At 32.7% G+C, this 60,948-nt stretch overlaps 7 protein-coding genes, 2 long non-coding RNA genes and 2 pseudogenes across 9 annotated transcripts; 5 read left to right on the top strand and 6 right to left on the bottom strand.

Annotated features, from left to right (window-relative positions):
* Positions 1-6,190: 6,190 nt before the first annotated feature.
* On the top strand, positions 6,191-6,601 carry LOC115229408 (histone H3.2-like). The gene has a single exon (XM_029799768.1). The coding sequence runs from the start codon at positions 6,191-6,193 to the stop codon at positions 6,599-6,601; it is 411 nt and encodes a 136-aa protein (XP_029655628.1).
* Positions 6,602-12,667: 6,066 nt separating this feature from the next.
* On the bottom strand, positions 12,668-13,258 carry LOC115229391. The gene is made up of 3 exons (XR_003883323.2): positions 12,968-13,258; positions 12,848-12,911; positions 12,668-12,780 (listed from the first exon to the last, which is right to left on the bottom strand). It is a non-coding gene; the product is annotated as an uncharacterized LOC115229391 (long non-coding RNA).
* Positions 13,259-17,311: 4,053 nt separating this feature from the next.
* LOC115229400 (cysteine and histidine-rich domain-containing protein 1-like) lies at positions 17,312-18,524 on the top strand. Its single transcript, XM_029799759.1, has 6 exons — positions 17,312-17,375; positions 17,407-17,492; positions 17,535-17,803; positions 17,847-17,985; positions 18,018-18,205; positions 18,458-18,524. The coding sequence occupies exons 1-6, from the start codon at positions 17,312-17,314 to the stop codon at positions 18,522-18,524; spliced, it is 813 nt and encodes a 270-aa protein (XP_029655619.1).
* Positions 18,525-18,589: 65 nt separating this feature from the next.
* Positions 18,590-20,028, bottom strand: LOC115229399 (lanosterol 14-alpha demethylase-like). Its single transcript, XM_029799758.1, has 5 exons — positions 19,870-20,028; positions 19,491-19,627; positions 19,187-19,316; positions 18,989-19,152; positions 18,590-18,830 (listed from the first exon to the last, which is right to left on the bottom strand). The coding sequence occupies exons 1-5, from the start codon at positions 20,008-20,010 to the stop codon at positions 18,590-18,592; spliced, it is 813 nt and encodes a 270-aa protein (XP_029655618.1). The 5' UTR covers positions 20,011-20,028.
* Positions 20,029-22,519: 2,491 nt separating this feature from the next.
* On the top strand, positions 22,520-22,895 carry LOC115229398 (DNA replication factor Cdt1-like). The gene is made up of 2 exons (XM_029799757.1): positions 22,520-22,608; positions 22,642-22,895. The coding sequence occupies exons 1-2, from the start codon at positions 22,536-22,538 to the stop codon at positions 22,893-22,895; spliced, it is 327 nt and encodes a 108-aa protein (XP_029655617.1). The 5' UTR covers positions 22,520-22,535.
* Positions 22,896-24,787: 1,892 nt separating this feature from the next.
* LOC115229397 (glutathione synthetase, chloroplastic-like) lies at positions 24,788-25,728 on the bottom strand. Its single transcript, XM_029799755.1, has 4 exons — positions 25,528-25,728; positions 25,416-25,494; positions 25,186-25,316; positions 24,788-25,084 (listed from the first exon to the last, which is right to left on the bottom strand). The coding sequence occupies exons 1-4, from the start codon at positions 25,726-25,728 to the stop codon at positions 24,788-24,790; spliced, it is 708 nt and encodes a 235-aa protein (XP_029655615.1).
* A 2,637-nt stretch (positions 25,729-28,365) lies between these two features.
* On the bottom strand, positions 28,366-29,965 carry LOC118761351 (adenylate cyclase, germination specific-like). The gene is made up of 6 exons (XM_036499190.1): positions 29,944-29,965; positions 29,557-29,618; positions 29,006-29,125; positions 28,942-28,971; positions 28,801-28,908; positions 28,366-28,766 (listed from the first exon to the last, which is right to left on the bottom strand). The coding sequence occupies exons 1-6, from the start codon at positions 29,963-29,965 to the stop codon at positions 28,440-28,442; spliced, it is 669 nt and encodes a 222-aa protein (XP_036355083.1). The 3' UTR covers positions 28,366-28,439.
* Positions 29,966-32,557: 2,592 nt separating this feature from the next.
* On the bottom strand, positions 32,558-35,196 carry LOC115229396 (annotated as a pseudogene).
* A 763-nt stretch (positions 35,197-35,959) lies between these two features.
* On the bottom strand, positions 35,960-36,408 carry LOC115229410. Its single transcript, XR_003883325.1, has 3 exons — positions 36,294-36,408; positions 36,165-36,260; positions 35,960-36,131 (listed from the first exon to the last, which is right to left on the bottom strand). It is a non-coding gene; the product is annotated as an uncharacterized LOC115229410 (long non-coding RNA).
* Positions 36,409-41,323: 4,915 nt separating this feature from the next.
* Positions 41,324-41,830, top strand: LOC115229395 (tigger transposable element-derived protein 6-like). Its single transcript, XM_029799754.1, has one exon. It carries the CDS (start codon positions 41,324-41,326, stop codon positions 41,828-41,830), a length of 507 nt encoding a protein of 168 aa, XP_029655614.1.
* A 6,072-nt stretch (positions 41,831-47,902) lies between these two features.
* LOC115229393 lies at positions 47,903-50,496 on the top strand (annotated as a pseudogene).
* The last annotated feature ends 10,452 nt before the right edge of the window (positions 50,497-60,948 follow it).

Genomic DNA, 60,948 nt, shown 5'->3' with positions numbered 1-60,948 from the left:
CAAAGTATTAAACGTTGGATATCTTCAACCTCGGCCTCAAATGGCGACTTTGGGAGATATGTTAATATAATTAAAAAAATTGTATTTCAATACAATATCACTGTACATCAAAGTACGAAACAAATCCCATTTTATATTTTTATGGGTGCACACTATCCGCAAAATCCTGAAATTAATGATTGTAATGAAGAAAATCTTACTAAAGCTCGGGAAGGAGCTTATAAGAATCTCTAGATTTGTGGAGACTATATGTCAAAACGAAGACGGTGGAAATTTGATGAAGACGAAATCAAAATTGGCAATTGTGTTTTGCTCCGTCATGACCAAGATGCAAACGAGCAAAATAAAAGATGCCCTCTATATGACCAATTAAATGTAACTAAGTACTTCGTTATTTATGGACTGGGTGAGAATTTTACAACACATAGAGAAGATGGAAATATTATATAAATATTTTTTGTAATATTGAAAATAAGTGAATAAATTGAGTAACTTCGGACTTGGAAAAAAAATATGTTGTTTTTTTAGCGAAAAATTGTAAAATGAGAAATGCGGTCCGGCAAATGGACGCTGACATAAAGCAATTCAGATGGCTGTTGCCTCGCAATAAAAAATATTTGGGGCTGTTTTCTTATAAATTGAATTTTTACTTTTAAGGAATGAACTACCACAATAAAAAGTACACAATAAAATACTAAAAAAATCAAAATAAACAATAAAATACTAAAAAAATCAAAATAAACAATAAAATACTAAAAAATCAAAATAACAATAAATGTGACAGTCCGAATAAAATACACGCCGAATAATCTACACTTGTCACAAATGGCTGAAAAAAGAAATCTAAAAATTAGTATGAAAAAATCAATAATTGATTATTTATTTTTAGTAGAATCACATTATTATTTTTTATTTAAAAAAGCGTGAAACATGCGTGTAGTGAGATTATTTAAGGAAACACTGGACAAAATCAAGAAATGAAAGACTCCAACTTTGATACATCGTCAATCGAGCGGCATGAGCGATACAGGCTCACAAAATTGGGAAAGAATTTCCATTTTGAAAATGGAAAAACATATTTCGAAAAATGGGCTTAAATTGCGTTTTTTCTGTGAAGATGAAATCGAATTAAAGCTTAAGTTGCGTTGAGGTCCAACTTAATAAATAAAATTTGGCGGAACATAACTATAACCACTTTGGGAGAGACCGGCTTTTTTCGAAATTAAGAAATCTCTATTATGGATTGAATAGAGAAGAAATCTCTAAGGTGATTTCGAATTGTGCTTTCTGTCAGGTAATAACTCCTTTTAGTAAATATTCTTAGTCGAAAAAATTATTGTCTACGAAGCCTCCGATTACGCCAATCATTGCAAGGAGATGTAGGGACAGATACATTGCGGATTTAATTGACCTCAGAAGATATTCGGCGTTGAATGATGGCTTTAGCTGGGTATGAATTTTGTTAATAAATAGATTTTGGTAATTGTGGATTCTTTTCCAATATGTAATGCTTGAACTGTCGGTGACCAAATCTTCTGAAGAAATCGCAGATTTATTCCAAAGAATTTTTTATTATGTCGGGCCTCCGCTTATTCTACACACTGATAATGGAAGGGAATTTTGCAATTCGCAATGGATGCTCTATGTACGAAATATGGTATAAAACATGTACGTGGGAGGCCTCGTGCTCCTTGGGTACAAGGCAAGTCGAAAGGTTAATGATTTAAAATCGATTTGTAGATTTAATCAAAGCATAAAACGCTGGCTATCGTCGGCAAGTTCTTCTCAAAATTGTTTTGGACGATATCGCGAATGCATAAAGGACATCGTGTATGATTACAATAACAGCATTCATTCTTCGACAAAAAATCCTTTTTATAATATTCATGGGTGTTGAAAATCCTGGAAGGATTGATGAAGGGGGAATGGAGCAACTTTTAGCCTATGATTCAACTGGATTATCAGAGCACGAGAAAGTGCATTAGAAACTTAATTATTGCTGGCGAAAAAATGATTGAAAAAAGAAAATGGAGATACGACGAAGAAATATCAATGTCGGACGACTGTGGTTTTAAGGTCTCAAGCGTCAAATTAATTTTTAGACAGGACAACGATGCCAATGTTCGGCAGTATCCGCTGTACGATGGACTTGATGTTAATAAGTATATGTTGTCGAGCGAAGAAATGATCTCTATGTTATCGAAAAGGAGGACGGTGAGCGGTTACACGGAATTCATATTTCTCGATTAGCTAAAATTGATTAATTTTCATAAATCCATAATAAAATAATTTTTTATTTAAATTAACGATAATTTTATATGAAAATTTTATTAGGATAACCTAAAATGGAATAACATATTCAAACGTATAAGTTAACTGCGTAAATTGAGTGTGGTTGGTTTTGTTTATATAAATTAGTAAAAAAGGTTAATGATTTTACATTAAAATCATATTTTTAATAATAATAAACATTTTGTTGTGTAAATTTTTAATTTCAGTAAAATTAAAGAATGTAATTATTCGGCGTGTATTTTATTCGGACTGTGACATAAAATACTAAAAAAATCAAAATAAACAATAAAATACTAGATAAAAATGAATTTAATTCAAGAAATCCTTATGAATGAAGATTAATTAATTGATAAAATGAATACAAATTTACTTGCAAAATAAACTCTATAGAAAATATTTTACCAGTAGTCAATTTAAATAATCTTCAAACAAATAAAAAAACAAAAATATTATAAAAATAAAGTATTAATTGCAAGAAAAAATAAAACCAGAATTAACAACCACAAGCAGAACAAAAAAATAACATAACAGCAAGCTGTACATAACACGTGATATGTAATTTATCCTAATTAAGTCAATAAATTTAAAATATTTAAAAAAAAATAAATAAAATTTAATTTCTGTTTAAATTCAGCTAAGTTACTTTTTAATACTTTTTAAATAGGAATAGAATGGAATGTTTATTGATCAGAAACCGAAAGAAAACAAGGAAAGATCGAAGAGATTAATCGAGGCACCGAAGTGTCTCTTTCAATGCGTATCCCCATTTATCGATGTTTACAATTTTTCTCAAGACTAGAGGTGCACCGATTAATCGCCGATAATCGGTAATCGGCATATCGGCCACTTTGCCGATTATCGGTAATCGGCAAAATCTGCCGATTAATCGGTAATGTATTATTTTCCGAATACAATTGTATACAACAAAACGTTAAAAAAAACAAAATTTTTTTTAGAAGAATCAATAATTAAAGTCTAATGTTCTTAATTATATTTTAGGTACATCATCATTTCTCCATTCTCTGGCAAAAGTCTATTTCTTTTCGGTTGATATATATTTCCTCCAGTGCTGAAAACTCTTTCGCTTTCTACAGACAAAGCAGGAGCTGTTAAATATTTCAACGCCATTTTACTTAAGCGGGAAATATTATCAATTGCACATGTTACGAGAGCTTTTCGTTGTTCGATCACTCTCGATGACATGTAATAAGTAGAATTCCATCTGATATTAATATCTTGTTTCAATTTATGGACAGGCAGATTTAATTGAGTTTTGCAAGTTAGTTAATTTGCTAATTGCAAGTGCAGAATGATTAAAATGGCTTACAATATCCCGACTAGTACTAATAATATTTTTGACATCTTCTTGAGAAAAAATTGATTCATTTATTGATAATTGAAGTGAATGCGAAAAATATTTTCTGGAGGGAATACAATAATTTGGAATAATATGATTTAGTAATCGAATGAAACCAATATCACCAACAAATGAATAGGGTAATAAATTAACTGCAATCATTTCTCCCATTAATTTATGAATTATTTTTGATTTATGATCGTCAATATTCCACATATTTTTCTTTTCTATAACTTGAGTAAGTGTTAACTGCTTCAATTGAGGCAAAGGTCGTTTTTTTTCTGTAACACAATTGTTCTTCAGCTAATTGTTCACTATGATAAACCCTAAGATGATTTATCATATTAGATGTTGTAAATGTCTTTCGCGTTCGTCCTCCTCTTGATATTAAAATATCGCATAATTTACATACGCAAAAAACGAATTATCGTCTGAGACATCAAAAATTTCCATACAACGCTCGACATGTTAAACAAAATATTTAATTACATTTTTAATAAAATAAATTACATATAAATATATTTTTATGTATAATATAATGGCCGATTAATCGGTATCGGTGAAATTGGCCGATAATCGGTAATCGGCAAAATCCAAAAATGGTTATCGGTGCATCACTACTCAAGACTATCCGGATCGTGGGCACAGCAGATTCTTGCGAGCTTTCTAGCCCTCCGTCAAGTTGTACTTTATAAGCCAGTTTCAATGCGAAACGTCTTGTTTTTTCCAACTGTTTGACAAAGTAGTCACTCTCCTCCGACAGTACCAGCCCTCATAGCCATATGTGAGGACATTAACTAATTTATAACTTTTTCGTTTTACTTTATTGTTCTATTTTATTAAGAAATATTTTAATTTTCTACCATTACAAATTATTAGTTTCAAAAACGATTTCAAAAGATATTAATTGACAATATACAAGGAATTATTAAGCCAGCAATAAGAAGACTATGTCGAAGAGGAGGTGTTCGAAGAATTTCTGGAAAAATTTACGACGCGACACGTTCTGTCCTTAAAATTTTTATTGAGCAAACTGTTCGTGATTGTATTTCTTACACTGAACATGCCAAAAGAAAAACTGTTATTGCAATGGACGTTGTTAATGCCTTGAAACGTCAAGGTAGGACAATTTACGGATTTGGTGGATAAATTATAAATAATTTTTTTAATAAAATACATTGATATTCCTTACAAATTAACCAGATAAAAATTAGCAATTTCATAACAAGCTAACAAACGACGGTGAAATACTACGATTGCTTTTTTTAATCGGTAAGAAATGTTCTAGAAAAAACAAAAAGTATATTTATAGAGTAAATTAGAGTTATATCATTCGAAAATTTTATTTTTTTCTAATAGTTTACTTTTTCGAATCGTTTTATAATTATGTTTAGTCAGAGAATCAGTAAAAATCTCGCGTTTTATGGAGAAAATGTACATCTATTTTTAAATTTAAATATGATGCGAATATTTTAAAAATTTTATAATTTTTGTCGCTTCTGAGGTTAATTTGAGTTAACTAAAATTCCCCCTTTTAATTTTTGTTCTATTTAGCTTTTCTATTTGCTGTGCATCTCCTCATGACATTAACTAATTTATAACTTTTTCGTTTTATTTTATTGTTCTATTTTATTAGAAATATTTTAAATTTCTACCATTACAAATTATTAGTTTCAAAAATTTCGGAATGATACTTTTTTGCAAAAGGACAAAAAAGAGCTCCCATTAAAACCAAAAATGTTTCTGTTGCTACAAAGAAAACAAAGAAAAACTTTTTCAATATATCTTATGAAAATTTTAAAGACAGTACATAATCAACTTGGGATGTCAAAGAAGGCTATGATGGCTATGGACAGTTTTACATTCGATGTTTAGACAAAATAAAAACCGAGGCTTCAAATCTAGTCTATTAGAATTCGAAGGCTACCATTACCTCACGTGAAATACAGACTGCAGTTCGTCTGATTCTTCCGGATGAATTGGCAAAACATGCTATTACAGAAGGTGCAAAGGCAGTTACTAAGTACACGAATACAAAATAACATTTTAAAAATAATTTTTTATTCATTTGTTCTTTAAATAACTATTGCAACAATCGAATTTTAACTAGTAATTGTTCCTTTGCCATTCGAGATCTCCGCTGCCTTCTCAAACATCCAAGTTCTTAAAAGACGTCGGCCTCCTTATCGCTCGGAAAAACATTTATGCACGCAAATCTTCTTGGCTAAAACGGAGGATCGCGGTTACAATCATGCGCGACAACTTGCAAGCTGATCGTTCTCTGCTTTTTGTTTACTTGATTAACTAGTAATTTAGTCTGTAATCTTGCAAAATTCATCAATTTAAGCAATAGTTACAATTATTTGATGGTGCTGATAAAATATTATTTAAAAAATATTTAATTTTTTGATTTTAATAATGACGAGTAATTTAACCAAAAAATTTTCGGAATAATACTTGTTTGCATTACTCGAAAAAATTTCGGAATGATGTCTTTTTTTACTATACTGGCATTGTCATTGTTGTCTGAAATAAAAAAATATGGCTAGAACAAAACAAACAGCTCGAAAATCTACTGGTGCAAAAGTACCAAGGAAACAGTTGTCTGCAAAATCTGCTCGCAAGTCTGTTTCACAATTTGGAGGGGTAAAGAAACCTCATCGATTTCGACCTGGAGTTGTTGCAATGCGAGAAATTAGACGATATCAAAAGAGCACTGATTTGTTACTACGAAAACTTCCATTCCAGAGACTCGTGAGAGAAACCGCTCAGTTTATCAAAACTGATTTACGTTTTCAATCGTCAGCAATTGTCGCTCTCCAAGAAGCGGCAGAGAGTTACCTTGTTGGAATTTTCGAAGACAGTAATTTGTGCGCAATTCACGGAAAAAGAGTAACTATAATGCCAAACGATATGCATTTATCGAGAAGAATTCGAGGTGAAAAAACATAACTTGTTTTTTTAAATAAAAAAATGATTTATTGTAGACAATTTTTGAATTTTTTGTTGAAGTTTGTAGAAAATGCATTTCGTTTAGATAAATAGAGGATACTAGTTGTGTATCGTAGAAAAAATATAATTCAAATTGTTTAATACGGATTTGTTTGAAAATTAATATAAATGAGGAAAACAAACAAAAACCTATAACCATGAACAAGCTACAGTGAACAAAAATAAAAACTGGACATACTTTTTCTTATAAATTTACAATGGGACAATATTGCAAATATGTCTCAAATTTGTTCTTAACATAGATTAAAGTATTTTACATTTTTTAGTTTTTTAATAAATATATCGAAAATTCAGCCACAGCACAAGAGAAAAATAGTTGCAGCGGGGACACTTCGTTTGGATTAGTTAGTTTCTAATAACATGTTCTCTCTCTAAATATAAGAATCTTTTCATCTGCAATTGCAAAACAATTGGAATCTTATTCTGATATTCAAATATCAAAATCTACAATAAAAAAGACACTACATGAATGCAATTTATATGGCCGAGTACCTCGAAGGAAACCATTATTGTCAAAAAGGCACAAAAGAAACCGTTTACAATTTGCAAAAAATATGTAAACAAAAATATGAATTTTTGGAATAGAATTCTGTGATCAGATGAGACCAAAATCAATTTCTTCGGATCAGATGGAATTCAGCATGTGTGGCGCAAAAATGGCGATGCAATAAATCCAAAATGCATAGTGGCTACAATAACAATGGCGGCGGAAATATAAAGATATGGGGATCTATGAGCTCGCAAGGACCTGGTGAACTTTATATCATAAATGGGATCATGAATGCAGACATGTACATTAATATACTTGAGGAAAAAATGGTTCCCTTTATCAACAAACATTCAGGAAATCCGATTTTCCAACAAGATAACGATTCGAAGCATACTGCAAAGAAGACTAAAAGTTTTTTGACTGACAAAAAATCTTGCAAATGAACTGGCCGAGCATGTCGCCAAATTTAAATCCAATTGAACACCTGTGGTGCTATTTAAAAAGAAAAATTTTAACATTTGACGTCACAAATAAAAAAAATCTAGAAAATTTAATTATTGAAGAATGGAAAAAAATTCCAAAGGAAATATGTATCAAATTGGTGGAATCAATAACCTCGAGACTAAAAGTAGTCATCAAAAATAAAGGAGGGCACACCAAATACTGACTTTTTAAATGGTGTACTATTTATGAGGCGGCAATTTTTCATGTTTTTGCTCACAGATATAAAATAAATTGATTTTTGGTTTTAAAAAAATAAAAATTATTAAATCAACTTTAATAAGAACTAAATTGCATAAAAATAGTTTAAGTAATTAATTATTAGTATCGGAAATTGATTTTATTTGTCAAAAAGTCAAGGGGTGTAATATTTGTGAACCATATTGTATATAACGATAGTGCATATTTGTTTATGGCATGAAAAAAGTTTGCAGAGTTTAGTTTTGTTTTGTAGAGATTGATTATTCTTTCCTTAACTTTCTGTAGGATTGACCCCATAACTTTTTCTTTAAGGACAACACTCCCTTTGTCTTCTAACACCCCCAAATAACGATATCCTTCCATTCCTTCATAGGTTTACAGAACGAAAGATTGTCCAGATTGGACACAGATTTTTGAGGATTCATCTCCAACCAGGCAGTTTCAAAAAACTTCCGGACTGTTTTCATCATTTCTACAATCTTATTCTCTTTATATGCAAGTAGTTTAAGATCGTCCACAAAGAAGAAATGATTCGTCGAGTAAGTCTCCATGTTAAGGTCACTTTGGTTAATCGTTGGTCAATTTGGAGGTTTACATTCCATCTTTTAACAATACTCTTCACAAAGGCCGTTATCCACGAAGGGATCCCTGAACACTCTAACACATTGAATAAAAAGGCGTGATCGACAGAATCGAATGCCTTCTTGACATCAATCCATACCGAGTAGAAATTGTTCTGATATTCCTTATTGATACATTGATTAATCAGGGCCTGTTCTTTAGCACCCTGGCATCGCCTTCTCGTCCCAAGTTGGTTGTCGGAAATTAGACCAAATGAATCCACAAAGTCCGATAGTTTCGAGTTGACGCATTAAGTTACTATCTTTTATAGGTTAGGCATGCACGTGATGGGCCGAAGATCGTTTGGGGTTTTACAGATGTCTTTTTTTGGGATCAAATATGTTGTTCCAGTATAAAACCATTTCCCGGGGATATAATCTCCTCGGACTATTCTGAAAATCTTCTTGCATAGGGGGCCATTCAGGGAGTTCATTTTTTAATAAAGAAGTTGTAGACACCATCGCAGCCACTTGCCTTCCAGTCAGAGGCCCATTACTTAGAAATCATAGAAACAAGTATAAAGCGCCGATACAGTCCTTTTCTGGTATTTAGCCCGCAGGCACACAGGATTGCACCCTTTTGGAGATCTACAGAGCCAAGCGGAAATTGTATATAAATGGTTCAAAAATACTTACGAAAGTGTGACATGTAGGGCGGGCTGTGATTTTAAACTGCTTTTTTGTGGAGTCACGCCTGGAAAAAAGTTTTTTGACAAAGGTGACACTCACATAAACATTTGAGAAAATTTTTATGGATAGCAACCTAGAAATATATTAAGTTAAGGGAATTTTTAGGGAACCATTTCCCAAGCTTTGGTGGAGCAACGTCAAGTAACCGCCTCAAGTTCGCCTTGTTTCGTGGCATCAAAAATCACATTTCCGTAGCTGTCCTCGATCTTTAGTCTGTTCTCATGCTTACTCCTAGTGAGCAACCTCATTGTAAAGAACATCGGAGTACAATTCTTAAATCCTCAACTTCTTTTAGCCTAACATCCAAAACTTCTATGGAATCTTGATAGATATTCTAAGTTGTATATGAAGAGTACAATCTCTCAACCAGGTATCTTCGCAGTTTGATCTGAGAAAGCATCGCTCCTGAAGTGCGTAAAAAACAACTTCTAGTGTCAAACAGAGCAACGACGACCCTGTGGTCACTTTTCACGATGGTCTCTCTGTATGACTTCGAGTCCCGTAATAGTGTTCTATCTTTCTGTTTGCAAAGAATGTAGTCAATTTGGTTATAAATCGTCATGTAGACTTCAGACTCGTTTCTTCGGCGGCCTGTCCAGGTGGTCTTATGTCGTGCAGCATACGCAAACGCAATGTTAGATAGAAATAGACCAAACGCCGGCAAAAATTTATCAGCATAGCCTTCGGATGATTTCTAATCGCTCTTCTTTGTCTCCAGATAGTAGACTTGTTTTCTCGACCTACTTTAGCGTTCCAGTCTCCTGCAATGGAGACTAGAAAGAATAATTCCAGTTCGGCAAATATACCGAGAGCTAAAAAGTCACTGTGTTTAAACTTCACAGGGCTAAGTTTTATTAAAAAACAATTTATTATTATAGACACTCTCGCGATGCCATGGATCATGACAAAGCTTGTGCAGCACAGGAAACAATACGAGTAATTAGTTTATTCCATTTCCCGCGATCTTGGGCGACGTCCCGTAGTGCATCGAGATCGTCCTCGTCCTTTAATTCTTTACCAGCCCTCTTTAGGTCTCTATCTAGCGTACCCGGGAGAGTATTTCTTGGTCGCCCACGGAAACGATGGCCCCCAGCTTCGAAATAGTCCTCCATAGCGGCGTTTGCCGGTGCATCCAAATCCATCCTTAGAATATGTCCAAACAGCCTCCATCTGCATTTGGTAATTTCGAGCGAAATTGGTTTGCATGATGTTCTGGCATAAACTGTTCTGCTACACTTTGGTTGAACTTGTGACGTGGTTCTTTAAAGATGGAGTCTAAAAAGCGCAGGAAACTAACACCTTTTTCGCTACTCTCGTTTAATGTCAGAGGAATCGCTAAATCTTGGAAAAGAACAGCATTGTGCGAAGATCTGAAAAGATACAAAGTCTCTGTTGGATGTTTACAGGAGACAAAACTCCATGGGGGATTAAAAGAGGAACTGTCGGGCTATCACTTCATCTTATTCCGAAGTGAATGCAGACACTTTGGCCAAGGATTTGTAATAAAGAAGGAACTGAAACCAACGGTACATCGCTGTTGAAGCATATATGATCGGATTTGTGTACTTCAGATCAGCATGAATAAGCTTTGCTCATCTAAAAGCTTACTATCCATTATAAACGTATACGCACCCCACAGTGGAAGGATTGAAAAAGACCCCACTGAGATAGACTTGTTCTACTCTTGCCTGTCTGAAGCTTATTCTGAACTTGAAAAAACAATTTTTCATATGTAAACTATGAAAACCGCGTAAAGAAGCAAAATTTGAATAAACATTGAATACTATTCAAAACACAGTGATTCCAATTTTTATTAAAGTTATCTCACTTGCACATTTTGTCAAAAACAGAAACGTCTATCTTATTATTTGCAACTTAAATATTATTCAAATGTACGTATTGACTCGGGTCCCCACATTTTGAAGGTATAGTTTATAATTCAACTGAATATATGAATTAGAAATATGAACCAAATCTGCTTATAAAAACAATCATTTATAAAAAAAGGTTAATAAATAACTCCTTCACATGATTTAAATTTAGTCACTCCTTCAATATAAGCACCAACTTTGTCTTTATTAAGACATTTAAGTGCTCTCCAATCCAAATTTGCCAATTGCTTATAGCCATTCAACCTCCCATCTAATTCAATGTATAACAGCCATGCTTCTATACATTACTAACTCAACCCTAACTCGGTTCATCATGGCCTGTTTTAGTAACAGCGTCCTCCAAAACCCGAGAAACCATCTCCCACGTGATGGAACCTCCACAAGCCTATCATGATAAAAATATCCACTTAACCTCATATTCTAGAATAATATCAATGACTGTCTGGAAGAATGAGTATCTATATGGTCTGAATGAAGATAGTCTAAAAGTATATTGCAACTTTGATCACACCGTTTATAATCACCATTAAGAAGACACTCTATAGAAGTAACAGACGATGCCTTTAGACGGATAAAGCATTCTTGGAGTGGCAAACATCTCCGATTATGAGAATATGACTCTAGTAATTCCAGAGCTTCATTTCGCTGTCCACTCAGGTTCATATGAGACAAAAGCAAGCCCCAAAGCATCATGACTTGATCGTCAGGCATGGATGACTCCATTACCAATTTTATCGAACTTATAGCATGAGAATACATCCCCAATATAATATCCAACTTGATTCTTCTTTGCCACAATGGAAAGGCAAGAAACTCAGAACTATTTTCTTCCAAGTAACGGCATCCAAGTAATGTGAGCTGTTTAGCTTTATCCAATAATTGAATATTCGCACAAAAGTCAATCTATGATCACAATCCATCAATCAAACCAATAAAATTAATAATTTCTGCGGAATAGAAATGACCGAATTTGTCGACAATAACCAGTCAATGCATTTTGAAATTCGTTCGTGTATCTGAGAGAAATATTTGCAATCATTTCCATATTTTCTTGCCAGATAAACACAAAAATCCAAATATTCGACTCTTAACAAATCTAGAATAGGAGAATAGAAACAACCACAATCAGGACTCTGACTAATAGCAGAATCAAAATCTTTTATGGCAGCAAGATTATTCTCTTCTTCGGAAGAATCTTGGTTTAAAAATGAGCTCCTAAATCGAATTAATTGTCCTTTCACACGACCATCGTGTTCAAACTCGCGAACACTAATAAATTAATATAACAAATTGACCAATTGATTATGTGGTTGAGCAATTCCAAAAAATCAGAATCCGTAAAATTTACCTTCACAACCTCTCTAGCAAAGGAAAGCCAATATAGTGGCTCATCTAAAATTCAAAACGTCCAAATTACCTGGAAAGGTGGAAACAACATTCTTGAAAACAATCTGAGCTGTTTTTATATGGTTTTGATTGTCCTTCAGTGTGGACTCGTACTTGGGAATAATACAAGTTTCATCAAGAAGAGAACGTCTATTTCTTGCTTCCATTGCATGAGAAATCTCGAGCCAAAAGCACTACATTTATTATTTAAAAATCTTCACTTCAAGCCAAAGCGATTTTGATTTTTTGTGAAATTTAAGTGCCCTATGTAGTATGGTACGGGCTGTCCCAAAGTCTAATCTGGAACTTAATTCCAACGAGCCGCCATTAGCCACAATTCTAAAATTAATTAATTATTTTTTCATAATAAAGAATTTCGATATTATTCAATAAATTCTAAAAATACTTTCATTTGTGTTGTGATGTTTAAGTGCCCCAAAGTATGCTTGAGATGCTCTTGAATCCCACTCCTAAATATAATAAACATAAATATGTGAGAGAAAATAATATTTTAAGTATTTAATACAAGATTTTGACAAAATCCAATATAAGACCACCAAAGTTTGATATCATTGGGAAATCTTTGCAAAACACGATTAAAAAGGCGATTAATTCTCATAGAAATAGAGGCCATATGCTGACGGCTCAATGTATGTACAGACTTGCCATGTTTCTAAAGTAATATAACAAAATTACTTTTAAACGAGAGTTGAAAAGAGCAATTAAATTAAGCTCGTATTGAATGTATTGAAGGAAATCAGCTTTCTCTTTTTGTCGACGTATCAAACGATATTCATGCTGTGTTCTTTTTCGTAGAATCTCACTTTGATTTTTATTTATGTTTATTTACTCTGTTTCGTGTGTTGTGAAAATTGAAGATTGTGACATAAAACGTAGTTCTGGAAGCATTTCTTCTAATGATTCTTGTACAAATTCCGCCATGTTGTTCTAATATATTACATTCAAAATAATGCATACAAGAACACACAAGATTAATCACGTTATTTTATTTATATTAAATAAATTATGATTATTTTACATTTCGAGTTAATATTTTATAATTGTATAGAAAAGGATTCATAATGATTTAATTTAGATAATATTAAAATACGAGTTAATTCTATCTGAGAAATGATTTTGACTATTATACAGTACCGCTCAAATGTTTCGGACCACCCTATTTTTCTCAATTTCCAAGTCAATCCTAAATTATTTTTATACGGTTCTTTAGAGAAACTTATTAGATAAGCTTAACACATTTATTCTATTTTAAAAACTTGGACAGATATTCATGTTTGGCGCAATTTTAAAATTATCGATTTTATACTCGATCATATTTTCGGACCTTTTAAAAAAACCGAAATTTATTAAACTTATAAAAAGTTAATAATTAATATTTCCTCCGTTGTTCGTTATAACAGCATTTATCGCTCTGGAAGTGAATTGTATATTTTCAATGTACGAATTTCAATCTCGTACCAAATTTTTTTTGGTCAAATTCCAGAGCTCTGGAAGATCTTTTGGTTCCAGATCATAAAGTTTTTGTTAGTACCGACCACATATTTTCAATAATATTCAGTTCGGGTGACTGGCTCGGCCCAGTTTCTAAGATTTTTATTGTTTCCTTTGAAAAAAATTCATTGTCGACATGGACCGATGGGAAGGAGCGCCGTCTTGCTGGAGATACATGGTCTCATCATAAAAATTTTCGAGTCCAACATTTATAATTCTCTGATACTCTGCGGAATCAACTTTTTAATGCATAAGACAATGTTTCTCCATCCTTTGCAGCAATAGCTCCCCAGACCATAATGCTAGGAGAAAATTTTCGTGTTTTTAAACAATATTTTGAGTCAAATCTAGAGTTTGGTGGCCTTCTAACATAATTTTTGTGTTTGAATGCAAATTTATTTTGGCATTCATCACTAAAAATAATTTTACCCCAATCATTTTGGCTCCAAGTTAATTCTCAATGCACCAATTTTTCTAGCCTTTTTATGGCATATGGAAAGACTTGGTTTTAGGGCATTGCTTTCGCCCATTCAAATTATTTCTTTGTAGGCACTTTTAATTGTTTTGTGCTTACAATAGAATTTAATTTCATATCAAATTAATTTGATTTGCCGTTTTTGTGGGGTCTGCTTCGAATTCTCACTAATTTGCGTTCAATCTTGGGGATAACAATCTCGGTCGACCAGATTTGGGTCTGTCGGAATATAGTCCAACGGATGAATATCTGGAAATTGTTCTTTTGAACAGCAGTTTTGGATATTTTTTAATTTTTCGCAATTTCTCTTTGTGAAGCTCCATCTTTAAAAAAAGTGATGATAGCGACCCGATCAACCAGTGAAACACGCGGCATTTGTTATTTATAGTCTTTTGTTTTTAATTGAATCCAAAATTATTAAATTTAAGAGATTTAACTGGTTCGAAACATATGATTGCAACTGGTCCGGAACATATGATCGAGTCAAATCAATTATATTCAATTGGCGCCAACAAAATATTTAAAGAAAATTTTGAATAGAATAATGTATTTAAGCTTATCTAATAAGTTTCTCTAAGAACCGTAATAAAATAATTCAGGATTGACTTGGAAATTGAGAAATAGGGTGGTCCGAAACATTTGAGCGGTACTGTACATTAGTTTACGAAAAATTAAGGACAGTCAAGAGTGGTGTTTGATGATACGATTAAAAAGTCGATCACTTTTTATTAAAATACATATTTATAAATTGTGATATTTTTTTAATTGAGTATATGCACCGATGTTTTAGTCAAAGTTTCATCTTATTGATTTTTTGAAATTATTTTCTTCTTTTAAATAAGACAAGAGAGTTTTCTTCCTATGAACACATGAAAATTTTTTTATTCAAAAAATCATTAGTTTTTAACATATAGGAAAACAACTCCAATTTTAGAATTTGCAGGCTGAATTGTATTATTAGAAAATTCAATTTTACAATCCGCAAGTTCAATTTTATAGTTGGCAACTTTAATTTTATAATTTGCAATTTAACTAATCGACAACGTATAAAATTAGAGAAAAAAGGAAAATGAGCGTTATTTTAAAAATTCAACGTTCTGCATTTGAATTGCACTCGGAAGCTCAAGCTGAATGTTCGCTATAAATGCAACACATTTTTGAACAATAATCCTTTCAAGACACCGTATATTTACTTTCTTTTTAATCCTATAATATAATTTGTACTCGGCATATTTCATAATTAAGGTTGTCATCAACAAAAGCAGAAAATTCAATGTTGACGTTAAAATTAAGTTCAATTTTGACTTTGAAATAATAAATTATGCCAATTATAAAATTGAACTTGTCGATTATAAAAATGAAGTGATCGCGAGAGATATCCGCTCAAAAAACCATATCGATTCGCAGGCGTCCCCTGTGAGTGTCGACATGCGAGACCCGATCTCCTGAACAATGCTGATTTCCTTGCCGCCCAGATAGCCAGATGTCTCAACTGCGAATGGAAGGAATTAGTACTTCTCCACAAGTGAAAAGCCTGATGGCTCGTCTTCTGACTTTCTTGAGCGCGTCAGCGTACTTCTCTCTGTCTGTGCGAAGAGGATCTCTTGGATGTTTCCACGGAGGTTGACAATCGAAATTTTCCGCCAGAGCAATGATGATTATCGACTCTCACTTCTACGGAAAGCGATTCTTCTCCCGATATCGTGGGTGAAAGTCGTCGTGAGGATTTCGGCAACGCTTAACGTTTTGAATGCGACGAGGGCAAACTCCGCATTTTTCAAAGACACAACTGGAAACGGATCGACTCGAAATTTGGAACACCCAGTTGGGTTCGTTTGGAGATATAGGCACTCATCTCAAATAGAAACGTACCGATGATTCCAATAGTTGTTAAGGGAAAAACTTTAATCCGATAATATCTTAAAATGTATATGCAAATTATATTTAACAGTAGTTTCACCATAAGACTGAAAATAAAAATAAAATTTTTTAATATATTATACGGTCACTATGTCAACTCGGGCATCTGAGAGTAGAGCTTTCTGAGAAAATAGTCAATTAAAAAAAATTTGATTATATATTTTGATTACATTTCCTTCTGAGTCCCAACGTTTTCGCGTCCAGGTTTTGATAGCCGTGTTGCAAATAAATAATTTTTATTGATGTTAAAGCTGACTATGGTTACTCCAGATATGTTACTTCGACCATGGGTACCCATTGAGTTCAGTTCTCGGGCTCCCTTTCCAACCATTGCATTCCAATCTCCACGTATATAAAGTAGATAGCTCCTGGATGATTCCACGAGGGCTGTAAATAGTGAACGGTAAAAGTTATCCAGTTCCGTTGGGTTTTAGATGGTTGTGGAGAAGTAGGTGCATATACATTTAAAAATTGTAATTCTAGAGTTAAATGCAATCTTTCATTGAATTACGCAAATTCTGTCATTCAATTTCTATATTCTGTTGAAATACTCCATTAGTCTGATATCCATCGCAAAGCCCATCCCGTAATGATGGCAGCCCTAAAGAAGATAAGGTTGTGGGTCAGCATTCTGTTAGTTAAGTCCTTTTTTGACTTTGGTCGCTTGTAGGCAGCAGATAGTAATGCTGTATCGTTTCAGATCCTGGCAGAGCGACCTCCTCTTCACTGACAAATTTAATTCTCGAACGTCGAAGAAGGCCAGTGTAAACAGAAAGTTTAAAAAACCTGAAAAAGACATTGTGTAAATTTGAGAGGCGTGACCAACATCAAATTGAAAGTCCATAGTTAAACAAAAAAGAATGTAGGTTAATAAATTATTTAAAAAAACATAATGATATTTAAATATATAAATTTATAGAAAATATTTTTTAATTTAAAATAAATTGCTACATAGTCTACCGCATGTCTTTGAGGTGTAACAATCCTGGCTGTTTTAAAACCTATGAAAATGAGACCAACACTGAAAGTAGAGTCTTATTATATTTATTGCCTCTAAGATTCCTGCCAATATCACAGTGGAGAGCCATTAATAAGAGATTCCTTAAAACAGTGGTCATGTTGTGGTAAAAAGTCTTTAGATTTTACTGAATTTATTAATTTTCCTGTAAAGTATGTTTATTAACAGTTAAAGGGCTGCGTCTATGGGCAGCACTCTTCTGTTAAACCCAATATAACTCCCAAAACTGACTCTTCCTTTATTCCTGAGGAGTCTGTTAAAACAGCTCCTAAGGAGGTCAGGAAAGAACAAATTTCTCGTCCCTCGAAGAATCAGAAAATGGTCCCTTTGGAAATTAAAGTAGAGGATTCATTAAGAGATGCTCTTAAAGATTATGAGAATGTAACACAAAATGTTACTGAGCTAAAATGTCTCAACTACGGCTGTTCTGCTGTAATGTTATTATTTAAGGCCACGGTAGACTCAATCAAATGATCTGAGTGAATGCCGATATCATTCGATGCCGCCGTCATTTCACGATAGGACTCAATTATGGCCTTGCTGTAATAAACAATCCGCAGAGATTGAATATTTTTTAAAAATTGGAGGCTGTGTTATTGGAGATCATCGTTGGCCAAAAGTGAGATTTTTTAAATTTTGTAAAAAATTAAGAATCCTGGTCAGACTAGCTGTAAAGTAGATTTTATGGATTCTGCTGATACTGTTACGGTTGTTGTGTATGCTCGAGCTACTGATCCTCAAAAATGTCAAATCTCATCAAATGGATGTAGATTGGTAGTAGAAGCTACTTTTTCTGGGAATAAGTATTTCGAGACAGATATTGAATTGTTTGGGGTTTGGTGTGTATGTATAATTTCGAGATTGTAAATCCTTCCATGTCTTCTGTGACACTGTCTAGGCTCAAGATTACAATTAATTTGACAAAAATTGACAACATTCCCTGGACTTCTCTACAATTGTGAATAATGTTGTTCTCTTATTGACTTCTTAATTTTTTCCGGGTTTTAAAATAATTTAATTGAAACCTAACAGTTGCTTAGCAGAATCTATAAGAATTATATTAAAAAATAGATTTTAATTTTTTCAATTAGTAAGGTCGACTATGGACTTGAATTAATTTTTCTTATATCAACTAGATATGACACTGTATATATCTAAAACAAAAATTTTGTATTGTTTCGAAATTTATTGAATACAGGATATTATTACTGTTAAAAGTAGTGTTAAGGTGCATTCCGAGATTTTAGATATATCATAGAATTAAGAGGACTTCGAACAACGGTTGAAATATCTATTCCAGGTATGACATTTTTTTCTAAAAATATTTCATAATTTTGAATTAAGTAGGCTAGAGTTATTTTTATCTGTATATTCGCAAATTTTTCTCCACTGCATCTTCTTTGGCCATATCCAAATGGTATATATGAGCATACGCCCATTTTTTTGATATCATAGTTAATAAAACTATAAAAGTCGAGATATTAATTTTTACCGATCAGGATCAAACTCTGTGGGATTTTCCCAAACACTACTTAGATGGTGATTTGCAGAAGGAGATATACAGACATACGTCCCTTTGAGTATATCATACCCAAGCATTTTCTGACTTATTAATGATTTACCAGAAAACCATATCATTTTTACAACGGCGCGCAATAAGGGCAGCTGGCGGTCTTAAACGTAATGTTTCTTTAAAACATCTATCGAGAAGGTCCATTTCTTTTAAATCGTCATTGGTAAGGTTTTTAAAATCTTTTCCACAGACACTGATTTGTTCTTCATATAGCTTGTCCTAGTAATTATCTTCTATTTCATTAAACCTGAATTTTTTTATTATGTGCAATAAACAGTGTTAGCCAAGCAGCAGTAGAAGAAGGGGTTTGTATTCCTGAAATGAACTGGCCCATTATCAGAGCTCTAATAGCTTTTTCATCGACCTTACGTCCGTCACTAAAATAAATTTTATCATATAGTACTGATATTTAAAATCCAACAAAAATTGAAGCATATCATTTCCTGATATATTAAAAATGTGTCTATTCTGAATTTCTTTGATCAGCATATCGTTTAATTTTAACTGTGAATTGTATGCATCACTTTTTAATAAAGAGGACTCGAAATTACTTTTTTACTTTTAGAGGAAACCAAGCAGGAAAAATATAAACAAGGATTGAAAATACGTTGTTTATATCTGATATCCATTTCATTCTGTTTTCAAAAACAATATTCCTTACATTGTTTCCTTTTATATTAATAAAATTCTTAAACCACATAAACACTCGCATAACATCAGAGTAAAAAGTTCAGAATATTCATGATGAATATCTTGAAGTTGACTATATGATTAAACCTGTAAAATTTGAAAGGTTGTCAAACTTTGACATAAAATTAATAACTTCGACAGCAATTTTTGGAATGAATATATCTAAAAATTCTTCTTTAAATAAAAATAAAAAAAGTTGTTTATGTTGTTGGAAAATCTAAATAAATCTTTTTGTTATACTTTTAAAATATCAGTTTTTCCAAAAATAGGATTTGTAAACTTATTGTAAATTTCCTCTTCATTTAAATCGTCATTTCCTTTCGAATAAAATAATTCAGTGGCTTGACTCCCGAGAAAGACTGTAATAGTTTTTCCCATCATGTTGAAGCTCACAACTTGACCGTACTAAATGTTCAAAAATAGATGAGAACTACTTTTTCATACGCTTTAACTAAAAAAATCGTTATGTCGTTTTTGAAGTCCCATATATGACCAAAAAATGGAATTTTAGAAGGTATAAAAGGAGGTAAAGAAAGCTTCTTTTATTTAATATTAAAATACATTTTTCGATTTTTTGTTGTAAAAATAGCAGAATAAAACAAACAAAATCAGTAAAATGGGTAAAAGAGTTTGAATCATAGCGTATCTCTTCATTTAAACTAGACTGTGTGCAATATATATTAAAATTGCGTAGCGTACAAAAAATTCGATATTCGTAGAAATTTAAAGTGTAAACTATTTGATTGATCTACAAATTTAATTATTGGTTAGTTTGCAGTTATCGTCCAGGAAGAAATATGTTGTTGTTTCATAGAAATTATTAATTCAGAAAATTATGTTTTTATTAAAAATTAATGATTAAATTAGTTAAATTCAAAGCAACATTTGAGGAGGTACACTATCAGCAAATGGCGGCTCTGCAAATTTTTTTTTCTTCTTTTTATACTCTTGTCTTATTAAATATGCTCGTTCGGTCTATTTTAACAAAACCAATCATCCTACTTGTTTTCTTCTATTCACGCACTCATTCATATCTTCTATATAAGAAGCACAAGCTGTTTTTATTTGATTTTTCCCCACCTGGGCTGCACATTTAAAAAAATCTCTATGAAATTTATCGCAGGTTTTTCCAGCACGTGATTGTAGGAGAAATGAATATTTTGTATATGAATTATGAATTAACGGAAAGGCCCCCAAAGGTCCTCCTAAAAAGTAATAATTAATTTATTTGAATTGCTTATGTAGTTAATAAAAAACCTTTTTCATCAAAATAGCAATAAGGATCGAGCAGCTTCATTACACTAAAAATATATTTAATTTTTAAAAAATTATTCAACAAAAAAAATTTTTGTTGTAAATTTTATAAAACAACAAACAAATATCATTCAAAAGCCTTGGAGTCCCATCCGAACTGGTCAAAGGGCAGAAGCACGGGAGTATTCTGATGTCGGGAATGGGAAGGCGTTTGTACCCGTGGCAGCCGAGACCTGCCTCGACACATCGGGTCACTTATATAAAAGGTTACCTGCGAACCATCCGAGGACCGGTATCTGGCCGAGCAAGTCTCCATGGCTATATTCAGAGACAATACCGCCAATAATCAAACAAATAAAACAACTAACGGATCACTCCAAATAGTATGAGTCATACTATTAAATAGTATGGCCAAAATACCTTGAAAATACTATTTTAATTGTCATTTAGTTGTATTTTTTTTAAAGATCCATTTTATTTGGATAGCCATACTATTAAAAAGTATAAACGAAAATTTCTTAAAAATGGTCATACTATCTGAATAGTCACACTATTTGGAGCGGTCATACTATTTGGAGTTATTCGTTACTTCATGTTGGATTACGTTCCTTTCAATGAAACACTCAATTTGATATTGATTTGCATTTACTCTTAAATGAAACAAGTTAAATGTTGATAATTTCAGTGTTCATTTAAAGGAACAAATTATCGACTTTTAATCCAGAATTAGGAGGAAAAATATTAATTCAGATAAGGTTAAACTTTATATCACATTGTTATTTTAGATAAATTTATTTAAAAAACAGCACTATCTTGTTTCTGGCTACAGCTTTCTGGCTACAGTTATCGAATTTGTGTGGGCAACTACATAAATTCCGCAAGTTAAATATTTTGGATAATTTTGACTAGTTAAATTGGCTTGGATTTATCATGATTTCATTTTTCTGCAAAAATAAATAAATAAGAATATCTGTTCATTAATTCTTAAAATTAACTCTAATCTTTCTCAAAGTGCTTTATTCCTATTCAATTTTGGTTTACTGGGTTAATTTATTTTCATTTATTTTATTTAACTTGATTTTTGTTCCTTAGGAAAGTTTAAATCTTTTGTTGCTCGACCAATTTCTGTCATATTATGTTATTTGTGGAATGGAGTAATACTTTATTGAACTGAAATAAACTCCCAAGACCAGTAAAAATTGTAAACCGCAGACAAAAATGTAGATAAATTAATCAGAAGATTATCATTTGATAATATCATGTTATTTCCACACAATTAATTTTTTCAATTTCAAAATAAAATCTAAATAGAAAGAAGAATACGAAATTCTCTTTATATATTAAAAAAAAACTACCGGTAAGAGATTGGCACATAAATGCCTAAGCTTTTTCTTGTACTAGCCACACAATTTTTAAGATCAAGAGAGAACAAATCAGAAATAAAAAATAAATATTTATTAGTAAAAAATCTTATTCCTTTTCAAAATATAATATCTCAGAAAACAAACTCAAATAAATATATGGTTATGATTAAGAAAATATACTCTTATACATTTGATATTTAAGTTATAAATAAATTTAATCAATCCAACTTTTGTATAATATAAAATATCAATTTTAATTAACGTACCGGAGTTAGTGGCCATTATTTTATGTCACGAATAACTAACTATTTTGAACCTAAAAAGGCTACAATAAAAAGAGGCATCAAAGACGAAAAAGAGGGTATTCCTAATTTATAAAATTAAATTTCTTTAGATATAATTTGTAGTGCCTCTAAGAGACAAAAATTTGAACAGTCAACTCCTACCAGCCCTCAGCCACCAACTTTGTCAGAGAAATATCGTCATTTGTTAATTCCAAACCCAACTTTATCTCTACCATCAAAATACAATCTTCTCAAAAGTCTGTTCGATGCGACAGAAATGATTGTCTCAATACTCCACAATCGCAAAGAAGACTGCTATTTTGACAAATTAGTTCCATCTGTCGAAAGACTCACCAGAAAGTGAAAAATTGATTTTCAATCATAGGAAATTTGACGAGAAGAGAATGGGGCAAATTAAGGCCGTTTATCCATCGGCCTATATCTTTTCTCGTATTCCCGATAGTAGAATACTTGTTCGTGCTAATTTGGGTTGTATTTCGATTTTGCCTTTAAGTGCTACTTACACAATATGCTATATTTTGCAACAAAATATTAATTTATCAATTTTAATGTTGTAGTGGGATTTGAAAAAATCGAACAATTTCTTTACTTTAGTCCAAAACTAGCAAGTCAGAGGAAGTCTATATTTAAGAATTCGCTCATGAAACTGACTCATTCTTACCATCAAGTAAATTTGAATATTTCTACTCGAATAGGAATTTATCTCTACATTTGAAAATCCAGTTCAAATTGAACTAAAAAAGCTAAAGAGATGGCACCCACGTTTTAAATTGGAGACAGTAAAAGACATTGAGCCTGTCGAACTGCTGGAGGAAGATCAAAAACGCAAAAAAGTCACTACAGCACGAGAGTTGGTCGATATAAAAGCTCCGATACAAGTATAATTACGTGGTTTTATCATTCTGAAGATTAAAGACGCCATTGCTTCTGTCGTGGCAGAGAATTCAGTTTCTTGTGATGAAAAAACAAAACAAAAAGAAACGCCTCTAGCAAGAGCACTTCGAGGACTTCCGGCCCATCTGATTGCTAAAGTATTGTTTCTTCCAACTCTAATTTCATTAAAGATTTAATTTTATTAATTAAAATTATTTTATTAGGTTAAGGAAAATCAGTCAATGAAACTTAAAAGAAAACTGACTAATAGTGAAGAGATTGATAAAAATATTTCTCGTCGTCTACCATCTCTCATAAGAATCATAAAATCGTTTTTTAAATTCGAGATTGTAGAATTTTCATAACGGAGAGAAAGCCTTCAATGACCGAGGAGATTTTGTTAGAACGAATTATGGAGAGTTACGAAGGACTTTTGTCAGCTGGTATAATATATTGTTGATTTTATATAGACGACATAAATGCTCACTTGGATTTGATTAAACAACGTTATGCGTCCTGGTTTCAAACTTTTTCAACTAGTTGTGGGAATTACGTCAGTCTGGATAAATCTATTGATATTAATTTGTTAATGTGTGACCACTAATATTTTATTCATAACTATTTTTTGTTTAATAATACTTAAAAAGAAACCTTGACTTATTAGTAATTGAGAATCTATCAATTTGTTAGTGTGTTATTAAATCATAAAACGAAATCTCAATTGATTTTAAATTTATGAAAGAACTTAATTTTAATGTGCTCATACTTAAATATTCATTTTAAAAAATTCAAACTGTTTTTTTTATTTTGACCTATTTTCAAAAACAAAGATTACGCGGATGACTTTTAGACAACAACACTGGAAAATAGTAATGTCATCTTTCATATCTGATTGATAAAGTTCAAAAAGATAGATAATAATTTTTCCAATAGCTGCTAAAGTTTATTTTAGATTGTTGAAATAAAACTATATTGAAGTTTATAATCAGTATTATCAAAAAAAAGTTAATCTGTATCAGTCAAATATAGTGAAGAAAAAAAAGACATTCTTATGACAATCCCTCCCTCATTACAATCAGCATATTTCATACGAACAAATGAGCCACAGACATCATTAAAAACTATTTCGTCTTCATCGCTAAATTTATATCGACTATTAACCTGATACCTGATAACAAATCCATAAAAACTAATCTCAGATACAACATCAACCACAGTTGGGTTGTTTCGATCTGTTAATATTATATTTTTTGTGGGTTTTGGAATTATTTTTTCCATTAAAGTATACCGCGATCTTTCCGAAGAATTTTGTATCTGTTTTAAATGCGAGACAAGAGAATCTCCAAATAAATTATTCCCTGTTTAATTTAAACATGATTTAAAACCTCCACCCTCTCTTTGTGGCTTCATTACAAATTTATCGGGATTTTCTATGGCAAATTGAGTCATTTTGTCTCCTAATGAATCGCAGTCCAGTGAATATTGTCCCACCATTGAACTAAATAAAAGTTCCAGGTCTGATTTAGACTCGACAAATCTACGCAGTGCTGTTTTGGAGGCCAGCACTTGTTGTACTTTCTTGCAACCAGTTAAATGATAATTAATTGAGGGACATTTAATACAACGTGATAATTCGACTAAACGTCTTCCTTTCCAATGCTGAAAATCTCACAAAATATTTTAAACAGATTTTGTTGAAATTAATTCAGGAGAATATGCTGTACGGTAATAGACAATAACCACTTCAAACTTCTGCTCACTATTTCATCAAAATAACTATAATACAGTAAAAGTTCCCCCTCCGCTCCCAGTTCTGCATGTTGGCCAATGTAGTCTAAAGTTAGTCTTCTTACAAGACATTCTTTTCCGAGTTTTGATATGATTTCAATCTCTACAAAAGTTTGATCAATAATATTGCTCTCGAAATCATTAACAACAATCACTATCATTGGAATAAAAATAATTTGACTAAAATTCTCAACTTATTTACTATACTTTTGCTGAGAGTAAAGTCTAAATGCATATAAAAAGGCATCTGCAAGTTTTGAAGATATTGACTCTTTGGGAATCTAGAAAAGTAGTTTTTTAGATATTTTTCTAACAGCATTTGAATTGAGGCCAAGTTGTTCAATTACAAATTTGTGTAAGTCGGCAGCCGATTGACTCAATGAAGTCATACCGACTGCAATCGTGTTCAATTCAACTTGTTTTAACTCGTTTTTTTCTTGTGTGTTTGAAATCATAAAATCGTTGCGGTTTATTGATAATTTGATATTCTTTTTTATCGTTAAATTTTTTATCATACTTGTTTGTGGCCATAAAGCCGCACCTCCTCGTAAATTTCCCAAAGTTTTTTAATGAAAAGGTCGTGGTCTAATACACTAACAGAATGGAATCATTTTATACTTTTTTAAAGTATTTTTAAGAAATTCATAATCTTCTGAAACCTTGTTGTACAAAATATTGTATAATTGTGTTATATTTTTTCCATTATTGTATAAATTCAAAGATATTGGATATGGCAACAAAACAGTGGAAATTGGTTCAAGCATATTTTCATTATTGAGTGACATAAATAAAATTCCTTATTTTATTTAGTAAATGTGTACCTTTACTCAGTGCATAACGATATGCTAGCTTAACCAGATTATGAATATTGTTATCAAGTGTTGCTGGTTTTTCAAGAAAACCTAATATATTTTCAAATAATGTTGAAATCAATTTGGAATCATTCATTCAAAGAGTAAATTACAGGTCTACAAAAAATGAAATTAATTTTAACATAATTCTTGTATTTTTGAATACAAAATTAAAACTAAATAAAATTAAATATTAAAAAGAGAAACAAGATAAATTTATTATTTGTTTTAGATCATTAGGTTCCTGGCGGGAGTACCCATTTCTTAACAGTTTAGAATTTGTTCCACTTGAGTTTGAGACAAGTGGTGTCATCTGGATGAAGAATGCACTTTTTAAGAAAATCAGAAGCATGATTTCAAAACTTACAGTAGGGAGAAAAGTGACGCTATGGTGTTTCAGAGGATCTCGATCATGATCCTGAAAGGAAACTGTTTAGTTATTCGCGGTACAGCAGATTCCCCATTCCTGGAATGAATTTAACAAATTTACATCAGCCATAACTATTTGTTTTGACTAAAAAATCCATTTTTAGTTAGTTTTGATTTACTTCTTACAATGCTTCTAATGTCAGAAAGTCTGAGGAATTGATAATAATTGTCGAAAGGTAGAAAGGTGTCTTTTTAGTAATGTGCTCATTTTAAATCGTCTAAAAATTGTTTATGTTTTGCTTTTTAAATACAAATATGAACACCCCTGATGCAGTTGTAAAAAATTGTCAGAAAATATTTTGAATATGTACTACCAAGATTAATTTTTTAAGTTCTTGATAGTTTATTAAGTTAGTTTTAATCTAAAACTACTTATTATCGAGAAAACTTTGCCCCTAAGAATCGCAATGGAAATTCTTTGGAACTGCCATTGCTTGTTTCGAGGCTCTCTTCGTTTTCTGAAGATCAGTTGCCACATTTTTCCAACGAGTTCAAGAGATTTGTTGTGGATGTTTCTACGGAGATTGGGGAAAAGATCATGTTGTTCGACAGGTTAGAATATTTCAAGATTTTGTATTCTTTAGCCTTTTAGCGGCTAAACCTGGACTGATTGCCGAGTCGATTATATTCGTCTTTGAAAAAGTGTTTGGGAACATAGAGTCCTACGCGAGGCATTTCCCATTACTCCAAGCAAAAGCTGACTCCATCTGGGCGTTTTCCGTCTCCACGGTAAACCCCACAAGATTTATCATTTTTTATAAATCTGTTTCCTCCAATTATTTGAATATAAAATACGGAAAATATGTATTGATTTTAGTAAATATTAAAGTCACTAGATTCTTCTATATCGAAATATTTTTTAAGCCATTGAATAGTCTCATCAAACGACGAATTTTTTGTGAATGGCAATAAAGTACATCTCTTGATTGGATAATATATACTCGGGAAATGAAATACTTTACTTAATTTTAATTTTTCAGAATGATAATGACTATTTGATAATCTACCTATCTGTTTTTCGCAGCTTTTTCCATATTGCGTTAAGGCAGTTTCATTGACTACTTTTTCGCAATATTTTTTTAATGATGATTTTTTTGATAACATTATTGTTTCCTTGATTTCATTTTTCACTTTGGTAGCATCTTTTTTGACATTCTTAAGAATAAAGTAATTCACAGCGTCGATTGCAGTCGCTTCGTCTATATTTTATTTATCAACACAAACGATTATCTCTTTTTCCCAAAATGTTCTATTAATAATTATAAAACTAGGTGAATACAATTTTTAACAAGTTGTCGAAAGGTAGACTTATCAACTCAGTGTATTGACTGATTTTTATTTATCTAAAATACCGATTAATAAATTGTTCTATTTTCTCTTTATAATTGATTTGCGTTTCTTTAATAGACTGCTTAAGATAATTTTGCAGAATAAAATCAATGTCATTTAATCCGAGTTTATTCAATAAATTCATTATATTTGACCTGAAATATAATCTACAGGATATTAACATTGTTACGTCGTCACTTCTTATATATAATGAAATGATTTCTGATATTATTTCAAAATCTTTATAACGAATGCTTGAAATTATTTTGAGTATTTTTTTAATTAATGTATTTTTATTTTCTAAATCATAAAACCTCATAATCGAAATTATTAATAGATGGATCACTTTTATTTCTAATGATTTATACTTATTAAAGAAATACCTAAAAACTGAATATTTTTAATAACTATATCCAAAAAATCAGAAACATCAAGTGGATTGTTGTATAGCATATCGTTATGAATATTCTTTATAAATACTAGCATTTCATTATTGAATTTCTATTAATAAATTGATTGTATCTAACCTTCATGGTCTGCTGATAAAAATTTTTGAACCAATTTTCGCGCTTAAAATTTGAAAAAATAGATAACTCACTAAAAATAATTGATATTTTTTACATTCCATTTTCATTTGTTTCGGTTATAAATACTGGAGCATAGTCATCTACAAAATGTTTTTCTAGGTTCTCCAAATTTAGAATTTCGGAGTCTTTAGTTTCGAATTTAGTTTCTTTTATTCTATCAACAGTTGGAAGGTCGGGCTTAAGAATAATTGGGTCGTGGCTATTCATTTCATCTTTAGATTCACTTTGAGAATATGTGGGAAAGGTTTTTATATTTTCAAATTTCTCATTCTTCTTCAAAACTTCAAAAATATTATTATTCTGTTCGACTTCTGGAATTTTTTCTGTAACTATGGCATTGAGTGTGTTGCCATCATTCTGTCATTGTATTTAAATTGAACAGGTAATTCACCTCGAGATTTGTGTTTTCTATTTCATTTTCACTAAATATCGAATCTTGGTCAATTTTCTCGACGTCAATTATTATTTTATCATTTTCTGAAGTGTTTGATTCCAGATTCTAAATTTAATCATTTTATAACTATTAAATCACCTCTATAAAAATCGGTTCTTCAGATATCTCCTATTCAATTAATATTTAATTAAATATATTTAACCTTGTCAAAATTTAAATCATCATTCTTTTTGTTCATGACATCAAAATCATATGCATAAGTCAAATCTTTAAATACTTTCGGCTTCACTGAATACATATTTGGAATTGATTTTTTTAACATCTACAAATAATTGAAAAATTTATAAAATTACTGGAGAATCATGTTTTGAACTTTTTTGAGATTCTTGGATTAATGATTTTTTTTGAAAGTTATTCTAATATTTTATAAAAAAAGTTTACCATAATTATTTTTTTTGTATGAATATTGAAATTTTTATTTAAAATTAATTTTTTGTTTGTCGGACTGATAGTTTTTTGGGGAACAATAATTCCCTTTTTCAAATCAGAAATATCTTGATTTTTTAAAATTATTTTCTAATCTAAATAAATTTCAATATTAGACTTCGTATTCTTTAATGAGCAAATTATCGGAAAATTCTGAATCGTCGTAAATACTTTCATATCTATATATCGTAACTATAATTTTTCTTACTTTTTTACAATGTGAATATCTTTCTTATTTAAATTTGATTTTTTGATTTCATTACTTACACGTTTTTTATTTTTCTCACAGAGTTTAGTTGTAAGTTTTAATTTGTAATGGTTCAAGAGATCTAAAAATTGAGATATAAAATACAATTTTCGGCCTTAACAACCCATAAAGTATTTTTCAAAGAAACCAAAATATCCCCAAGCGAATTAATAAAGGAAATACTAGAGACTTCCACTTTAAAGATGAGTTTTCTATTTAAAAAATAAATTAATTACAAAAAAACCTTATTATTTCATTATTACAGTTAAAAATTGCAATAATATTATTTGACAGCAGAGTTGCATATATTTTTAGTTTATAACAGCTGCAAATATTTGTGATTTTCTCTTTCTGAAATGTGTTATAGGATTTCGTATTTTTTTCTTTAAAATAAATTTTTATTTTACCTCTCCTTAAAAGATCTAGCATATAGGTCCCATATATATTATCATCTCTGTAGACAATTATGCAAAATTTATTAGATATCACACATAAATCCACAGGAGAATGTTCGCAAAAGATAGAATATAGATTTGAGAGTTTCATTAAATTGATATCTAAATTCCAGATACAAACTGATTTATCATCCCCTGAGGTAATAATGAGTTTTTTTTCTTGAGCAATTGCCACGACTTTCTGTCTCTCATGTGACTATAAATATGATTCAATTAGTTTAAATAAAAAACTTGGACATTAAAAATAAAAAGATTTCTATTGCAGTCAAATATTTGTATATCACCAGTTGCCGTACCAACAATAAATAATGAAATAATGCTTGCATCAACGCTTTTAGAAAGATTAACAAATTCACATAATAAAATGCATGTAAAATGATGATTGCAATGTTCTGTTTCCGTATTTATCGGGGATTTGTTTATTATTATCAAGTTGTAAAAGAAATCAATTAAACATAGGGTTCCTTAAATAAATAATAAATTTAATTTTATTACCAGTATTATAGACATAGCTATAATCAAGAACTTTAGATTTTAAATAGAAAGTGTTGATTTCGTATAAATCATTTTCATCTAAAATTTTCAAGATAGTATCATTCAAAATAAGTCCAATTAAGTATCCACGACCAAGGCATTTGATCATTTTAAAACGAGTAATTTCATATCTGATAAAAATTAATAAACATACCTTGTAAATGCTATTAAATCGTAAATATGTTTATAATTCCAAATTACTAATTCATTCATGGATAAACTGAGAATCATTTTCCCTTCACTAAATGGCTTGCAAATAAATATCTCTTTATTTGTTTCATAACTATTTTATTAATTTAGCACATACTTTTGAAATAATGTATAAGTTTCAAGACACCAAATTTTTAGATTACTATCGGCGCTAGTAGAAACGAGATATGATCCCTTTGAAAATGAAAATAAAGATGTGATTTTTCGATGGTGTGCTGCGAAACTAAATATTTTTTCCAAATTTAAATTATATATTTGAACTAAAAATTATTCCTTTAACTTTTACTGATTCCATCTTTAAGCCCAACTGCGAACTTTTCACAACTTTTTAAAAATGAGATTGTAGTTGCATACGCACAATTCTTACTATATAGACTCTTTTCTTCTTTCATTTGGGATAAAGAAAATTTCTTAAGTTTATTAAAATAATATTTAATAACTTTAATCAGATAACCATCTGTAGAGACTAAAATCCGATTTTTATCTGAAACGAATTGAAGAATGTTCATTTTTCCTGGAAACTGAAATAAGGCCGAATTTACAAAAACTAACTGCGTCTTCATATAACTAATTTCCAAGACCTTTAAATGTGATTGTCAAAAAATAATAACCATTACACATTTTGTGGATAAAACAGCCAAATATCTATCATTATAAAATAGACATATTGCTCTTATAGCATCATCGACGTTAAACATACTCAATACAATCTTCAAATCAGAGTCAATAAGCTATAAAAATATTTTAATATGAACACAATACATAAAGATTCCCTGATTTGGAATTCCATGCAATTATTCTTTCATAATCAGGATTTGTTGATAAACAATTATCTATTTTTTCAGGTAAAATTAGATTTTCAACATTTTCTGTTTCTAAATTGAAAAAAAATCCATTTAATTCACAATCAATTATAAAAATAATCTTAAAATAAATTTTCATAATCATACATTTTTATTTTTCGTAAAAACAAAATATAATATATTTTGATTAATTTTTATTCTTTTTTGAACAAATAAACCATGGGCTAGTTCTAGTTCGTCGTCATTCCATTTACAAAACGAAAAATAATCTTTGGTTACGTAAAACTTTAATAACTTCCATAAATACGATGCTTTGGTAGTATGAGAAATATCCTGCTCTAATCTAAAAATCAGTAGTAAAATCCAACGTCATTTTAATATACTTTTGAAACTAGGTAACTAAAATGACTATTAGAATTAATTTCAGAATAAACTTATGTTCAAAAAATTTTCTATAAACTAATTCTTTATTTTTTAGTAAAAATATTTTTGGAAAGACACAATTTAGCTATATTTAATAAAGAAAAGTTAGTAAATTGTTGATATTTAGGTGTACTGACAAATAAATTGTGTCAATGAAAAAAATAATTCTAGATTTCTAGTCAACAAAAATGCCAATGAATAAGGATGTTGGAAAATTCATTTTTTCAGAGACTATTATTTTAAGCAACTAAATCATTAAGTATCTGTATAGGTGCAGACAATAAAGACATGCATATTTGGCGATTGCATTTTTTTAAATATAAGTGTATAAACAAAAATCCACTTTTCTTTTAACGGTTTTAATAGATCCAGATAACAATCTTCAGGAGTAAATACTACCAATTTAAAAAGATTGCAACTGAAAAAATGATTTTAAAAATCACATTTTATTTAAATTGGGATAATTCCGTTTTCCTTCTTTTCGCCCATCTTATATAAAACGTAAAAAATACAAATCTTCAAGCTATGTATGAAAAATAAAAGAAATATTAAACTAATTGATAAAACGAGTGAAAAAGTTAGTCTAACAACTAAGCTTATTTGTTCTGCCCGTCCTGATGTCCTGAATCATTCGTATTATCGGTTTTATTTTCGCTCTGATTTCTCTCATCAGCCATTTTTCGATAAATAGTCTCAAAAACTCGCAGTGAACTCGACTGTAATTCATTTGTAGAATTCTTCAATTCATCCAACCCAACATTCTCCTTCTTTAACATCTCCTTCACTTTCTCGACTTTTTCCTTCAACTGATCAGAATCTTCCTGAGACATTTTGTCTTTAAATTCAATCAATTTAGATTCTGTATCGTGCACAATCCCGTCAGCAGAATTACAAGCTTCAACGCGTTCCTACAATGAACTAACATAATTGAAAAAACTCTTCTCTCGGAATCCATTTTGGAAAATTTTTGGGCGTCCTCAACCATTCGCTCAATATCCTCTTTACTGAGGCCTCCAGAGGATTTCAAAATGACTGTAAATAATAAAATGGTGAATACTTTGCTGTTCTTTTCCAGTTCCCTTATCTCGTGCACTTACATTTACTATTCCATTCGCGTCAATATCAAAAGTGACTTCTATTTGAGGAATTCCTCGAGGTGCTGGTGGAATCCCAACCTTGGATCATATTAAAAACTTAAAACCAGAGAAAATTGTCCCAGGAGTTTATTATCTGCTGCCATTTCACGTTCTCCTTGCAAGACTTTGATCTCGACCTGACTTTGCCCATCTGCCGCAGTAGAAAAAACCTATTTTAAAATAGCAAAATTAGTATTTAAATATGAAAACCAATCCTAATATAAATAATAAAAACCTGAGATTTTTTAGATGGAATCGTAGTATTCCTGTTTATTAATTTCGTAAATACTCCTCCCAGTGTTTCAATTCCCATCGAAAGCGGCGTTACGTCTAGCAACAAAACATCAGAAACTTCTCCAGCCAAAACACCTCCCTTAAATATTGGATACAACTGCTAAACTTGAATAGCAGCTCCAATAGCCACCGCTTCATCGGGATTTACAGATTTGCTAGGCTGTCGACCAAATATCTCTTGAACCAAAGCTTGAACCTATATATAAGACATCAAAATATCACCTTAGGCATTCTTGTCATCCCACCAACAAGGATTACATCGTCTATATCAGAAAGCTTGACATTTGCATCACTGATTGCTTTCTTGCACGGCTCGATAGTTTTTTTAATGAGATGTTCGACCATCCGCTCGAATTCAGCCCTCGTCAGCTTCATATTGAAATGAAGAGGTCCCGCATTGCTCATTGTTATATAAGGCAGATTGATGTCAGTCTGAGAAGTGGAGGATAACTCGACTTTGGCCTTTTCGGCAGCCTCTCTAACTCGTTGTATTGCCATCATATCTTTGGTCAAGTCTACCCCTTGCTAGTGACTAATAGAGACAATGATGACTAACTTCTCGTTTGAACACATTCACCATATGATTGGTAAGTATATTATCGAAATCCTCCCCTCCAAGTGAGGTGTCACCATTAGTGGACTTTACCTCAAACACGCCTTGCTGAATTTCCAGCAGTGAAATATCAAATGTCCCACCTCCCAAGTCATATACAGCAATTCTAATATCATATAACAAGATTTACATTTTATCCTTCCCATCAGACTTATCTAATCCATAGGCAAGGGCGGCAGCAGTCGGCTCGTTGAGGACACGAAGAACGTTTAGTCCTGCAATTTGTCCTGCGTCCTTAGTGGCCTGCCTCTGCGAGTCATTGAAATAGGCGGGGACAGTGACCACTGCATTGGACACAGACTGACCCAAATACGCTTCTACAAAATTAAAGTGGTTTCTAACCTCCAATTTCCTTCATTTTCATCAAAATAAAAGAGCCTATTTGGCTAGGCGAAAAGCTCTGTCCATCGTCTTTCTGTACCCAAGCATCTCCGTTGTTAGCACGTGATATCTTAAAAGGTAATGTTGCCCTATAATTGAAAATTCAAAAAATAGCCAACATATCCTTCTTAACGTCAGGATCATCATGTCTTCTTCCTATTAGTCTTTTTGTAGCATAGAACGTATTCTCTGCGTTTGTGATAGCCTGTCTCTTTGCTGGAATTCCCACAAGGCGTTCTCCGTCCTTTGTGAATGATACGACTGATGGAGTTGTTCGTGACCCTTCGAAGTTTTCCAAGACCTTTGCTTGCTTCCCTTCCATTATAGAGACACATGAATTTGTAGTTCCAAGATCTATCCCAAGGACATGGCCCGTAACTTTTCCGTTTGAATAACTGATTTTAGTAATAATTAAGTTTACAATAATTGGCAGAGATGAGATGGTAATTTTATACTATTTTGGGTCTATTTTTATTGAAAAAATATATAATTTATTACTTTAATGTTTTTAAATCCATTTAGAACACTTGGGGTCGAAAAAGTACGTATTATGGACCTAAAATACACCGGAAGAGTCATGATGATAACACGCGAACAATAGTGCTATTTTTAAATTAATTATTCAGGGTTGTCCGTTTATAATTTGTTTATTTTATAATTTAATTTATATAAAATTATTAATTTATTTCGCGTTTTTATTGATGCTTATATACTCGTTTGTTTTTAGTAATCACAGATTACATTTATTAAATTATGATTTTAAGGAACATTTGCTTTAATTCTGAACGCCTTTTTACCTTCTTTTTATCATTTTTTAAACAAAGATGATTTTTATTGGTTAGTCAATAATTTTTATAAAATATATATTGCCTTTACTGTTATAGTTTTTGCTATTCAGTCTTATCCAAAAAGCAGTCCAAGTGAACGTGACGAACTGAAACTCATCTAGTCGGATCAATTGCAGTGCTGGTTAATTGATTCATCAGCGTAACCATTTTTCTTTTCAAAATTGTTTTTCAGCGTTATTTTTTTTTGGGAAATGCACTTGCATTAGAAAATATTTCAGAGAAATGATATTTTGCCCATTATCCTCGGGCGTCCCAAATGGGTGTAGACCCAAAATAAATGCACAAAAAACTCTTTTCTCCGAACCAAGCACTCTACACTACCAAAATGCAGTCTACTTCAATATTGCAACTTCTTTCAGAACTCTGAGGAAAGACACATCAGAGTTTACAAAATTTCGAAACTACTAAATTTGGTGTACCTCGTTTTTGTTGATAATTCAATTTTTTCTGCCTAGTGTCCAGCAACATTGAAACATTGTTTGACACAGGCAAAACATAATTTGTGTGCTTTTTGAAATCGATATCTACACAAAACATTGCTTTAAAGTTTAAACTAATTATTGATATTTTTGCATTTTTAATATTGATGAAAAGTAATTGTTGCAGTTCTCTTTAAAAGAAATATTATTTAAACTGATTAAAAAAGGGATAATGTCTATTTAGATTACTGATCTGAGGTGCGAATTGCTTTTATTGAATTAGAAATTATATCAATGTTAAAATTAGAAAATTATATATAATCTCATATGGTGTTTCCGAATAAGAGTTCTGTTAATTCAAAAATCATTCCATGATAGTCATTTCTATTTTCTATTTGCTGAATATATTTGAGTCTGTGTACATCTTTCATTGGGTGTTTTCCTGAAATAAAAGTCTCAAAATTAATCTCTAAATAATTCTGTTATTAAATATCATCAGGAAATTTATAAACTTGGCAAGTACTCAATATTTTCTGTAAAAAGTTTATGTGATCTTGTGGCTTCTCCACCATTAGTACTGCAATTAAAGATTTCAAAATATTAATAATCTAAAAATGTAATTTTATTAACATAAAGAATACATTTTTTGATTCAAAATAGCTTTTTAATTCATCACATTTATGAGTCAAATTCTGATCATACACACCTAAAAAATCAAACTGGAGGTTTTCTCTTTCGATAACAGTTGGAGCATATATTTTAAAGACAGCCTGAGTAGGTATAGTTTCTCCCATTCAGTAACTAAAATTGTTAGTAACTATGAAACGTATTTTTATAACATTTCTATCGTAAATATTATTAAAATTCTTACTTAATTATTTCAATATTAATTATCTTTATAAGATAAGCAAACTACAGTGAATTTTATCCGTACCCCAAGTTAATCTAGGCACATTAGATGCCTAGATATTTTATAAACAGTTAAAATTGAAAAGAGGAACGAGCTATGGCTAAAGAACCAGTGTAAAGACAGGGATATTTTATGTGTGATGACATGGGATAAAGTGGTCATCAAATATCACAAGGGTTACTTAATGCAGCTGAGTGTAGATAAGTTTCTACGAGCTTAGATGCATTAAACTGTCCTTAAAACAGTGGTTCTAAACCTGGAGTTCGCGGATCTATTGGAGATCTCGCGAGAAACATCTAAACATTTATTTTAATTTTATTAGTGAAATGGTTATCTCGGGGAAACATTCTTGCCATAGTTTTTTTGAGGAATGAATTATCTGAATATTTTAATCGCGAAAACAATTCCAAATCATCAGAGTTGATTTCGAAATTGATGGATAGTTATCAAGTTATCAGGGAGGGCATTGGGGCATTCCGTGAGTGCTCGGTAGGTGGAAATTGCATTCCAAGTGGGGGTTAAGATGCAGACCAATGTCGTTGTGCTAGTCTAACTCTTTTACCACAACCAATAAAACAAATAGTACGCCACTAAGAAACACAACACACTTACTATTAAGTATAACCAATATTCCACGTGTTTGGACTGTTTTCTATTCGGCACTTGAGGTCGCCTGTTCTCCATCTGCTGGGTTTCCAGCTGAGAATTCTTCACATCCAGTTGCCTCCTCAATTCTGAGTCCTTAATCGAGAAGGAGATGGGCAGTAATAAATAGGCAACACTAGGTGAGTCCCCTTTCGTGCTCTCATCAGTGCTCTTGCTCGACAAAAATAAGAGATTGTTTTTTATGGCCGAGTCTACACATTCCCTGATTTCCACGTGACTAGAATATATATGTATTATCCAATCTTTCTAGGCATCTCTATGAGAATGTATCTATTTTCAGACTTAAAACAATTACAGTAGACTATCCATTTTAAGAAAAAAAATTTAACGAAAATATTCATTTTATGAAAGTCAAAATATTTTTTACGTTTTTCCTTAGATAAATTCAAAAATAAAAATTTTTGGTACTTTTGTCGAAGTGGTCGCAGTTTTTTTAGAAGATAATTAAAATTAATTAATTTTTTTAGTGAAAAATAGATTATTTAATTTATAACCCTCTATCAATAATTTAAATGGTTATTAAAATTATTAAAAAAATTTATTTAACCAATTTAGTCATTTTTAGTACGCGGCGGCATCCAAATTCCAGGACTGTAGAAGGAATTTATGTCTTTTACAATCTGTGCAAAACATCCTTATAGTTCTGTTCTGTTGTTTTCGCCACATAAATTCTGAAAAATAACTAACTAAAAAAACCTGCGAAATAAGATCCCAGATGATGTCTTACAGCTCCTCTTTGAGCTTTATTCTTGCATCTGATGTCCCTTCGGACATATACGTGATTTTGAAAGGATATCCACATTTTGCAGAAAATGCACTGCATCCTCCTTACTTATTGGGAGCTGTCGGAATTTGATGTTGCATAAGTCCACAACAGAATTTTCCATGTGACCTATAGTGCCAGTTTATATCAATATTAGGTACATGCTCGCCATAATATTAAAAAAATTAGAAAATAAATTAGTAAAAAATTTAATAATATTTTAAATTATTGATAGAGCGACTTAAATAAAATATAATATATTCCACCTCAAAAATTATTAGATTTTTTAAAAGGCCTAAAAAAAATGCGACCACTTCGACAAAAGTACCAAATTTTTTTTCTTTGTATTAGTGAATATTTAAATATATTAACGAATATTTAAATAACGAAAATTAAAATTTTTGATATAAATTTTAAAATAATTATTCCTCGCTATTTCTTTGTAGTAAACCATGTGTACAAGGGTGAACAATATGAAGAAAAAAGAAAAACTTATCAAATTCAACAAAACTGGAAGTTATTGATTTCAAGAAGAATAATCCTGCTGTTACTCAAGAAAATTTGGCTCAGCGGTAATATGCCTATTGGAGTGATCAATTCAACGTTGAAGAAAATGCAATTGTATGGATCAAGGCGTCACAAACAAAAAAGAATATTACATTTAAAAGTTGTACTGATAAGATATATGAACCACTATATTTCATTTTCGTTAAATGCATGGATTCAGAACAAACGTTCTGTAATCACACCATAACTAATGAAATGGTACGCGAAATGGCACTCAAAATTGCTCAACGATTTTATATTGAAAATTTCAAAGCATCTCACCCATGGATTTCACGCTTTAAGGAAGAGTATGGAAGGAGATAAAGAGCATCCGTTGGTAATCGGAAAATTCAAAAATCCTCATGGTTTTAAAAATATTAATATGAAAGGCTCGGTCTTGAGCCCCCTGCTTTTTAATATTTACGTTTTGCTGATATTCCAAACCGAAAGATCCTACCAGTCGTCTCATGATCTACGCGGACGACATATTAATAACGGATGCTTCGTGGAGAAAGACATCTCGTGGAGGAAGTTAAAAGGATACGTGACAAGAGTGGAAGAATGGTGCATATCAAAAGGACTGACGCTTGCAAAAGAAAAGTGCACCGCCATCTGGATTGCAAAACAGGGAGCAAAACGAAAACCGCCGAGAAACCTCTATGGGTTTACAGTAACGGAGAACCTGAAATACCTTGGGGTTGAAGTTGGATCCAAGGGTTCTTACTTCAGATACATCGACTCGAGGAGAAGGAAATGCGCTCAAATTCTCAGGAGCATAATTCACTTCCACCTTTCCCCGGAAACGTTTTTATATGTTTATAAAACGTGCGTCGAACCATTGCTTACCTACGGGTTCGAGGGATGGTATCCTACTGCTGAAAGGGATGGCATTATCGCTAAGCTCGAAAAGACGAGGCGATATGCCATCAAATTGGCAAATGGACTCCAGTTGGACCAACCCATCCCTCAAGTGATGGAAGACGCGACGGGAACGGTTGGAAGTGTTCTTGAGAGAGCCTTTTCCTCTCGAATTAAATATTAAAAAAAAAAAAAAAAAGAGGGAAACAACGAAGAAGAGGCATACGTTGTCTCATTAACTTTCTCCCTCTTTTTTCGGCTTTTCCGTTAATAAAAATTCATTCATTCATTCATTAATATGAATAATCTTGGGATTCAATATGCAAATAGCAATAAATCTGGATGACCAGTTTAATTTTTAAAAACTGGGTTGAACGGTTAAATTCCAAAATGAGTGTGGAAAATAGAAAGATTTTGCTTCTTTTATATAATGCGCCAGTTCACTATTTTGATGGCGAATTCAGTAATATCGAATTGTATTTTCTTCCTCCAAAGACAACATCTAAGATTCAACCAATTGATCAAGGGATTGTGCATTCATTTAAATCGTTGTATAAAAAAGGAATGACTAGAAATTTGAGTATGGGAACAATATAGGAACATTGTCATATACACATGAACTTACCAAATTCAAATTAGTGAATGCTCTACCTTTAATTATTGAGGCTTGGAACGAAGTCACAGTGGACACTATCAAAAATTGCTTTAACAAGGCATTAAATAATTGGGCGAAGATAGATGAAAAAATACTTGAAGAATCCACTGACGAAAAAGGTATTAAATTTAAATCACCTTACAATTAGAGATAATAAAAGTGAAATTATGATTGAGTTTCCTGTCTGTGCACCTGTCGTCTGCGAAGAAAACGCGTATCTTGATACAATACAATGTGAGGAAGAAAATGAGCATGAAGAAATAGATAGCACAAATGACAATCCCATTGGTTATGCAGATGCACTTAAATATTTGAAAATATTGAAAAATATTTTTTGCAAGAATCTGGTGAACATATTCACCTAATTACAAATTTGAGAAATATATTGGCAAAAATTAAAAAGAAAGAACCTAAAATTACCGATTACATGACACATTTTTAATTAAACAATTTTTTTCGTTAAATTCATTTAACGAATGCTCAATTTTCATTTTCGTTAAATGAATAGTCTACTGTATATGTATTATCCAATCTTTCTAGGCATCTCTATGAGAATGTATCTATTTTCAGACTTAAAACAATTACAGTAGACTATCCATTTAACGAAAAAAAATTTAACGAAAATATTCATTTTACGAAAGTCAAAATATTTTTTACGTTTTTCCTTAGATAAATTCAAAAATAAAAATTTTTTTTCTTTGTATTAGTGAATATTTAAATATATTTAACGAATATTTAAATAACGAAAATTAAAATTTTTGATAAAATTTTAAAATAATTTTTCCTCGCTATTTCTTTGTAGTAAACCATGTGTACAAGGGTGAACAATATGAAGAAAAAAGAAAAACTTATCAAATTCAACAAAAACTGGAAGTTATTGATTTCAAGAAGAATAATCCTGCTGTTACTCAAGAAAATTTGGCTCAGCGGTTTAATATGCCTATTGGAGTGATCAATTCAACGTTGAAGAAAATGCAATTGTATGGATCAAGGCGTCACAAACAAAAAAAGAATATTACATTTAAAAGTTGTACTGATAAGATATATGAACCACTATATGCATGGATTCAGAACAAACGTTTCTGTAATCACACCATAACTAATGAAATGGTACGCGAAATGGCACTCAAAATTGCTCAACGATTTTATATTGAAAATTTCAAAGCATCTCACCCATGGATTTCACGCTTTAAGGAAGAGTATGGAAGGAGATAAAGAGCATCCGTTGGTAATCGGAAAATTCAAAAATCCTCATGGTTTTAAAAATATTAATATGAATAATCTTGGGATTCAATATGCAAATAGCAATAAATCTTGGATGACCAGTTTAATTTTTAAAAACTGGGTTGAACGGTTAAATTCCAAAATGAGTGTGGAAAATAGAAAGATTTTGCTTCTTTTATATAATGCGCCAGTTCACTATTTTGATGGCGAATTCAGTAATATCGAATTGTATTTTCTTCCTCCAAAGACAATATCTAAGATTCAACCAATTGATCAAGGGATTGTGCATTCATTTAAATCGTTGTATAAAAAAGGAATGACTAGAAATTTGAGTATGGGAACAAATATAGGAACATTGTCATATACACATGAACTTACCAAATTCAAATTAGTGAATGCTCTACCTTTAATTATTGAGGCTTGGAACGAAGTCACAGTGGACACTATCAAAAATTGCTTTAACAAGGCATTAAATAATTGGGCGAAGATAGATGAAAAAATACTTGAAGAATCCACTGACGAAAAAGGTATTAAATTTAAATCACCTTACAATTAGAGATAATAAAAGTGAAATTATGATTGAGTTTCCTGTCTGTGCACCTGTCGTCTGCGAAGAAAACGCGTATCTTGATACAATACAATGTGAGGAAGAAAATGAGCATGAAGAAATAGATAGCACAAATGACAATCCCATTGGTTATGCAGATGCACTTAAATATTTGGAAAATATTGAAAAATATTTTTTGCAAGAATCTGGTGAACATATTCACCTAATTACAAATTTGAGAAATATATTGGCAAAAATTAAAAAGAAAGAACCTAAAATTACCGATTACATGACACATTTTTAATTAAACAATTTTTTTCGTTAAATTCATTTAACGAATGCTCAATTTTCATTTTCGTTAAATGAATAGTCTACTGTACATTTTATGCTAAATAAATTCAGACAATTTTTACCGGAGCATTGTATAGAATTTCAATTCAGTTACTAACAAGTCATACTTGTGTAGATTTTCCATATCCGTTTTCTTCAGTGCTTCCTGTGACGTGATTCCGTTTTGTATAATCATATTTAATTGAGATTTTGACTATGTCATATACAAAAATCAAAACCACCGGAATAGTTTTCACCTGTGTTTCATAGAGTATCGAAAGTTTATTTGCCAGTAGATCATATTTATAAAATTTTTTGAAAAATTGTTGAACGCAAAATTCTTCATCGTCGTTTTTGCATTCCTTATATGAGAATATCCAAGTATACATTATTGGATGGGGCCTATTGGTAAATATGCACATTTTATGGCTATTCTCAATACTACACAGTGAGTAATTTAAAATACCGAATTTTTAAGAGATGAGTGATTTTGGGTGACTGAAAAATGACATTTAATGGCATGTATCTTTAATGCAAATAAGATTTGTACAGAGATTTTAAACTTTCTAGGCATGCAAAGGCATCTACATTCAAGTAACGAAGGTTACTACAGTAATACAGTGCTCTAATGATTCGAAATATTTAAATATGCATATGGAAATTAGTGATCCAATTCATTCAATGAGTTGTTTAGTATTCTCTTTAGCGAGTTTCCATAACAGTAACTAGCATTAATGAAATATTGATTACAATCGCTCCAAGTTTGTTAAATTTGAGAATATTTTTTTTATCTGGAAATGTAACGTTTCTCAAAATTGCATTGATGTTGTATGTCCCGCAGCATTTTCTCTATTGAAATTACAATTATTGAAAAACCTAATTTAAATTAAGCAATTCTTCAAAAATCTGTTGTGTTAAATTACAGTCGTTTTAAATCACAAAGTGAACAAAAAGTAGGACAAGTGAAACCATTATAATTAAAAGTCACATTTTATTGTGAATAACTCATTATTTGGACATTTAATTGATATATTTTTTATTACACTTATTTCCCGTCAAGATCCGGGGCCCGGTCAGAAAGTGTATTGGGTAGACTGAGTTTGTTGGAAACTTGCTGATTATTTTAAATGTTAGGATTTTTTAAAATTGGGTTTTTAAAAGACACAAACTTACAGCCAAATGTCGAATTGTTTGTGTGATTTTTGAATCTTTGTTGCATATTTGAAAATTCAATATTACAGATGCAGCGTAAATAGTCCCCTTTTAATAATTTAAACTAAATATTTAAGCCAATTTTTTCTGTCGTTGGTTTCGATTGTTTTCATTTCAAATATTATGCAATTTCCTGCATCTGTCTTCTAGCACTCCCAAATAACAATAGCTATTTAGTCCATTCATTAACGCGGCATCATTCATCAATAAATAATGAGCTGTTGCTGATTCTTCAAAATGTTTTTCCAAACCATTAAAGTAAATAATTACATCCTTCATTATTTATCTTCTTTAAGTTTCAAATCATGGATGAATAAAACATGATATCTAGAATGCCCACCAATAGATGTATGATTTTTACAGACATTTTGAATTAGGTAGTTTTGTGAATAAGTCGACATTTATGTACAGATCTTTAATCACTCTGATTACAATGGGGAATTGATTTGAGATACTAATGTAGATACTTTTTTATTGCCGCCCACAGATGAAGTGGCGGAAACGGAAACCGCGCTTTCCGTTCTTCCGTGACCAGGATGCCGAACGTGGCAGAATATGGAGGAGTGGGCAAAGCCTTTGATTTCGTGTCCTTGTTTTGTGTTTGTCCTTGATCTTTCTCTCAATTTATTTCGCCAGTTCCAAGATTTAAAGTGTCAGTTGAAGGATTACAAAGAAGGACTGAATCGCCTTCCTTCTTTTTGGTGTGGAATAAAGTCGATTTACAAGACGCAAGTCGGAGATTTGATGCATTTGTTCGTCTGGAGGACACTATAATCGCCCCTGTAGCTGTCTCTGCCAAATTCGTTGTTGGTATTGCAGACTTTCTGACTAAATTACGCTCTAAACTCTCTACTAAATAAAATGTAGTGAAATGTGTATACACCAGTAGAACAAAGCATGCGAGAAGCCACAAATAAGGACCACTAATCTAACAGATACCTTACTCACCTTACATAGTGGATTATTTTGTTGTCTATTAATAAAATAGACGTGGCCCGAAGAAAGGTAATTTCACACATTTTTTTCGCCAAAGGTTTAAATTTTGTGACGCGAAATTAGCGCCGTTTTTAAAACAGTTAGGATTCTTCAGGTTTGAATGCTTTATTATGCTTTGCTCAGGGTTTGAAGGTTCTTTTTCAAGGAAATGCCTCCTGTGGATGTGTATTCCTGATTTAGGTGTGCTTACTAAAGTAATGCAAAGAAAGTGGACTTTTCTGGATCCGTAGGACAGTCTGAAGCCGATTGATCAAAGGCCTTACCATCCAGTCAGGTTTTTGGAGGCAGATAAGGCAATAATAATCGGAACCTTGGTTTTTTTGTGAACTGGAGTCACTACAGGACAAAAACTAATGATTCTTCCCGTCAAAGTATATTATTGATTAATAATAATTTAAATTAATATTTTTTTAATTAGGTGGCTGTCACGGTCTCCAAAATGATAGTGGAAGAGACTGAGGTCGAGCAGCCCAGTATAATATTTGTCTGAGAATCCTCGGAGCCTCCGAAGTTGTTTTTGTGATTAAAAAAATCAATTCAGGAGATATCAATTAGGATTTCAACATTTTCTGTCGATATTATAGACTCAACACAGTGATCCTTTATCTTGAAAAACTCCCTAATTACGCCAATCCTAAAGCCTGGGAAACCAAAGGATGCCCCCTCTTCATACCGCCCAATCTCAATAACTTGTATCTTATCGAAAGTACTGGAAAAGCTCGTATTAATGCGAATCTCTCCTGTCCTACAACTGCCAGAATTCCAGCACGGTTTTAGACCAGACCGTTCCACAACGACCCACTTGTGTTCTGTCTCCCAGTTTATCACTGAAGGTTTTAACATGCGAACACACCTACGGACGGCCTTAGTATCTATTGATATACAAAAGGCTTTTGATTCTGTCCCGAGGAAACTCCTAACGCGGAAGATATTTGATTCGAACTTACATCCGAACATCAAACTGTGGTTGGAAAATTTCTTAACTGGCCGACGCGGAAGGGTCCGTATCGACAATACTACCTCAAGATCAAGACTACTGCCCAATGGTGTCCCACAAGGCTCCCCTTTATCTCCTCTCCTTTTTAACCTATTTCTACATGACCTACCCACTACTAATGACCCAGACATAATGTTCTTATCCTATGCGGACGACCTGATTATCGCTGCAAGAGATAAATCTCCTTCTGTGGCTGTCGCAATGGTCCAGTCACACCTCAACCGTGTATGTGATTGGCTATCTGCAAACATGTTGTGTGTGTCTGCATCCAAATTCCAATTCACCCTCTTTACTACTGACAGAAGATTCAAGAATGGGCTGGAACTATTCATTGGAGACAAACCTATTCCCTCTTCGCGTACCCAGAAGATCCTTGGCGTGGTTTTCGACTCCTTAATGACGTTCTCAAGTCACGTAGAGGAGGCCCTAGCTAAAGGTCTGCGGAAGTGGAACGTCTTGAAAGCTCTGTTAAAGAAGAGTCCCTTCCCCCTGAAAGATTGTGTCAGCAAAGTCTACCAACAAGTGATTGCCCCGACGGTTGAGTATGCCTGCTCAGCCTGGAGGTTTGCTATTGCTTGTTCGAAAGCGGAACGTTTGAACTCACTCAGAAGGAAGATTATGCTCCACACTGACACCTCAGTTGGCAGTCTTGCTTCCGAGGAGGCGACGCAGAAGAATGGACAGGGTTTCCTACGTTTCTGCAAGGAACTGGGAAACCCACTCAAGGAAAAGGTGGCACATGCAGAGGAATTTCGGTCGGTTATAAAGAAATGCACTCCAATTGAGTTCCTCTGCAGAAGGAAGAGAAGGCTTTTCCGGATTACGGTCGGGTCATTAGAAGATCATGTAAGGAAAGTACGGCTGTGGTTGGAGGCAGGGATCACCTAATTAGTTAGTCCTGACCTATCTTTCTCGGTGATCTTGGAGTTAATAAATAATAATAAATAAATCCTTTATCTTTGTTGCTCTTTTTTACTCGACAAAAATGTAGTTGAATACACTTTACAACTTCATCGTGTCTTCGTGAATGGCTAAGTTCACATTTTGTTTACATTTTAAAAATACTTTTCACAAGGTTACAATCCAAACAGGTATTTTAAAAAAATTCATCACATGAAATAAAAACTCATGGTCAACTGAATCGAAAGCATACTTGAAATCAATCCATGCAGAATATAGCCCATTTTCATATTCTTCAATTAGACACTGGTTAATAAGGGCCTGCTCTTTAGCATCTGACACTGTCTCCTTATACCAAGTTTATTGTCGGGAATTAAGCCAAATGCATCCACAAACTCAGACAGTTTGCCATTTTTTTATTTAACCCAAGAATCAACAACAGTTAATTAGGGTAATTAATTAGGTGATTTCAACAATCCTCAAGATCATTCTCAGCTTTTCCCGATGTTGGACTTTGGACTCAACGCAAGTGCAGGACGGGCGGGGAGCAGTTTTTGTGAGGAATTGAATCGGGGTGATGTGACTTTGGTTGCTAAGGTCTTGGTCTTTGGCAGGTAGTCCTGTTGGATGGCTAAGAAGCCCTTTCCATTTTTAGTAACTAATTTATAAAGTGTCGGCATGTATGTTATATGGTATAAATTATTCGGGATTTCAGAATCATTTTTTAAGAATTGGGTATGTTATTTCAGTATAAAACGAGTTTTCTTGCATGTAGTCCCCATTGATTGTTCTGTTAATTTCAACACATAAAAATCCGTGCAGAAATTCCAATCTTTTAACAAAGAAATTATAAATTTCGTCGCATCCAGATGCCTTCCAAACAAGGAGATATTTAATGATTTTCATTATTTGTGAAATCTGGCAATATATTTTTACTACCAGTTATTATTTTACAAATCAACATTAAAAATAATAAATAAACAATGAAAACAAAATTTCAATGTGCGTCGATTTGGATGTTTTGGTGGGAATTGGCCTATCGGAGAGCAAAGCGAAAGAAACTCTCAAAAACAAGCAACTTCGACAAAAAATAGGGGAAGCAATAGGAGAGGTACTCACATTAGTCAATGATCAGGTGGAAGCCGTAAATGGACACATAAGTCCGGCAGAGGGAAAACTGATCTACTATCTGGCCAGCAAACTACGAAATCAATTCTGGAATCACCATCGTCTGATCTGCGAATACATCGGAAATGGCAAGTTTGTGAAGGAAGGACAACTGAGTGGTATGTTTGGATGAGTAATTATCTCAGCGGCCATTACTTACGTGACAGACAACCCGTGGCAGGTGGACGTGGGGGCGTTTGAGGAGGCGTGTGGAGTGGGCGTAGTAATTGACGAGGAGACCATAAGGGCGGCGGTAGGTGTGTGAGTTAATGAATAAGGCAATGGCTGTGATTGAGGAAAACAGGGAGAAAATCGAAAGTGGGGAGATAAAAGTGGGCTATTTGATTGGTAGAATTGGAATGTGATTGCAGGGAGAGTGAAAGATGAGGTAAAGTGGGGGGAAGGGGAGACAATCAGGCGTGTGGTGTCATTGCTGGTATGAGTGGTGTAGTGAGTGTGACAGTATTCGCAAGTGGGGAGTGAAGGGAATGAAAGAAGGAAAGGAAGAAGGGAAGAAATGGTGAAGAATATGGGTGGTGACTGTGCGCGTTTCCACAAGGTGGGAGAGAACTACAAGACAGAGGGTTATGTGATGACGGAGAGGACAATGGAGCACATGGCTGCTCACTTGGAGAGGACAGGGGGAATGGTTGTTGGGGTTGGTGAGTGTAGGTGAGGACTCGGTTCCCGCCCGAACCGAACGGAATTCTGCACATTGGTCACGCAAAGGCAATAAATGTGAATTTCGGATATGCGAAGGTAAGGGAGGGTAATATGGAAGGCGAATGGGGAATCACGTTTCTTCGGTATGACGATACGAATCCGGAGAAAGAAGAAAGGAGATTCTTCCTGGGGATTCAGGAGGACATTCGGTGGCTGGGATACGCCCCTCACGCAATCACATACGCGTCGGACTACTTTGAGCAGCTTTACTCTCTGGCAGTGGAGCTGATCAGGAAGGACTTGGCGTACGTGTGCCACATGTCGGCGGATGAGTTGAAGGGGACGAATGTGGGGGAGTCTCCGTGGAGGACGAGACCGGTGAGGGAGTCATTGGGGCTGTTCGAGGACATGAGGAGAGGGAAGTTGGAAGAGGGGGAGGCGTCGTTGAGAATGAAGCACAGAATGGAGGACGGGAAGATGGACCCGGTGGCCTACCGAATAAAGTACTGCGAGCACTACCGAACAGGGAATGACTGGTAGTGCCAATAGGAGGAGTGTAGGTGTGTGTATCCCACATATGACTTTACTCACTGCTTGTGTGACTCCATCGAGGACATCACTCACTCTTTGTGCACCAAGGAGTTCCAGAGCAGGTGATTGATGACGGGGAGTGTAGGCGGTCGTCCTACTTTTATTTGTGCAATGCCCTTGACGTGTACTGTCCAGTCCAGTGGGAGTACAGTCGACTCAACTTGTACTACAGTGTTGTGTCCAAGAGGAAGATTGCCAAGCTCATCCAACGAGGATTCGTCAGGTTTACTCGACTTTTCTACTCTAGTGATTGGGATGACCCCAGACTGTTTACTCTCTCTGCACTTCGAAGAAGGGGAGTCCCACCCGACGCTCTCAACTACTTTTGTGCCAACGTCGGAGTCACCATGTCCCTCTCACACACTGATCCCTCACTCCTCGATGCCTGTACTCGTACTGTACTCAATTCCATTGCCAAACGGTTCCTTCTAACACATCTCACTGTCTAGGACTATGGTTGTCCTCAATCCACTCAAACTTTACATACGCAACTTTACTTACCCCTCTTCCTTCACTGTCCCCGACTTCCCTGCCAATCCTCAAGCCGGCTCACATTCCATTGCCTTCTCCTCCGTCATCTTCATCGAACGCTCAGACTACCAATTTGAGGCCACTAACTTCAAACGGCTCACTCATTCCTCTTGCGTTGGCTTGAAGTACACCAATTTGATGGTCCAAGTCGTCGAGTCCACAGACGACCAACTCGTTATTGACTGTCTCCCACTCGACCACCAACGCTGTTCTTCTTTCATTCACTGGGTCTCCCTCCCTGTCTCCTGCACTGTCAGACTATATTCCAACCTGTATTCCCCCTCCTTATCCCAGTTTCAAACACAAACTTCCCGAGGATCGCAGACAAGTCCCCGACGGCTTTCTTAGTGACGTCAACGAGGTTCTCTTCTTTCTTTGTTGTAGGACTCTTTCACTGAATTGACTGCTTTTGCCGATGCTGGACTACTCGATGTACAAATATATGACAAGTTTCAATTCGAGCGATTGGGGTATTTTGTCGTGGATCCCGATTCCGACATTCCAAACAAGAAGGTTGTTTGTTGCTCCCTGACTGCAGATTGTGTTCAACCGGACGGTCACTTTGCGAGAGGACAAGAACAAGACGTCCTAGTTCTGTTGGTCATTTCTAATAAAGGCATTTCTGAGGATTTGTTAGTTATTTTGCACTCATGGAAAATCAAGCTAAGTTTTCCTTGTGCCACGGTTAGTATCTTTCAACACATGCATTTTTATTCCTTCTGTTGTTTGCTAATGTTCGTCGTACATCAAGATCCTCTCCACTCTCCAGTTTTTTGTTTACTAAGTCTTAGTTCAATGCGGTAGGTAAAGTGACTTTAGGTCTTTTACGGAATGTCTTTTTAGATCGGCAGCTTGAGGTTTGTGATCAACTAAAAATTGGACAAGCATTTATATTTTGGTTGGTCTCTGACGGGATTTCGGTGCTTCGAATCAAATGGAGAACCAGGACTTCTTATGTGCAGTCCAATAGTGACAAACAAGATGAGATTGATCAACGCGATTGTGGCACAGGGAAGCACATGGCCTGTGTACAGTTTCACACCCGATATCAGACATCTGCTCTACTCAAATGAAATTCCTTACTTTCTCCGTTGTAATATACGCGCGAGTCAATAAAAGCGATCGTCCTCACAATGGACAAGTAGTCAAATGCATGAGAACCTTAATTTAGCACGATCGCTTTAGTGATTATTTTGTTGATAGTGATGGCGATGACTTTGACAAATTTAATATAGTGGATGTAGGTTATCGTCAGCATGAATTGCCCGTGGTCGACCTCACCTTTTAAGACTGGGAGGTCACCACCCTCCCATTAATCGAGTGCGCCATCAAACCTCCGATAACCTGCATTGCCTCCCTCTCACAAGTTCCCCCTCATACACATTCCAAACAAGACATCCTGGTTACTGGATACAGTCAAAACTATGTCGCTGATAATTAACAATTGCTTTATTATTAATAAGCACATCGCAAAATAACGTTAGTAAAGTTATCTCGTGTGTGCCAGCCTCTCCTGGATGCGTTATGTTAATCGCTTCCAAGTCCCTCTGTTCCTCGATAGTTCCCTCAGGTGCTCATGATCGTCTGCTGATTTCAACTTTTTTCCAATCAAAGTTAGGTCTTGATGCAGGAGGGTTGCTAGAGTGATTTGTGGTCTTCTCGGAAGGTCGTTCCCGGATGAGGAGCGTAGTGGTGTTCTATTGCGAGATTTGCGGGAGTTTTCCTGTCCATTCTTAGGATGTGACTGAATAAGCCCCATCTATTACTTCTTATTTCTTCGTCCAACGGATTTACATTGTAATTGGAGTAGAAATGTTTGTTTGATATGCGTTTTGGCCACAATTGTTTTAAATCTCTGAATTTTTAAGCAAAAAATCGTTATTATTATCACAGTAAATTTATTGAGCTATTGTTGCTTCCAGAAACTCAAAAGATTATAATAATTGGACGCAGGAAGAATCAAGTGCTTCAAGTCTCGATTTTATCATTACCATCTCTCTCATATTGCGAACGAAATTGATTCCCAAACACACATTCAACCCTTTAATATAAAAGATGTAGTAATTTTTCATCATATGCTTGGAGTGATATTTCTTCCAAGACTATCAATAATTGCTGGAATAAAACAGGCCTCCGAATGGAATTATTGATGATTTTTATGTAAAATCGAGGGATTCGCAAAATTACTAAATGAACTAAATATTATTGAGTATTTCCTTCTTTTTCCACGTCCCTTTTTGCCATTATTTTGGTCCGTCCCGTAGGTGGCAATAGATAGAGGATTGACTGTAGTTGTTTTGTCTAATTCAGCCACACAGAAGGGAATGTTCGGTTTTAGGAAGCGTCGACGAGGAGGCAAATTCTGAAGTTCGGGATTACTCCCCGCAGTGAATGAGGGATCACTAATTATCACATTCTACACTCGAATAAACGAGGGGGATGCCATTCAGTCTCTACTCATTCTTTATGCAGAGACAATATCAGTTCTAGACCTGTCCAACCATTTCCCGGTTTTCTACCTTTGGTTGTTATGGTAGGCCACTGAGGAGATTACTCAGTTGTCTGCAGGCGGAAAATTCTTGAAACTTTTCTTTGATTTTAAGCTTTCTTGTGAGGTGTTGGATTTGAGTGTTGGTGTATAATCAAAATTGTATGTTTTCGTGTCTAATTGGATGGAATGTATATTGTGATGCTAAACCAGTTTGAATTTGCTGTTTAATTTTTCATATACTGTCGTTTATTTATGAATTGGGGCAGAACTTTTTTGAAAAAAAATTAACAAAAAATTTTCTCATTTTTTCCTAATCTAAAATCCAAATACTGTATACGAAACCGTAAAACAGACAGGTGTGCTTCTTGAACGACAATAGGTGCATGTCACTGCATTGTTTCTCCAGCAGTACAACACCCCTCGAATGCCCTTGATGGCCGAGCGGACCAGGGATTGGTAGTGGCCGCTGCTGCTGTCGAACCGTCTGGGAGTGGACTGTCCAACCTATATCCCATAAACAGTCCCCTGAATTTCATAACGCACAGCCTATGAAATCAATTACAGGATATGGGGGATCATATAGTAACAATCAGAAACTCTGACGACCAGGAAAAAATCAAAGGAAAACTTGGTTCTCGTAGTTTCACTTGATGACCAAAACCATGCAAGATACTCAGTCGCTTCAGACTGTGCTTCTTCATTCCAAGAATCAATTTGTTCGAATATCTCATTCATTTCCACTTCGGTGTAGTGATCATTTATAGATTCATCGGCAGAAGCTCTAAACATCAATTTAAATGGAGCAATTTAAACGGCTCGTTTAACGGCTCGTATTCAACCTGGGCTCATATTCAACCGGTCACAATTAATAAAGCGCTTTACATTAAAAACATTTTAAATATATTGTAAAATTTGATTTCCAACAAAAAAATTTAATTTTAAGATTTTTGAAAAATTAGAAAAAAAATATTCGTTACATAATTTCAAATTTTGATCAGTTTGATTAACATTTTTTTCTACAGTTTTTTAGTATTTACATATAAATTGACGGTCAAAAATAGAAACAGCTAGCGAAAACAGGACATTTACATGACATTGATTAGCTACAGTTTGTTAGAAGATTATCTATCTTTGGAACGAAATTCCGCCAGATATTTGTATCAAATCGTTTCTCAAATGCTAAATTTCATCACGGGAGAGAAGATGGCCAACTTTTCACTAAGCTTATTTGAGGCAGAAATGGCTTAAATGAAGAAGAGAAGACGGAGTATAATGATTTCCGGTGAGCAGTTTTATGAACTATTTAAAAAAAGTACAAAATAATAATTTAAAGAATAATTTTCTTATTTTTTCCGAATCTAAAATTCAAATACTTTATACGAAACCGTAAAATTAGATTTCTGCTGATTTTAATTGTTTACTTTTCTCATTTTACTTACTTTTTGTCATCCGTCTTATAAATGAGTCTAATCAAAATATCGGACATCATGTGTAAAGATGAGACCCATCGTATATACGAAAATACGGTTTTTAAATCTGTAATTTCAAAAAAAATCATATTTGAAAAAATGTAATATTTATTGCATAGGACAAGATAAATTATCAGTAATTCGATCCGCAGCAACTGAACTGGCCTTTTGACCAATAACACGTATTTCTTGCTGAAGATTTTTAAGAAGATCTGAATAATTAATTGAGGTTTCGTTTTCAAAATCGCCATCGTTTAGTAATTTTTGCTCTAAAAAGTCAGAACTTTCATTTAATTCTTCGTCAATTAGCTCCTTATTACAGACTGTTTTCTCGGCATAGTTAATTTTATCAAAATTTTTCAAATTTTGTTTTATTGTTTCTCCACTCTCCGTTTCATTCACATGCTTTTCAAATTTATCATTTTTAAAATTCAAATTCTGGTTTTCTTTTGAAAATATATTTGAATAGAACGCCACAGTTGATTTTAATTGCTTGAAACAACTTTCAATTTGTTTTATAGTTTTTCGATCTTCAGCATGAATTCTTCTAGTTGTTGATATTTGAAATTTACGAAGCTGTTCAGTAAGAAAACAATTTTCGTCCATTAAGTCAGATTGTTTTCCAGCCATCTAAGTAATTTAAGAACAAAAAACAACTTCTCTCATGCTTTTTTTAGTTGTATCAAGTTGGTCAGTTAGTTCTTTTTCTTTATCCTGTAAAACTTTGATAGTTGAGATTTCTATTTTAAGTCGGCTCTCAAGTTCGGCGATTTTCAACAAGTTTTCGCTTTCAATAGATTTATTACTTGTTTTTAACCTTTCTACATGCTTTATTGTACATGACGAAAAATACTTTTTTTAATTTTTCATTGTCATTTTTCAAACGGACATTTTCTTTTTGAGTTGTACTGTTTATATCCTTTGTTGGTTTATTTTGAATGTCTGATAATCTGGTCTCTAATTCCTCATTTGTTGTATTAAGTTGTTTGAATTCTAATGATAGTTGCTGATTATCTTTCATAATTTCTTCGATTCGCATATTTAGACGTACGATGGTAGATGACTGGCTTTGACAAAATTCTCTGAGGCCACTGATCTGACAATGACACTAAAAACTACCTCTCTTAAAGATTCCCTGTACTCCTCGCCAGTAGGAAGTGTTTTTAAATATCTTTCTAATTTGACAATTCTTGGATCTTCACTTATTTCGTGTTCTCTAAGTAAAACATTTTATCCGAATAATACGACATTTCTTCATTTATTACTTGATTTTCAATTTTCCTTCGTTCTTTTAATTGGTTTTTCACAAGTTTTTCAAATTCATACATCTTATCAGACTAACAAAATTGACTTCCTATCACACTACTGTAAAATCTGACATGCACTGTTTTGTTCGATGCGAATGTAGTATATGAAATTGCTAGGTAATAAAAAAAGTTTTGAAATTATTTGTTATTAAATATTAAACCAAATTAAACAAATTTTCAACATGTCAAAATTGCTAACAATTTTTCACTACTTTTTAAATTAACATGGAAATGATTTTTTGGGGATATCTTACGAGGGAGCAGTTAATGAGCACATTTGACCTAAAGACCAAAGTTATACGTTTCCCATCGTCGATGTGATTTTCACATAAGAAATAAAGCTTCTTGCAATAAAGCCATAATAGTCGTTTATGAACGCCTAAAAATCTTTTAATAAATTAAAGAAAACTCCTATATTTTCCTGTATTTTTTAAGATATTTTATTTTTGTGAGATTTTTTAGATATATAAAAAATTACATGGATTAGATTAAATTAAGTAATATTAAATAAAAATTATTAAGAATTATTTTTAAATTATAAAGAATTAAAATATCCCAAATCAACGTGTTTAATGCACTTTTATGTTCTACATTTTTCAAACGAATTCGAAAATTTTTGGCTACCTGTAAATTATTTATTATATTTTCAGGAACTTAGAGCTCTCATTCCTTCATTCGATCTTATTAAAAACAAATATGTAAAATCAGGTCCCTTCATAACTTGCTATCTGAACGAGGATTCATTTACTCATTTCACTTCCCGCTCTATATTTTTAAGGTTATTATATATATTTATTGAAGAGGAAGGCCTATATTTTGATTGCTGAAGGTAAGAATTGGGAAGAGTTCCTAAACAATTTATCAAAATCATACTATCCTATACTAGTATTTAAAACTTAAAAACGTAATTTTAAGTATAAAACTGATCCTAATCTAACATGGTCTTATGAAATATCTACTTTCAATCGTCATTTTTCAAAAGTGGAGCAAGAAGAGAAACTAAACGTTGTCTTTCTTATTTTTGTAGTCTATTTTTTACAGAGGCTGAATAGTGTAAATTTTCCGATATTTGATGGAAAAGTTAGTCTGAAAAATCCTGATTATCAATTTGCTCTTTTGGAAAATTACAACATAGGCAAAAAGGACGTAGAAAATATATTTTTCGGACACTTAAAAGCAATTGGAAGAAGATTTATTTTAGCAAAAAAATATTCCCTCTCAAATAGAATTTTTATCGGTGTTTATAAAAAAATTATTTTCAGGTCGTACCTCTATGGATCCTCTACTTTCATTTGTGATGTGTAATTTTGCCAGAGTGAGTCAATTTGATCTCATATTAGATCCATTTGTCGGAACTGGTAATGTTTTATCATTTTAAACCATTTTAGGAAGTATTTTACTTGCTGCAGCTCATGACGATGGAATTGTTCTCGGGCATGACCTTGATCGTACTCTGATAAGAGGAAGAGGTATTTTTGTCGTAAAATTATTACAGGAAAGTCCACAAGAGCAAAAAATACATGGAGATCTAGAAATGAATCAAATTTTGCTAATTTTAATCAATATGGACTCAGATATAATCTGATGGATATCTTAGTTGCAGATTTTTTAAAATCTCCTTTAAAAACATCCCACATTAAATTTGATGCAATCGTTACTGATCGTTATTCTCGTAGAAAAATAATTTATAGCCCCGTATGGAGTAAGAGAAAGTTTGAACAAACATGCGAATAAAATAAATTATGAAAATGATTTGCTTTCTTCTAATCCTTATAAAATTTATTTTTATTTGCTGAGCTTTGCCGAAGATATGTTGAGAATCGGGGGTCGACTTGTTTTTTGGATACCAGATAACGAGTTACATTTTTTTTAAATATTTTGATAGTCCAGAACAAATTAATGCTTTATTAAATTCGACTTCGTTAAAATTACTCGAAAAATGTGAGCAGCCATTGGCTGGCTATTCGCGATTTCTTCTCCTCTTTGAAAAAATTTAAGTTATCGATGATTTTTATTTTTTAAATATTTCTTCGTTCTTTTGAGAATTTTGAAATTGACCTAGTTTATGTCTTAACTTTTTATTAGAGATACAGTCCGACGTCTGTTTGGGGCACCAAGTGCCCAAAAAACAAGAGTTTTATTAAATAGAGATTTTTAAACATTAAAAATCGATTTTAGAAAAATAATTAGTTATTTTACCGCCAGTTTTTTTACCTAGTACATTTTTAATAAAAATAAGTCGAAAGTTGTACAATTCTTTTGGAAATTCAGGAGATAAGTAATTTTTTTCTCTCAATGACCAAGAAAATCTTAAGTTTCTTTTTTAATGATATAAGTCAAATCGCATAATTATTTTCTCCGCAAATTTATATAAATCTCAGCTCATGTCCCTTTTTAAATCTGTCAAGTCAACCTTTTAAAGCTTTGAAAGTGTGCAAATTATAAAAAAATATTACATATGTTAAATAAAAAAGCCGGATTTTAACTGTGCTTTTTTTTCTGTTTGTTTCATACAATAAACTATTTATGGTTAAAAAATTTTTAAATGTTTTAACTATTGTTGTTAAATTAAAAATCTTTTGTATTAAATTTTAATTAGTATTGCTTGTGAACTATTCATAGTAACTGATTGTTAAGGACAATAAGAAGAAGAACTGATGGCGATCCTGTTTCCCCTCACTATTGCTTGGGACACGTTCTGGAGGAGCCATCTCGTCTCCAGAGGATTGTGTGTTTTCAAGGTCTTGAGACGTCCAATACTCTTGAGAAAGCACAACGACTCCTTCCCAATCGATCCCAGGGTTTCGACAGCAACCGGCCGGAAAACGTAGCGATCGGTGAGGCCATCATATTTCTTCTTCTTGATGTCCTCTGCTCTATCCGCAGCTGTGCCAGCATTGCAGGCACTTTCCAACATGTTTGTCTTGGACAAGGAGTCGGAACATGTTGAATCCCATACGAGAGGCTTTCCTTCCAAAAACGGAAAGATAGTCATCCCGTCTGGGCGTTTTCCATCTCCTCGGTCCAATCCAGGTGGTTCCAGCACTGATGGCTCCTCCAGAACGTGTCCCAAGCAATAGTGAGGGGAAACAGGATCGCCATCAGTTCTTCTTCTTATTGTCCTTAACAATCAGTTACTATGAATAGTTCACAAAAGAATTTTCTCTTTTAAAAAAAAAAAATTAGTATTGCTTGTAATTTCTTAAACGTATTACAAGAAATAGAAAAATTATTCAAGAAAATCGTGCATTTAACCCAGATTTTTGGTCTTCGAAGAAAATGTCTAATCACATTGCCTGTTTAAACAGCCTATGTCATCAATTTCGTTACAATAGCTTCTTTCAAAATTTATCATCTACTTGCAAAAAATATGAAGCCGTATTCGGACGGAGAATTCATTAAGCACGCTATCTTTATATTTTCTGAAAAACGTTGTTCTTCAGAAATTTAACAAAATGTTATAAACTACAGCTATGCAAAGATACAGTTACTCGGATAATTGAGAAAATATCTGACGATATAGAATGCTAGCTTCATTTTTTTCGAATTCATTTTTTTCTCACAGAATTCATTTTCTTCGTACACTATTCTATTGCTTTTGACATCACTAAAGATATTAGTGATGTTTACAAATGACGGTGTTTATTCTAGGTGTAATGCCTGACTCTAAAATTAATGAAGAATTTCTCACGCTACGTTATTTTCATGGTTCTACTAAATGAGCTGCTATATTCCGTAAACTTGTTAATTCCCTGAAAAGGCACATTTGGATCTTTCAAAAATATTTTGAATTGCCACAGATTGATGTCCTTCTATGGTTGGATGGAAAACTGAGTTTCAACATCTTATAGCTGGATGGCGAGCAGATGATGAGTTGATTTCTGTGATTTGGCATTACAGCATATTGCATCATGATAATATTCCTGCAAAATCGTACATACCGCGCTATTTAAGTCAAGCGAACTATTGAATTTAAGTCGAATTCCAAAATGGAAATATCATAACTTGGTTGATAATGCTTTAGATCAACGCATTCATGTAAAGTTCTTTTCAGTAAATTTACGCGAACAAAAAGTATGTATAAAAATCGAGTGATTGATGAACACTTAAATCAACTTCGCCGTCACCGTTTTTGAACTTTACTTCTCGTTTCTATAAAATAGTTGATTCCAAGCAAAATCAAGTCTTACATTGATAAGCCTTTTTTTTTAATCAAATAAAATATTTTTTCTGGGGCTCACAAAAATACTTTTAATTATCAATTTGGCCCTTTAGCTAAAAAGGTTGAGAACCATGAAACCCCTCGTCGGTCAAGAAGCTCATTGGAAAGAAGACTAATGACTCCCGGGAAACCAGCTAACTGTACCAGATAGTATCGATAGCAATCATGTGAGGTAACTTTTTTGCTATCCGCGTTGCGGCCACTGGCGAATCCTGATTTTCTAATTATCAGTTGCGATAATTAATTTGAGATTTTACATTCATCTGTTGCATCCTGGTCTAAAGCCAATCATTATGTGATGAATTTGTAATCTATGAGTCGAATTGGTCTCAAATACCACAGGAAATCTTAAGGCAGGTTAACTCAAGTGAAATTAGTTTATTAGACTGAATTAACTTTTATTTTTGCATTAATAAATAAGAAGTTAGTCAAATCGTAGAAATGTTATTTTCTTGAATCATCAAGAAGTGATTTTCTAATTTTGACCTATTTTTGTAAAAATTAAAAAATCTTTTGTTAAACCCTTTTTTTTTCTTTTTTATTGACTTGATAAAATATCTAAAAAGTAATATAACATGAGCTAACATTATTAAATATATTGTAGTTAAAATTATTATCAGAATTAAAATATTTTGGAAAAACATTCGGAAATCAGGTTTCTGTACATTTTTTAAAATTATATTGATTTCATTTGATGGCCTGTTTATTGATGCTTTCTATATTATCACTTTTTCGAAGTCTCTTTTATAAATATTGGCGTTGTTTCTATTAAATTGTATGTTGCTGTCAAGATTTCTTGTCCACAAGCTTATAATAAATTGGTTTATAAGACTACCTATTCTCGCAACCGTACATTCCCCGCTTATATCTATTTTTGGACAAAATTTATATATATAGCTAGAACTACCAGTCTCAATAAATATAAAAACTGTTTGAATGCATCGTCTTGTTCCTCAAAAATATAGAAAACTGGTGTTGTGGATTTTCTTAAATGTATCGAACTTCAAAGTTATTAAATGTATAAAAAATACGTTCCGTACCGTGAAATATCTGAACCACAAATTATCTCGGGATTTGAAAATAAAACAAAACTAAAATTATAAAAACATAATAAAGACGTAAAATTTCGAGCTTCGATAACAAAAATGCTCATGTCTACCACATTGATTGGGTTTTTGATAAAATTTCTTAATTTTAATACGAATGAGACAAACACTTGTTTAAGATTCAAATTTCTATCAAACAATCTTGGTAAACAAACGATTTTGTTTGAACGGAAAGAACTTTTATATTTAAAATGGACAATGCCATACAGTATTTCGAGTTTTATCTAAGGTATCAAATGCTCCCATTTCAATTGAGATCAAGAAGTTATTATCCAAAGTTCTTCAATTTAAATTAGTTTATTACAATAATTTTAAATTTATTAATCCGTCAAACGCTTGAGAGGAAATGAATGAAAGATGGTTCGAATCCAGTCGTCAAAAAATTAAAATTAAATTACTACAATTCAACAAGTGAAGTGGGGAAAATGCTCCCATTTAAAAAGAGAATATTATTGTACGAGACGTCCCTACAAGTTAATCTAGGTTCAAATCAAATCAACAAATTTTGAATTGTCGGAAAATTATCAAGGATAGGGATGCTATTCAGGTGACAGTTTTTGTAAACCCTAGGCTATACAATTAACATGCTTTACTTCTGATTTGGACTGAATAACAAAGATGGACACTTATTTTTACTTTTTAAAATTAAATTTAACAGAACAATCAGCATTGACATTTAATCGACGGCAAATTGTTTAAATAGACTGAATTATATTTAAATATTTAAAATTCCATTAAAGAAGCCAGTCTGACCAAGAAAGAATGATACCCATAATAAGCCATAACTTGAGGAAAAACAGAGGCTAGAAACATAAATTTAGTTGAACCAGGTTTACGGAACTAAGTTGCTATTATTAAGATGAAAACCAAATTAATTTAAACCTCTAGCCTATAATAGATTGCTCAATGTCGGATATAGAGTGGTTTTATGACCACAACCATCACAAGAATTTTTTATCTCTTCAGTTTCCGTCTGAGGCCTTAACCTCAAACGAAAACCACATTCAAAAAACCAGGATAAAGTTCTAATAAAAAATAAAAAAGGCCTCACGAATTTCATATGCACAGATTTTAACTGTCAAACCAACGCTTTTTGACCAATAAGAAAACATGAACTTCGATTTTGTCTCTCACTGTGGATCTGA

Source organism: Octopus sinensis, unplaced genomic scaffold (genome assembly GCF_006345805.1).
Source record: "Octopus sinensis unplaced genomic scaffold, ASM634580v1 Contig12563, whole genome shotgun sequence".
Classification (NCBI taxonomy): domain Eukaryota; kingdom Metazoa; phylum Mollusca; class Cephalopoda; order Octopoda; family Octopodidae; genus Octopus; species Octopus sinensis.
This window is presented reverse-complemented; position numbering and strand designations above follow the sequence as displayed.

Coding starts and splice junctions, on each gene's coding strand:
- LOC115229408 (XM_029799768.1), top strand. CDS start 6,191: ATGGCTAGAACAAAACAAACAGCTCGAAAATCTACTGGTGCAAAAGTA.
- LOC115229400 (XM_029799759.1), top strand. CDS start 17,312: ATGTCTTTGAGGTGTAACAATCCTGGCTGTTTTAAAACCTATGAAAAT. Junction 17,376..17,406: donor AAATGAGACCAACACTGAAA/GTAGAGTCTTAT, acceptor ATTGCCTCTAAG/ATTCCTGCCAATATCACAGT. Junction 17,986..18,017: donor GAGATCATCGTTGGCCAAAA/GTGAGATTTTTT, acceptor TAAAAAATTAAG/AATCCTGGTCAGACTAGCTG.
- LOC115229399 (XM_029799758.1), bottom strand. CDS start 20,010: ATGATGGGAAAAACTATTACAGTCTTTCTCGGGAGTCAAGCCACTGAA. Junction 19,628..19,869: donor GAAAAACTGATATTTTAAAA/GTATAACAAAAA, acceptor ATGTGGTTTAAG/AATTTTATTAATATAAAAGG. Junction 19,153..19,186: donor CACATAATAAAAAAATTCAG/GTTTAATGAAAT, acceptor TACTAGGACAAG/CTATATGAAGAACAAATCAG.
- LOC115229398 (XM_029799757.1), top strand. CDS start 22,536: ATGTCACGAATAACTAACTATTTTGAACCTAAAAAGGCTACAATAAAA. Junction 22,609..22,641: donor CATCAAAGACGAAAAAGAGG/GTATTCCTAATT, acceptor AAATTTCTTTAG/ATATAATTTGTAGTGCCTCT.
- LOC115229397 (XM_029799755.1), bottom strand. CDS start 25,728: ATGATAAAAAATTTAACGATAAAAAAGAATATCAAATTATCAATAAAC. Junction 25,317..25,415: donor TTACTCTCAGCAAAAGTATA/GTAAATAAGTTG, acceptor AAACTTTTGTAG/AGATTGAAATCATATCAAAA. Junction 25,085..25,185: donor ATAGTTATTTTGATGAAATA/GTGAGCAGAAGT, acceptor TGAGATTTTCAG/CATTGGAAAGGAAGACGTTT.
- LOC118761351 (XM_036499190.1), bottom strand. CDS start 29,965: ATGCTAGATCTTTTAAGGAGAG. Junction 29,619..29,943: donor GCTAGATCTTTTAAGGAGAG/GTAAAATAAAAA, acceptor CTCAATTTTTAG/ATCTCTTGAACCATTACAAA. Junction 28,909..28,941: donor AAGAACCGATTTTTATAGAG/GTGATTTAATAG, acceptor GATTAAATTTAG/AATCTGGAATCAAACACTTC.
- LOC115229395 (XM_029799754.1), top strand. CDS start 41,324: ATGAATAATCTTGGGATTCAATATGCAAATAGCAATAAATCTTGGATG.